The 72,089-nt window shown below is 41.7% G+C and overlaps 2 protein-coding genes across 2 annotated transcripts; both read right to left on the bottom strand.

The window, feature by feature from the left end:
- Positions 1 to 26,051: 26,051 nt before the first annotated feature.
- On the bottom strand, positions 26,052 to 29,510 carry LOC143026048 (myosin heavy chain, non-muscle-like). The gene is made up of 4 exons (XM_076186040.1): positions 29,495 to 29,510; positions 28,270 to 28,386; positions 27,667 to 27,810; positions 26,052 to 26,170 (listed from the first exon to the last, which is right to left on the bottom strand). Exons 1-4 carry the CDS (start codon positions 29,508 to 29,510, stop codon positions 26,052 to 26,054), a joined length of 396 nt encoding a protein of 131 aa, XP_076042155.1.
- Positions 29,511 to 34,704: 5,194 nt separating this feature from the next.
- Positions 34,705 to 36,195, bottom strand: LOC143026203 (uncharacterized). The gene is made up of 2 exons (XM_076186225.1): positions 35,646 to 36,195; positions 34,705 to 35,417 (listed from the first exon to the last, which is right to left on the bottom strand). The coding sequence occupies exons 1-2, from the start codon at positions 36,047 to 36,049 to the stop codon at positions 35,108 to 35,110; spliced, it is 714 nt and encodes a 237-aa protein (XP_076042340.1). The 5' UTR covers positions 36,050 to 36,195; the 3' UTR covers positions 34,705 to 35,107.
- Positions 36,196 to 72,089: the final 35,894 nt, after the last annotated feature.

Here is a 72,089-nt window from a genome sequence, read left to right as displayed (position 1 = left end):
ATATATGCTTTTTGACTTGACTACTTCCCTATAAGGATGAAAAGGTCCTTTATATATATATATATATATATATATATATATATATATAGATATATATATATATATATATATATATATATATATATATATATAATATATATATTCACTGTTCCTCCTATTACATTTTCACAAGATTGGTTTCCAACGACCATGACGTCAGCACTTCCTCTGCCAAATCGATCATGACGTGGTAATATAGGATAATCATCCTCAGGATGTTGAACACATTCGTAACATTACCGTGTTCTTCGAAGAATCCTGAACATCATCAAAGAAATATTTACCAGCTCTTCCAAGTGGCGTGAAGAGGTCAAGTGATGCTTGGGTCCAAGCCTTGGGACCTTTCGCAGTCAGACTCGTAGATTCCTATTAGCGCTAGAATTTTCAATTGTCTCGGATTTCACGAGGCAAAGGGGTGACTTAGCTAATTTGGAAACCGATATTTAAAAAAAGATACGACGTAAATTGCTGCATAAATGTATTTGAAATTAAAAACATGACTCTTAATGTTATAATTTTTACTTATTGGTGTGTGATAAGGCTTTGTTAATTTAATTATAAGGTAAAACTAAAAATAGGTAATTATTTTTACTGAAGTAACTATGAGCAGTAAAAATAAGAGGATGTTGATTTCGGTTTGTGCATTTTATCTGAGTGTTGAAAAATAATGGATATCATTGTCACGTCCTGTATATGAAGATAATCAGTGAGATAAAAAATAACAACAGTGGTGGCGGACGTACGAAGTTAACGACATTTTTGTAAAGAATAGCCTCTTAGATCTGCTGGGAGGTATTTTCAAACAAATATGACTAATTTTACGTGTGCCGTGGCAAACTCACGTCAGATTCAAGAAAAAATAAGAGAAAGACAAAGTTTATCGTACCGAAAAAATTAAGTCTGCGATGCAAAATTATATTTTCTATACATTACATGGATTTGCCTATTGCTTGGTGCATTCAAATGAAAGTATATATCAGTATACGTCCATTGAAGTCGGTAGAAAATGACAAATTGCTTGGCTTGATACAATTATAGGCTGTTTTACGAATATCATCTGTAATTATAAATAGAGGCTCAAACAATGCTATATGCCGTTTGCAATCATGAAATTAATTGACTTAAATTTCAGACACAATAATGTACAACGATACACCTCTGTAAGCTTATAAAACTTGCCCCAAAAAGTATTTATTTTCCGGCAAGAATTACAAAATCTGGCGGTGTCTGGTATCAATTTGCTCACTGCGAAAGGTCTCATTGCATGCCCCAGTGCAAGGTCTAAATATACAGGTCAGACCGTTTACATTCTTCTGCGCAGCTTCTGACGTCATTTGGCTGAGTCCATTTTCTCTTTGTGGTACACTGAAGAAAACTGTGAAACGCCAAGGAAGACAGGAACTATAATATTTTATATATTATTTATCATATTATATATTCATATATATAGACAGGAACTATAATATTTTATATATATTTATATATATATATTTTATATAATATTTGTCAGAATATAACTAATTCCGTGGAGCTGTGCGAGCGAAGGCGACGTCATTTTCGAACGACGGACCAGCTTCAACTGACAGCTATAGGACCCGCTAACCCCACTTTGAACAGCCAGGTGACGTTCACGGGCCCGCTGCGCCAACTCCCTCGAAATTCGGTCGGAAGTGGTTAGACCTTATATTCTTAGATCTTGCCCCAGTCATTCAAGTATAAGGGCTCACAGTACTGCGAAATATTATTAGAAAGGAAGATATATTGAACATGTGAACACAGATGAAATATGAAATAAATACTTTATTCGTTTTACATATAAATCAACCAAATTTATTAAGTTCTTTCCCCCCAAATTATCTGATTGTACGCCCCCTCCCTATCTGGATGCCCTGAACGATCACCCTCTTGCTGCCACTGCGTTTGAGTCACTTAATGTATTTGAACTATAATTCGTTTTACTTCATACTAACGAACTTCACACATTCTCTACTGAGGGGATGTCATGGGGAAGAATAAGATCACTTGGCAAGCAGCCAGAACAAAATTAAAAGAACCCCATGGCGCAGAAGTGGGATGGTGAAATCAGATGTGAGGAGGAAAACATTAACGCTGCGGGAAGGGTCAGAGTCCAAGGAAGAGATTGGAAAGTTCAACATGTTACAGTTTGTTCATGCCCAACACTGCACCGTGAGGAAATCCGATGATGCACTACAAACAAACAAGACTACATACTCGTAAATGTACACATACTTGGATTTTTGTGCACAATAGTGTGTATGTGTGTGTGCGTGTATGTGTGTGTGTGCACGCGACACAACTTTCTACAAATATTTCCTTCCATGTCACACCTTTTTCTTCTGAAACTCCAAACATTGATGAAATGTTCTTCACTGGTAAACTCGACTGGAAAACTACTGCTAGAATAACTTCACTGAAATCAAGTATTATGTACCACTTTCAACTGGTCTAAAGGGGTCTTCTTTGCCCTTTCATGGAACACGTCACTCCTGAAGAAGACAGAATCCAAAGTCTCCTTCCGCTTTGTCGGCACTTTCTTCCTTACTAACGACCGTCCAACCTCTTCCTGTTCGCCACAATGCTCAATCTTTATTTTCGATCACTATTTTCATGATCACTGCTCTTCAGAACTCGGTAGCTGCGCGCGGCCTGCGTGCCTCCCCTCGCAAAGAGATCGTGCAACATCTAATATATATCGCCCTTTTTCCATGCAAGAGTTGACCAGTATGATATTTTTTCTTAATAGGTGGCTTTGGACCTCCTCTTTCCCATAATGCCTTTCCATATGTTTATGATTTGGGACTTTTTCGAAGAAAAGGGATTTTCAATACTTCTTATCGTAGAAAACGGCAATCGACTTCGATTCGGTATGCTTATTGTTACAAAAACATCCTCGTTAGGACTATATTTCGTAACCAAATAAGGGTGAGTCAAGTGTGAAAAAAAATCAAATTAATACATTAAAATATATCATTCTATTTACAAACTATAGTTAACACTGAACTTAACATATTTTACACTGATGAAATCTAGAGTAACTATATGAAGAAAGGTCTGGAAGGGGCAACGTGAGTACTTAAATATTTTAGTATAATGACGCCTACGTAGACGTCATGAGGGGCGTGTGGGTAAACGACGATACCGATATCGGGGTATTGATCATATATATATATATGTATATATATATATATATATATATATATATATATATATATATATATATATATATATATATATATATATATATATATATATATATATATATATATATTCAGATGAATCCATGACATAATCCCATATGGCCATAATCTCGCATTCAAAATCCCACACTGTGTTGGTCAAAAACCCACATTATCCCATATTAGGAAAAAAAAAAAAAATGGAGAAATTGAAAAGTTAATGGTTGATCAATATAAAAAGATGTTTATATTTAGTGACCATTTATTTTATGTTAGTTATTTTTTATTTCATTTATTTGTTCATTATTTCAATTTGCATTTCATATAAAAAATAACTATGGAAAGATACCATTGTATAAAAGATTGTGTTGACAGAAGAAAAGAAATTTAAGAAAAAAAATATATTTTATATATTATTTCATTTTGACGCAGATTCCATGGTTCCTGATTCATTTACTAAATCAAAAATTGTTTTATACATAAAGTGTGGCCTAATTTTCAAAGTTTTGTTTATCAAATTTTTCTTTCTTTGTTTAAATTAAAGGATTAAAGTAAATTTATTATCAAATTTAACTACTAATATCTTGACTAGGAGTACAAAGTAAATATAAACCATATATAAATTGTGGCATTATTTTGAAATTTTTAATTAACACCAATTTTCTTTCTCGATTTTAAATTAAATGATTAAAGCAAATTCATTGTTGAATTTAATTACTGGGAGGAAAGGATCCATATACACTTTAGAGGTGACTCGTTTATTCATTGCAAATTTCTTTAACATCCTGAATAGATGAACTACACTCGAAATCAACTCATTGCTGGACACTGATTAATCATAACATTATTCATTATGATTAAAGGAAATATTAGTTGTACAGAAATAATCAATTTTGATCAAAACACTACTTCGTGTAATTAACCTAATGTTCTAGATCAAATGCAATTAACCCAAGCCTATATTCATTAATGAATTTATCAAATGAAAGTATACGTTAACATACTATCAACATCCTGGAATATTTAAATATGTGGAATTTTGATCATTATGTGTAGGATTATTAACAATGGAATTTAGATTATAGAATTTTGATTTATGGGATTTTGATTTATGGAATTTTGAACGTACACATACGACTTCTCGTGTATACCGGTAGAGGAAAGACACAGAGGATAGAATAATTGTTTGTACGGAGAGGTCTGGGTGTTATGTATCGAATTGGGTGTTAGTGTTTGGCGTGGAGTCTTTCAAGATGTCTGCAACGTATTTTCTATAGGTGTTGGCTGAGTAGATATTATCTCAACTGCAACTCAGGGTGAGTTGTGTAAACAATGAGCTGTTGATTGATTGACTGTCAACTCTTACGACAGATTCATACGATATGTCGTTCCGACCGTGGCCTCCTTCGACGGAAAGGGTTGGAACATTGCACGCGTTTCATGAAATCTTTCTCCCCGTATAACTCCTCCATGCTAACCCTTTCGCTACTGGTGTGCATATGCAAAACAAGAGGCACAACCGCAACTCGGTACTAGGCAAGTTTTGCTCTATCGTGTGGTATCCCGGCCTAAGGAGAAAAACAGCAAGTTTCATCATGTTGTGTGTCGTTATTGCATCATGTGTCTGGGACGCGGAGGGAGGAAGAGGAGGAGGGTGAGGAGGAGGAAGAGGAGGAGGGTGAGGAGGAGGAGAAAGTAGGAGAAGAGAATGTATATGATCGAGTCTATGGGAGCGGTACTTGTTAAATCCTGTTGGTCCCATCATGATGTAATCCCGCAATAGAAAAATAAATGTGATTTTCTCATTCATATTGCCAGCTTTATTCATAAGGAACTTAATGCCCACACTCATTCTTTTATTGCTAAAATATTTTATTTGTTCAAATAAGCATCTTGTGCAGTGTTTCATTTGTTCAGTGTAAATATATATGTTGGAAAACTATAAATATCAGATTCAATTGAAGGGTTTATTTACCCGACGTTTCGATTCCCTTCAATTGAATCTGGTGTTTACAGTTTTCCGATATGGATCCCAGATTCCAAATCTTCTCTTACACACATATATATATATATATATATATATATATATATATATATATATATGTACATATATATTTATATGTATATATATGTATATATATATATGTATATATGTATGTATATATATATTGTTACGAATCTCGCTCACATATCTGACTTGCAATATATTTAAGTAAAGGCAAATGGGATAACTCAAATAGAAATTACAAAGCTGTCAGACTCGTAACACATAATAAGAGTGATGGGTGACTAAGTTCCTAAGACCCCATGTCTTTGGGTAACTTAGAAGAAATTTCAAGGCCGCCACTTGATTTTATACTATCAGAAAAATCAAGAAAAATGAAACGCACAGATAACGTTTAACACTATTCATTAAAGTTAATAGGATTACATGAAGGATTACAATCACTGAACATTCAAGTGAGTAAATAAGTTTACTTTCAAATGAGTAAATAAGTTTCAAAACAGAAGATTCCCGCTCGCAAGCTTTTAACGGGGGTGAAGGAAATTAGATTAATTAATACCAACGAAAACACTAAGTCACTATCATAGACATTTCCAACACTACATGAAACACTAGCTGAGTTAATTATCTTACGACTAATACAGGGGGAGTACAGAGGACTTACTTCACCCGACGACCCCTCCGAGGCGACACCTCTGCATGGCACACAGTTCTCCTAAAACACTGACTCTGACACGCCCAAGGCGCTCTGGTTCTTTCTACAAAAACCCTCTGATTGGCCCATAGGAATTGCGTCTATGGAGATTGAACCTGATTGGTCAATTAACTAAAACGTTCTCCTTCGTTCTAGGCTGAGTGTTAGAACAAATACTTCATTGAATAGGTTCTCTTCCTACGCGTCCTCCAGTACTCGTCCTGTAATCTGACATCCCACGTAATCGCGAGGCGCCGTTATCCAAGTAATAAACTATTCCTGCCTTACATATATGGGAATATATGTGACAATATGTATATATATATATATATATATATGTATATATATGTATGTATATATATGTATATATATGTATATTATATACTATACACATACTATATATATACACACACACAATATATATATATATATATATGTATATATATGTATATATATATATATATATATGTGTGTGTGGTATATATATATATATATATATATATATATATATGTGTGTGTGTGTGTGTGTGTGTGTGTGTTGGAAAACTATAAATATCAGATTCAATTGAAGGGTTTATTTGCCCGACGTTTCGATTCCCTTCTATTGAATCTGGTGTTTTCTGTTTTCCAATATTGATCACAGATTCCAAATATTCTCTTATATATATATATATATATATATATATATATATATATATATATATATTGTAACGTAATATTAGATATTACGTCATATGTGTAATTATGTTATAGAATTGTGTTCCTTTGTATTACATAACTATGTTCATATTTCTTGTCTATGTATGTATTGTAACAATGTTAAGCAGTAACGCCCGTCCACTATATGTAATCTTGCCTACGTGCGGAGAGAGGTGCGCACTCTTGTAGAACAAACAGACAAGCGAAATCCTGAATAGTTCGGAGCGCACAGATTTGACAGTTACTAAATAAGTAGATTGTTCAAGCGAGTCGAGGGTCTTAAAACTACCCATGTTGACGTGTGTTAACTTACCCTCCTCCCCCTCTTTCGCTCACCCGGAAGTATCCCGCTTCCGGTCCAATGGTATATAAGCGGTGGAAATCGCTCACTCCTCGTCATTTTCTCGCATATCTTATCTCTTGATAAAAACTGGAAGTTTAGACTCATGAAACGATTGGTGTGAAGTGATCACCCTTTTTGCCTACATTACGTGTCTGATATACATTGCATTACTTTATACTTATATTTGTACTTATTACTTATTTTGATGCATGTTCCTGATCTCTTTGTACTTAGATAGTACCATATTGTATACGTATCTTGTGTTTCTTATTTGAACGATAATTTCCATATTCTTATAATCATGTAACGGTCCCATTGACCCTACTGCCCATTCTCTTTTGTGTTGATTGCCTGTAAATATTTTCCATATTAATAATTTCGTTTACTAGTTTTATCGCTAGTTTAATATTCCTTTCCTGGAATCTTCTTTGTTACCTTTACTTCTAGTCTTACGAATTATCTAGGCCCTGACCAGATAGTTCAGTCCTACAGTGGCTTCTAGAAGTGAGCTGGTTCTTAAGCACTTATCCGTTATACGTAACGTCTCTTCACATACCAGCCAGCCCGTAACAAAGTGGCGACCCTTGCCAAGGATATTTTATAAGGTATTTAACACATTCTTTTAGAGATGGATGATATAATTCAAGAATTCGTTCAAAATCCCAAGGTAAGTTTCTTAAAGAAACAAACTAAAGACACTTTGATAGAAATAGGCAAGCACTTTGGAGTAGACATTGATACAAGTTTGCGAAAGAAAAAAATACTTCAGGAACTCGTTGAAAATCTGATCGAAGATGAGATCTTATCTCCAGAAGAGATTACAGCTATACAAATTCCTTCAAATAGGTTAGAAATAGAGGCACGACTAACCGAACTTAAGATTAAGGAGATTGAATTAAAGGTCAGGAGAGTAGAAATTGAGGAGGAAGCTAAACTGAAACAAATGCAAATTGAGGCAGAATTTAGAGCTAGAGAAGAGGAAGCTAAAGCAAAACAAGTAGCTAAAGAGGAGGAAACTAAACTGAAACAAATGCAAATTGAGGCAGAATTTAGAGCTAGAGAAGAGGAAGCTAAAGCGAAACAAGTAGCTAAAGAGGAGGAAACTAAACTGAAACAAATGCAAATTGAGGCAGAATTTAGAGCTAGAGAAGAGGAAGCTAAAGTGAAACAAATAGAAAGAGAGAACGAAACTAAAGTCAAATTGGCAGAGTTAGAATTAAAGAAGGCAGAAGTAGAAGCTAGGATTGTTGATAGACAACCCGTAGTTCAGGAAGGTCATATAGATATTTCCAAGTATGTAAAACTTCTACCCCAATTTTCAGAGGGAGAGCCAGAAATTTTCTTTCTTCAGTGGGAAAAATTGGTGCAACAGTTACAAATCCCTAAAGAAAATTGGCCATTAATCATTCAAACACAATTTAAGGGTAAGGCTCAGCAAATTTATACTTCTCTTTCAGAAGCAGAAAGCGAGTATGATAATATGAAAGCTTGTATTTTAAAAGCTTATGAACTAATACCAGAGGCCTATAGACAGAAATTCCGTAATTATAGGAAGACACCTCAGTTAACATACGCAGAATATGCGGCTCAACAAGAGAGGTTATTCAATAGGTGGTGTTTGGCTAGTGAAACGGACACCTTAGATAGACTTAAACAGTTGATTTTATTGGAGCAGTTTAAGAATACCTTAGAGACAGATCTTAGGATTTTTATAGATGATCATGTTCCCGAAACTTTAACTAAAGCTGCTGTATTGGCTGATGAGTTCACACTAAATCATAAACCTAAGTCAAGACAAATGGAATCCCAAAAGTCAAAGTCATATATTCCAGATTCAACAAAATACTCTGATCCTTGGTCCTCAAAGAAACACTTTGAAAATCAGTCTAGCCCATCACATTTCAGTTACAGGTCTGATTTCAATCAATATCCTCCAAACCAACCTTGGCAAAGAATGGAAAGGTTTAAGACTAATCCCCCTGTAACTTGTTCATATTGTAAACAGGTTGGCCATCACATTTCTAATTGCAGAAAGAGACTGACACCCTCATTCTCCAATAAGACACCAACTCTTGTAAGTAATATAAAATCAGATGATTCAAAATCCTCTATTCAGGATAAACTACCAAAGAAGCCGGTATTGTCAAGTAATGTAGAACCCCCCTCATCAGATCATGATCCTTGTTTCAAACCATTTGTATCTTCAGGAACTATATCTCATAGTAGTAGTTCACAACAATATCCTATTTCCATACTCCGAGACACAGGAGCAAAGCAAAGTCTGATTTTAAATTCTGTCTTGCAGAATCTGGGTGAGTCATATACAGGTTATGATATATTGATAGAAGGAGTTGGAGGAATTGTAAAATGTCCATTACATAATGTTTTCTTGCGGTCTGATTTAACAACCGGAGTGGTTAAAGTAGCAGTAGTAGACTCTCTTCCCATAGTAGGAATATCCTTATTGTTGGCCAATGACATCGCTGGAAGCAAAGTCATTTCTCCCTTAATAACAAATAACCCTAAGACCTCAGTAGAACCTTCAGATAACTTACAGTTGTTTCCCGCTTGTGCTGTAACCAGATCTCAGTACAAGAAATCTGAAGAGGAGACCTATAATTTAGAATCCCTATTCTCCCAAACTGACCCATCTTCTTCTTCACCAGTTTCTCTATCTAGAGCAGAATTAATCAAAGAACAGAAGTCAGATCATTCTCTTAAAAATTTGTACGAGATTGTTTCTTCTCCAGAAGAAGTTGAAAATATGTCACGAGGTTTCTATATAGAAAACGGAGTCCTAATGCGAAAATGGAGAGCATCCACCGCAACCGCTGACCAGCCATGGCAAGTAAGGAATCAAATAGTCCTCCCTCTTGGTTTCAGGAATAATGTTCTAAGATTGGCTCATGATACTCCCTTAGCAGGTCACTTAGGGGTAAGAAAGACCTTGTTCAACATAACCCAACATTTCCATTGGCCCACGGTTGTCAAAGATGTTGCCCAATATTGTAAAACGTGTCATACATGTCAACTAGTAGGTAAGCCCAACCAGAAAATTGTAGAAGCTCCACTCCATCCCATTCCTGTAATGGAAGAGCCATTTAAAAAAGTTCTTATTGACTGTGTAGGACCTTTACCTCCTTCAAGTAAAGGAAATCAGTACATTCTCACAATCATGTGTATGAGCACTCGTTTTCCAGAAGCAATTCCTTTGAAAAATATTAAAGCTCAAAACATAATCAGAGAAATGTTGAAATATTTCACTATGGTAGGATTTCCCAAGAACATTCAAAGTGATCAAGGAAGTAATTTTCTTTCCAACAAGTTTAGAGAAACTCTTGTAACACTAGGTATAAATCATGTAACTTCCTCCGCCTATCATCCTCAATCACAAGGTGCTCTAGAGCGCTTTCACCAAACGCTCAAGACAATGTTAAGAATCTTCTGTGCTGAGAACACTCGAAATTGGGAAGACAGACTCCCCTTTTTGTTGTTCGCCACCCGAACAACAATTCAAGAAAGCCTTGGATTCAGCCCGTCAGAATTAGTCTTCGGTCATGAAGTCCGTGGTCCCCTAAAGATACATCATGAACAATGGATGAAAGAAGAACCACCTGTTCCTTCTTTGAAATACGTGTCCCAGGTCACCGAGAAGTTGTTAGAAGCTTGGAAGTTGGCAAGAGAGAACTTGGCGAATGCTCAACGAGAAATGAAAGGTCGGTATGATAAAAATTCTAAACTTAGAACTTTCTCTCCAGGAGATCAAGTGTTACTTTATCTTCCCATACCAGGAGATCCATTGCAGGCTAAATACAAAGGACCCTATGAAGTCTTGTCCAGAGCCAGTGATCTCAACTACATAATCAAAACTCCAGACAGAAGAAAGAGTTCCCGTCTCTGTCACATAAATACCTTAAAACCTTATCATTCCAGAGATCCAATTCCAATTTACAGCTCTACCACAATAGAATCGGAAGAGCCTCCTGATAACCTGCCTAATCCTCCTGAGATTCCCTTGGAAAACTCTCAGATACTACAAAATCTTCAGATAAAAGTAGGACACTTATCTGAGAAACAAGATGTAGCAGAACCATTGACTGACCTGTTGAGAAAAGACCACGACTTCGTGTGGACATCTACCTGTGAGACGGCCTTCAAAAACCTGAAGTCCCTTCTCACTAACGCACCAGTTCTAAGGGCACCCGATTTCCAACGACCCTTTCTTCTGCAAGTCGACGCCAGCGACACCGGTATCGGTGCCGCCCTCTTGCAAGAACACAATGAAGTTCTTCACGCTATCGCCTACTACAGCAAGAAGCTGTCCCCTGCGCAGAAGAACTACTCAACAATTGAGAAGGAGACGCTCGCTTTGGTCCAGGCCTTTATCCACTTCGAAGTCTACCTGGGTTCCTCAACTACCATTCAAGTATATTCGGATCACAACCCCTTAAAGTTCCTACAGACTATGAAAAACAAGAATCCGAGACTTACACGTTGGAGTTTATTTCTCCAACCCTTTAATCTAACAATTCATCATATAAAAGGCGTCTTTAATGTTTTAGCCGACGTCATTTCTAGAACATAGCTTTTCAACAGAAAGTGAAAAGCTTTCCCAAACGGTGGAGGTGTAACGTAATATTAGATATTACGTCATATGTGTAATTATGTTATAGAATTGTGTTCCTTTGTATTACATAACTATGTTCATATTTCTTGTCTATGTATGTATTGTAACAATGTTAAGCAGTAACGCCCGTCCACTATATGTAATCTTGCCTACGTGCGGAGAGAGGTGCGCACTCTTGTAGAACAAACAGACAAGCGAAATCCTGAATAGTTCGGAGCGCACAGATTTGACAGTTACTAAATAAGTAGATTGTTCAAGCGAGTCGAGGGTCTTAAAACTACCCATGTTGACGTGTGTTAACTTACCCTCCTCCCCCTCTTTCGCTCACCCGGAAGTATCCCGCTTCCGGTCCAATGGTATATAAGCGGTGGAAATCGCTCACTCCTCGTCATTTTCTCGCATATCTTATCTCTTGATAAAAACTGGAAGTTTAGACTCATGAGACGATTGGTGTGAAGTGATCACCCTTTTTGCCTACATTACGTGTCTGATATACATTGCATTACTTTATACTTATATTTGTACTTATTACTTATTTTGATGCATGTTCCTGATCTCTTTGTACTTAGATAGTACCATATTGTATACGTATCTTGTGTTTCTTATTTGAACGATAATTTCCATATTCTTATAATCATGTAACGGTCCCATTGACCCTACTGCCCATTCTCTTTTGTGTTGATTGCCTGTAAATATTTTCCATATTAATAATTTCGTTTACTAGTTTTATCGCTAGTTTAATATTCCTTTCCTGGAATCTTCTTTGTTACCTTTACTTCTAGTCTTACGAATTATCTAGGCCCTGACCAGATAGTTCAGTCCTACAGTGGCTTCTAGAAGTGAGCTGGTTCTTAAGCACTTATCCGTTATACGTAACGTCTCTTCACATACCAGCCGTCCCGTAACAATATGTACATATATGTATATATATATATGTATATATATATATGTATATATATATATATATGTACATATATATATATATATATATATATATGTATGTATATATATATGTATATATATATGTACAGTATACTGTATATACATGTATATATATATACATGTATGTATATATATGTATATACAGTATATGTATATGATGTAAGCGGAATAGGAAACACAGGAGTCTTCGTCTTGAGTTTATTCCTGACTAGTTTCGCAGGTATGCTTTTTCAAAGGAATATGTGTACAAACGGGCTGTGGGCATTATATACATGGGGTGGACCTCACCACCTCACCGAGTTACCATAGTTGGTGGCGAATGTGAACATCACATTGTGGCTCACGTAACAATGAAGACATTTTTACAATTAAATATGATAACACTAATACCAAAGAAATTATTAATAGAAAATGTAACAATAGTAATGATAACGATGAAGATAAATAATTGTAAAAATGTCTTCATTGTTACGTGAGCCACAATGTGATGTTCACATTCGCCACCAACTATGGTAACTCGGAGAGGTGGTGAGGTCCACCCCATGTATATAATGCCCACAGCCCGTTTGTACACATATTCCTTTGAAAAAGCATACCTGCGAAACTAGTCAGGAATAAACTCAAGACTAAGACTCCTGTGTTTCCTATTCCGCTTACATCAACCTGTCAGAATGTCTCAACATATACTGTATATATATGTATATGTATGTATATATGTATATATATATATATATATATTATACTATATATATATATGTATATGTATACATATATATACACACACACACACACACACTTCAACGAATGACGGCTTAGAAGACGGTGCTTAGAAGACGTTCTGAAGAAAAGTGAAGTCTGTGGATCCCAACGCAAAGAGAAGTGCCTTGTGTTTTTGCTGGGTGGGGGGGAAATTGCTCGTGGTGTAGTGGGAACGTAGGGAAAGAGGAAAAGGGGAGGGATTACTGAGGGAAATGGAAGGAAATGAGGAGGGAGTAGACTTTGACCAGCCAGACAAGCGGAAGGTAAACAAAAGACTTAGCGAGGATCAAATGTCTAATAAAAATGTAAAGATTAGAAGTATAGAGAGGAGCAATACAGAAGAAAGTGACGAGAATATGTTCCAGGGATTTAATGAGGGTGGGGGGGGACCCAACCCCCCCCCCCCCCCCCCCCCCCCCCCGACCTGATAAGACTAGAGGAGAGAGTTGATAAGGTGATCGAGGACTTGGAGCGTAAGTTAGGTAACGTAGACTCCATTTTTCAAAGAATTGAAAGGTTGGAACAACTAGAGAAGGCTAACAGAAACTTAACTAAGAAATAGAGGACCTAAAAAAGACAGTTAGGAAATGTAAAGGAGGAGAATGAGAAATTGAAGAAGAATAGTAATGAAAACAGAGAGAAACTAGCTACAGAAGCTAAAAAATTGGAGAATAACTCAAGAAGGGAATAAGGTTTCATTCACTGACATAGTCAAAGACAGCAATTGAAAGAACATAATGAAGACTCAGTTATTAAAGTGATGAGACAGAAGGAGAATATAGTAAGCAGAATTAGCTGACAAAAAAGAAATGTATAATTATATTAGGAATGGAAGAGAAACATAACCCAGATAGAATAGAACTGCAAGAATCAAGGGAGGAAAATGAAAGAGTAAGCAGTTTTATTAAAATTAGTCCAGGAAGATGAACCAGAAATTATAAAGGAAATTGAGGAAACTTCAGACTCGGAAAATATAGTACAGATAAGACCAGACCAATTAAGATTAAATTCAGGTCACAAACAACAGCAGAGAAAATTCTATCCAAGACAGGGAAACTAGCAACAAATGATCAATATAAAAAGGTATGGATAAAAAGAGAAATGAATAAGGAGGAAAGAGAGGCAGAAAAACAGAAAAGACTTGAAGCTAAGAAAAAAAACGAGGAAAGAACGGAGTCAGAGAAAGAGAGATTCTATTGGAGAGTAGTGAACATGAAAATAAAGCAGTTCGACATACTAAAGAAAAACATAAGGGAAACAGAGAATACAATGGAAGTGGCAGAAAACTAAGAGTGTCTTACACAAATATAGATGGATTGATAACAGGATTGAATGAACTGATTGATTATTTGAAAGAAAAAGAACCGGACATTAATGGGAATTGTAGAAACAAAATTAAAAAGGCCCACTACCACCCAACAGTGTAGGACATGATACATACAATTATTGGATTAGAAACAGAGAGAAAAAAACAAGGGGTGGAGTTATGTTCCTGACTAAGAAGGATAAACGTGAAAGGTGTCATATATGGAAAGAATACAGTAGAGATGATTATGATAGAAGTGGAAGACCGAGATAAGAAGAGCAGAAATTTGTGATCAATTATGTGCCCTCCGAAAACAGCCTATGGGAGGAGAGTGAACATAAAAGTATGTTAGAGGACACAAAGATAGCATTAACTAAAATAATGGAAGACGGAGGAAGAATAGTTATGATGGGCGACTTTAATTGCAAAGAAATCTGCTGGGAAGAAATGACAGTAAAGAGTGGTGATGACTCATGGGGAAATGCTCTACTTGAGATGATTACTGACCATTCAATGGACACAATGGATACAAGAGAACACTAGGTATAGAAATGAAGAAGAACCATCGAGGCTAGACTTAATAATTTTACATCTGAAACCTAGAATAGTGGACAAGATTGAATATAAAAACACCAATAGGTAAAAGTGACCACATATTGATTGAACTGGAACTTAATGAAGAAAAAATATATGAAAAGAAATGAACAATATAGAAAAGGAAGAATGATGTATGAAAAAACAAACTTTGATAAAATAAGAGCTAATTCTTCCAACAAGAAAAACTGGGAAGAAATATACAAAGAAGAAGAAAACAACAGTGGAAGAGAAATGGAATATTTTGACAAAAATTTACAAAAAGGAGTGGGAAAGTATGTCCCAAGACAAAAACAAGAAAAAGAATATGTTAAAATGCTGGTAACAACAAAAGTTGTAGGGAGTTAAAGGACAAAAGAGACAAAGCCTGGAACAGATGGAAAAAAGACAGAAGAGACCTGAAAAATGGAAAATATATACTGGTTATAGAAATGGAATATGTACAAAAGTGCAGAGAGGAAAAAAGAAAATATGAAAAAGATGTTATAGAAAAGTGTAAAGATCAACCAAAAACTATTCTACAGATTTGTAAACAATAAACTGAAAAACAAACAAGACTTAGAGAAATTAAGACAAGGAGGAGTTGAATACACTGCGGAAATGGAAATGGCAGAAATTATGAACAAACATTTTAAATCAGTGTTTACAAGGGAAAATATACAACCTGAAGAGATTGAGTGGAAGGAAAAAGTCCCCCCTATGGAAGAAATAGAAGTAACAAAGAATGAAATATTGACACACTTTGGGTAATTTTGATGTCAGAAAATCGCATGGGCCAGATGAAATAGCAAACTGGATTCTGAAAGAATGCAGGAATGAACTGGCAGACAAAATACATAGCATAATAAGCAGTTCCTTAAAAGAAGGAAAAGTTCCAGAAGATTGGAAAAAAGCAAATATAGTACCTATATATAAAGGAGGAAATAAAGAAGAACCTACCAACTATAGACCAGTCCTCTCTAACAAGTACAATAGCAAAAATATGTGAAAAGAATTATCAAAAAGTAGATGGGTAAAATACTTGGAAAAAAAAACAACGTACTAAAATCCAAGGCAATTTGGATTCAGACAAGGACGATCATGCGTCACCAATTTAATATGTTTCTATTCAAGGCTAATTGATATATTTAATACAAGAAAGAGATGGATGGGCTGATTGTGCATTTCTAGACCTAAAAAAAGCTTTTGACAAAGTACCACATAAGAAGTTGCTTAAGAAATTAGAATATGAAGGAGGAATACAAGGTAAATTGCTAAATTGGATGGAAGACTTTTGCAAGAAAGAAAAATGAGAGTAGTGATAAGAGACCAGCACTCAAAATGGAATGAAGTTATAAGCGGTGTCCCGCAGGGAACAGTTCTGGCCCCAATAATGTTTGCTATATATATTAATGATATGGATGAAGGAATTGAAAGCTATATGAGCTTCTTTGCAGATGATGCAAAACTACTGAAAAGAGTGAAAACTGAAGAAGATTGTGAATCACTACAGAGAGATCTAAATAAAGTACAAGAATGGAGTAGGAAGTGGGAGATGGAGTTCAACACAAAAAAGTGTAGTATAATGGAATTTGGAAAAAGCAAAAACAGAATAACAGGATCATATAATTTGGGAAAAGAAGGAATAAAAAAAGTAGAAAATGAGAAGACCTGGGAGTCATTGTTATGAATTAATATTGTCACCTGAGAACATATAAATAAGATTTTTGGAGAAACTTATAATTTAATAAGAACAATCAAAGTGGCATTTACATACCTGGATGAAGAAATGGTGAGGAAAATCCTAATCACCCTGATAAGACCAAGATTGGAATATGCAGCAACGATATGGTCACCAAGTACAAAAAAATGTATAAAAAAACTTGAAAGAATACAAAGAGCAATTACAAAACTGGCACCAACACTCTCAAAACTATCAATATGAAGAGAGACTACAAAAACTTAAACTACAGACACTAGAGCAAAGAAGAGAGAGAGGAGATTTGATAGCTAATTTACAGAATCATGAAAGGCATAGAAATTACTGATAGAGAGAATCTGATAAAATGGGGATGACAGAAATACAAGAGGACACGGAAAGAAAAATAAAAAAAGACAGCTATAGAAGAGATTTTAAAAAAGAACAGCTTTCCTCACAGAGCAATAGACAGTTTGGAACAAGTTAGATGAGAAAGTGGTGTGTGCAAAAACAATCATGAATTTAAAAATAGTTTAGATAAAATGAGATATGAAGACGGGACCCCACGAGCATAGCTCCCCTTCCCGTAAAATACAACTAGGTAAATACAACTAGGTAAATACATTATATATATATATATATATATATATACATATACATACATATATACATATATAAACATATATATATATATATATATGTATGTATGTATGTATGTATATACATATATAAGCACTTTTAACTTTTACTGTTTTTTCGTTATTTTGCTGATGGTTTGATTAGTTGCAGATCATCCAAGGTCATCCAACCGAAGTCACCTGCAATCAAGGAACTGGCTGCGTGATGGTCTGCACCTGAAGAGTCTGTGGTGCGAGAGAGGGAACTTTTTTACTTTCACGACTTGTATGGACTCACGCCCGACGGGTGAGAGATAGAAAGAAATCCAGACGGTCGTGCAATGGACCAAAGAGGCTTGGATGGATAAGAACATAAGAATGGGAGAGACTGCAAGAGACCATAGGACCTACACTAGGCAATTTCACGTCCATGACCACCTGCCATCCCTTTCCGTAAAGGTATCTCATCTTCTCTTAAAACATCCCATAGTTTCACGGGATGGCCCCTGGGGATTTGGCTCCCAGGGGCCTCGGAGGACTACCCCTTGGTACATCATGTTATTCATTTGCGCCTGTAGAAGTCGGGGTCTTATGCGAACCCCCTTTATGTCAGGTTGCGATTTATATGGTGATCACTGGCCAAGCGGGTTAGATTGTCATTACTTGCGGCGAGGGTCGATACGATGGCGGATCGAACACTGCCACCGGTGAGTTGAATTAAGAGGATGGTTCATTAAATTCCACGCTACAAAGTCCTCTGTAAGGGGCATCATCCTAGCCTCCTGATGGGAGGGGGTTGTGACGTTAAACCAAGCCATCACGAGTTCGGCTGGAAAAGAGAGAAGAAGAGGGCAGGTAGTGGACGCGGAGGAATTCGACGCACCGGAGGCAAGATCCAAACTAGTTATCATGAGCTCGATACCGGTCATGTCCCCTTCCCAAAGGGCATGGAGAACTGTGTTCTGCCCAGGGGTTGATCAGAGCCCCGGCCTGTGCTTGAAACAGAGGAGGAATTGGAGCGCACGAAGATAAGTGCCCCAGAGGCGGAAAGACAAAAATCTCCCCCAGAGCCTCACATTTGGCTGTGCCCCACGCACACGCCCTTGGGTCCAGGGGCCACCCATGTACCTCACAGGGCACTGTGGGCGACACACAGTTTGGGCCAAGTTCGGGTCAAATCGGACCGGTCTATTTCGGCCAAAATCCAAAGGAATTTTTTTTTTTCCACTTGCTCCGACTTGCCCACCAAGGGCTGTAGTGACACAAACGAGTGAGGTGTAGGTAGTTCTTGCTTCAAGTTAGTGTCCCTTGGTTCTTGTCATTCAGGTAAATTTCTTATGGAAGTGGCTCGTCTGATAGATTGTTGTGCCTCAACGCATGTAACACCCAATCTGATGAGCCTGGATTGCATAATTTATGTCATCAGGTTTATTTAAAGTTGACGTATCCATAAACATCAGACTTCATTTGTATACTGTGCAGTCTGAGGATGATCCAAGTTGATCTTGGTTGTAATTTCTTAACGCGGCTGGATTTTCGGAAATTAGGAATGTACACAGGCATGCTGGCAGTTAAAGTAATGGCACGGGCATGTATGTACTTGTATATGCATGTTTTGTCCGAGGTAGCTAGGGTTGTGGTTGATTGAGGGTCCCTATTGATATGGGGAGCTAACATCCTCAGAACTCTTTACAACTTTTCTTTAAGCAATGTACTTGTTACTTTTGGTTTTCCTTTTCTTTCCATTAATTAATCTGGTATTGTAGTGGGATGTTCATTAAGTTTCATGTGATGTTTGTATTGAGATGTCTGCCAGGATTGCTTAAGCTTTGATTGTCGTATTGAGCTCTTGATTTTAATTATCTAGTTGTTAAGGTTTTTCTTGGAGCCATATATCGCAGAATTCCTTATACGTGTTCAAATTAGTTTTATACTTTCATTGGATATCTTTCACTGGCTCATTCTTTCTACGTAGGTTTCCAGAACAAGACTCCTGCGTAGTCCAAATCAGGGTCCATTTTCATCTTGGCATGGGTCAAGTTGGTGGCTGGGAGGACTTAGTAGGTTTGGGAACAACATCTTAGTGGAATCAGGACTGCATTTAGAGAGTGCTTCTTGGGTTTCATGATAAAAGACAACAACAATTGTTAGCCACGAAGCGTATAGGAAATTGCTCCAGTGTTGATACTGTAGGCAAGCCCTTCCTTACTTAATAATTGTATATATTTATTGTATATGTATCTCCTTTATTGTATATGTAACACTTCTTTATTATACATGAGTACTTAATATCGATATATATTTATTGTAAATGTTTTGTATAAGTAAGCCTATGTAGTCATTACATTATATAAGTGGCCTATACACAATTATATAACCAATTATATATACGTCATTAGGTGGCTTAATCCCTTGTGAGCTAATCTCGTAACCGAGAAAGGTAAGGTTTGACTTGAAGAATTTACATTTGTCAAGAGAAAGTCGCATGTTATGCTGAGCCAAAATGGAAAGAACAGTTTGAACATCTGAAATATGTTCTTCAAGGGTCTCATTAGCAATCAGTGCATCATCAAAGTACGTAAACGTGTTGTTTACGTTAGCTAAGAGAGTATCTATCAAGCGCTGAAATGTGGCTCCGGCATTTTTCAATCCAAAGGGCATGTGCAAGAATTCAAATAAACCAAAGGGCGTGCATATCGCAGTCTTAGGAATGTCTTGTTCAGCTACAGGAATCTGCAGATATGCACGTTGTAAGTCTAACTTAGTGAATATAACCTTATTCTTAAGTGACATGGTGAGAGAGCGCAAGTGTGGTATGGGATATTTGTCATTCCCAGTTACATTGTTTAGACCTCGGTAATCTCCGCAAGGTCTCCAGGAATGTGATTCTTTCTTGGGAACCAAATGAAGTGGGGACGCCCAAGGTTGGAGCGTCGTATGATCCCTGCATTAAGCAAAAATTGAAATTCATCCTTTGCCGCTTTGAGCTTCTCACCTGTCAATGGCCTTACTTTAAAGGATGTAGGGGAAGAATCACCTGTATCTATTCTATGACATATAGTACCTTGTAGTGTTGGAGGATCAGACAGTCGTCGGGGCACGGTAAATGCGGGGAATTTTGAAAGAAGAGCAATGGCTCTTGAATCGATATCCCCATAATGTACCGCGTGTGAAGAAATAGGGAGAGGAGAGGCCTTAAGGGGAATGGTGCATGCAGTGGACGGGTCGTGGAGGATGCGATTTCAACAATCAACTACTAGTTAGTTATGGGTTAAAAAGTCGGTACCGAGAATAGGGCGGACGACATCAGCAACGACGAAGGACCATGGGAAAGAACGTCTGATACGTTGAATCCCAAGTTCCACGTCGACTTCGCCGTACGTACGAATATGGGTACTGGAAGCAGTATTAAGTTGCACTACCGCGGCACGGAGCAGTGGAGTTAAACTTGAGTCGTAGGGAATGAGAGAGACTTGAGAACCGGTATCTATAAGGAATTCATAGTTCTTGCAACCTATAGTGGCACTAATGACGGGAGGCAGTCCTGCAGTTGCAAGGGAATTATATCTACTCCTACTGACCGCTTCCAGTCAGTACACATCGACATTATAGGACCGCTACCCCCTGCTACTCTTCCTAACTATCCTTACCCTCTCCCATACAAATACTTGTTGACTTGCATTGACCGAGCTACTCGTTGGACTGAAGCAATTCCCCTCATTGACACTACTGCCACTTCTGTAGTAATCTCTTTTGTGAATGGTTGGATATGCCGTTTCGGTGTTCCACTTCATGTCATCACGGATAGAGGTTCCCAGTTCGAGAGTGAACTTTTCTCTAAGCTTTCATCTATCATTGGTTTCCACCATATGCGTACTACTAGTTATCACCCACAAGCTAACGGCATGATTGAACGTTTCCACCGTTCTCTGAAATCAGCTCGTTGCGCTAGGCAAGATAACTGGTTTTACTCCTTACCTATCGTCCTTCTTGGCTATCGCATGACACCTCACGTCACTAAATTTTCCCCATTTACCGCCGTTACTGGCGCTCATTTGTTATGCCCTTCTGTCGCCATTACTCAGGAACAGACCCCCTCCTCGGATGACACAACCATCCTTCGTCTTATCAAGGAAATGCAGTCTGTCAATTTCCAAGACCTCGCATCCGGTGACTGCCATACACCACTTCCTCCCTATCTCCCTCACGACCTTCACTCTTGCTCTAAAGTTTGGTTACGAGTCAACAGAATTCGTAAGAGTTTGGAGGCTCCGTACTCTGGTCCTTATGATGTCATTCGATGTGAACCTAAGTACTTCATCCTTAACCTACCTCAAGGCGAAACCTCAGTTTCCATTGATCGTTTGAAACCAGCTTTCCTCCCTGTTTCTCCTCGCCCTAAGACCCGCCTCCATGTAACCCCAGACATACCATTAACAACTTCCACTCCTCTTGTTCCTACTTCGTCCACTTCTGACACTTCCAGTGTCATCCCACCGAGTCCCATACCACCCACAGCTGATGCCAATGACCTTGGCCACCCAGCACCTCTTCCCCTCCCTCCCACCCTCATACTTCCGCTCTTCCATACACAACTCGTGCAGGCAGGACCGTTAGGTTTCACGATAAATCTGATTTTTACTACTACTAAAGACTTTCTTCACTGACGCTCCTCTCTCAAAGGGGGAGTACTGTAGGCAAGCCCTTCCTTACTTAATTGTTGTATATATTTATTGTATATGTATCTCCTTTATTGTATATGTAACACTTCTTTATTATACATGAGTACTTAATATCGACATATATTTATTGTAAATGTTTTTGTATAAGTAAGCCTATGTAGTCATTACATTATATAAGTGGCCTATACACAATTATATAACCAATTATATATACGTCATTAGGCATACACTACAGGCATATGCGTCTATGCCAATTGTATACATCATAGCATTAAGGTATTAAATATATGTTACCCTTAACCATTTTGCATGCATATTCACCATTATATGTAATTGTTCTCTTGTTTCTGTATATTCTTATGTATATACCTAGAGATGTTTGTATGTGTTGTTTTGCCTAATCTTTTTCCCGCCTGGCAACAATGTATCAGAAAATAGGGCACGGGCGCGTCATGATGCCCCAAGGATTCGCTTGTGACAAATTACTTCCTGCCATACTTGTGTGTAGACCTATGCAATAAACTCCTACCAAAGGTACTGTGAGTTTGGCAATTACCACAATACTTGTATTGTTTCCAAGTTTGGCTTTTACTCACAGGGACATGTTGTAAGGTGGGAATATTATGGAGGAACCTTGATTTGAGGTTCATTGGTCCCTCCCTATTGTTTTAATTACCATTCTTTACACATGTGGGTGACCTTGCTGGATGTGGCTCCACAGGCAAATTAGATTCAGGAAGACTATATATAGGGATGTACAGTTTCTTGATGCATTGCTTCTGACCCAGGGAAGCAGGCCAAAAAAGAGAGAGGGGTGGTGAATGGGAGTGGGGATACGTGGGGATGAAATGGGTGGAAGTGGATTTATGCCTTTTGACTTTGGCTACCCCTCTTGTAAGGGGGAAAAGGGCCCTTGGTCTATGTATGTATATGTATAGGGCCCCTGTTAAAACCCATTTCCCATGTGGGGAGCACAGCAGATACTGAATAGGGCTGCTCAATAGTGTAAAATGCCATCACATGTGTTGTGACCAGGGGTTTCCAGAGGTCACCATCTCTTGACTTTTGGTTATTAGTTGTTAGAATGTTATTGTTGTTTGTGAGAGAGAGAAAACTGACAGCAACTGAAAATGCTGTCACTCTCAGTCACTTTCTTGCACTTGGCATCTCCCAGGGGCACCATTTGGAGGGCATCAGGAAGTGAAGAGTTTTCCTTCAACGTGCTCTCAAATTCCACTTCAAGTCCTTGCCTCCTCTAGGTAGGAAATGAGAGGATGACGCTGGACGACCTCAAAATAAGATTCAGTACAGGTGTCATCTCCTAGCTCCCCATCATGCTCCATTACTGGCATGGATTATCCTAAGGATCTATTAGAACTGCACAAAATGGTCAGTCAAAGTGAAGGTCCCCTTAAAGACCCTGGAAACTTTTGTGAATTTTCCAAAAGGGATTCAGAGGGGTATTTTATAAATAATTTTTGCCATTATATTTTGTAAATTTTTACTGCTGCACAAATTGCTTATTTCAGCTGCACAATTAGTGCTCTACTGCACATTAAAATAACCCGATTGCTGGAGGTCTTCCAGTTAATGAGGAATGTGAAAACATTTAGACAGACAGATGAAGTTTGACTACTCCTGGTAACTGTCTTGCACTCCGTTTCATTCCCTTGGTGGGAGTCACAAGGAGGCGAGGTACTCAGGAGGCACAAGGTGGTGAGATAGCAGTTTTTATTCCACCAAATGTCCTGTATTCTAACTCCCACCAGATCTTGCCACCCTCTTCAAGGGAGATTGATGGATGGGGTGAAAGGGGCATTACAAAAGAGAGGTGTCTGTTGAGGAAGGACAGGAGAGGACAGAAGATAGGGGTGAATGGAGAATGATTGTATATGGATGATGCTGTGATGCATGAGGGGGAGTGGGTGGGGGATGGGTGTGTGTGTGGGGGGGGGGGGTTTGAGGAAGTATGTATTAGAAAAATTTTGAGACGCAGCCCAAAGGGATTTCTCCCCGTCTTCTCCTTTTCTGCATGGGAGACAGAGAGAGTGGGGGGGGGGGGGGGGGTTTGTCGCCAATTTAATGAAGCAGCTTTGCTGTGGATGTGCTGTGTCTTGTGACACTGCTTCTGACCCAGGGCAGTGGACAGGATGCAGGGATGACCCATCATTCAGGAGGTAGGGAAGAGGGTGGAGGCGAGTGGAATATGTAGGGAATGGAATGGATGGGAGTGGTTTCTATGCCTTTTTCTTTTTGGCTAACCCCCGTGTAAGGGGGAAAAAGCCTTTGGTATATGTATGTATATATGTACAAGTTTTTCTTACATTCTTATTGTAGACAATATTGAAACTTTCAAGCTAAAATTACATTAAATGGGTTTTAGTGTCTATGTAGTGGTTTTCAGCTTACCCTCTTTCATGGGGAAAATGGCCTTTTGTATGTATATATGTACATATGTATATATATATATATATATATATATATATATATATATAATGTGATAAAAATATAAATTTGTTTAAAAAAAAATATATATATTATAATATATATATAAATATATATATATATATATATATACATATATATATATATATATACATATATATATATATATATATATATATATATATATATATATATATATATATATATATATATATATATATATACATACATACACACATATTAGAAATACCTATGTACATGTACATATATACCAAAATGTCTTTTTCCCTCTATGAGGTGGGTGGCTGGGTGGTTGAGTCAAAGGATAAATCCATCTTACCTTTGTATGTATATATTTGTATATCTATATGGTTTCTTTATACCTTGACAATTCTAAACACCTCCCTACCTATATATCTAATAGGATTTGTGTACTTGTATGTCCATATATTCACAGCATACCTTGATGTACAATTCTGAAAATATACATTTCCATCTGCCATCAAAATATAACTATTTAAGGATTTTGGAAATTTTAAGAATTGGCCTCTGATTCCCAGTAGTGACTTACCTGCCCTGATAGTCTTAACACGTATGGCAAAGGTGCATATGGGTGCACAGCTATGGCCACTACCATGATCCTCTACTTCTTACTTTACAGACACTCCCCCCCCCCCATAAAAAAAAAATTATATATATATATACATATATATATATATATATATATATATATATATATATATATATATATATATATATATATATATATATATATATAATAATAATAAAATAAAAATCAACAAACAAATAAATAAACAAATAAATTGCTTGTACTGTCCTACCTGTTCTTTGTTTTGAGCCTTTGTCACAGTTTCACGTCCAACTTTGATGCGAGGTTTCAGGAATCCACGGACCATGTCTGTCACATTCAGCCCAAGTAGATGTGCAACCTGGGTACAAGGAAATTAAATTAGTTATTTTGGATCTGTCTCATATCTAACCATTACCCTGACAATGTTCACCTGATCATTCCAATTCTCTTAACTCCAATACAACATTCATAGCTTGCACTGGGTAACAATTTATTCAATGTCAATGCAACTGTATATTGCAAGATAAGGCAAAATATATAGCATAATATCCACGGTACAGTTTAACCAAGTTATGGGGTTTCTACTGTCTTTCCCACCCCCTGCAACCCCACAACCTAAAAAATTCCTTTTTAACCTCTACACCCTGTTCCTCATCCATCTCCTACTCTTTTCCTGCATACCACACACCCTTTCAACAATTACTCTCCAAAAATTACGCCATCTCTGCCCCTTCTCCCTCTTTCTTTTTTGCCAGAACTCTCTTCAACATGCCCTAAAATTCTACATTTTCAACTGCAATCCTTACCCATACTCTCTTCTCTTTTTCACATTTCAATGCCTTCCCTGCTTAGCAACCATGTTGTCAGCTAGCGTGGCTTGATCCGAGTTTCTCTCCTGTTTGAACTGCATGTTTCCAAAGAGAAGGCAAGCTGACACCATTCTGAATATGGCTGCAACCAAGAATTATTCATTAGCATGAATGCTAGTCAACAATTTGTGTGGAAATTAGATGGAAATATATATATATACAGTACATATACCAAGGGCTTTTTCCCCCTTATAAGAGAGATAGCCAAAGTCAAAAGCATAAATCAATTCCCACCCATTTCATCCCCACATACTCCACTCCCATTCACCACCCCTCCCTCCCTCCCTCTTTTCTTGGCTCCTGGATGATGGGTCATCCCTGCGTCTCGCCCACTGCCCTGGAATGGAAATATAATCCAACAATAACCTTTGCAGTCAGTCCAGGGTAGTGAATTATTACAGCATATTAAAACTACAGCAGAAGTTCCACTTGACAAATTAATTAAAACATGTTGTTGTGGAGTAGAAGAGGAAATTTTAAAAAATGTGAGTATACATGACACTGGATTGATTTCAGAGTGAAATAGTGAGTGAACGTGTGTGTGTGTGCACAGAAGTTTTGGTAGGTATGGATAATGCTGTGATGCATGGGAGTGGGTGTGATATGGGGGAGGGACTATGTGTGAATGATATTTTGATGCAGCCCAAAGGGATTTCTTCCCATCTTCTCTTTTTCTGCATATGGGGATGGAGGGGGCTTTGATCGCCGATTAAATGAAGCAGCCTTGCTGTTGATGTGCTGCATCTTTCTACACTGATTATGACCCAGGGCAATGGGCGAGATGCAGGGATAACCAATCATCCAGGAGCCAAGAAAAGAGGGAGGGAGGGGAGTGAATGGGAATGGAGTAGGCTACCTCCCATGAAAGGTGGAAAAAGCCACTGGTATATGTATGTAAATGTAGTGGTGTTGGGAATTTTCAATGATAGCGTATCACTTACTCTAGCATTGAAAACCCTGAACACCAGATTGATCAAATAGGAGGGAGGTACAAGGTGGCAGAGAAAAGACATTAAGAGATGTGTATCGATAGGAAAATGACGGCAGTGAACGAGTTTCAAAAGAGATATATGGGCAGTCCACTGCTTCTGACCCAGGCAGTAGGTGGTGGTCACGGATTATCCGTCATCCACAAGGAGCCAGGATAAAAGGTAAAACAAATGGGTGTTGGATAAGTATGGGATGGAAGAAACAGGAGTGCATGCTATGGCTAGCTACCTCTGAGGGAGGCTGGCAATTTTTGTATACTGGTTGTATCTTGGCAGGAATCTCAATGGCTGAGCAAGTTAGGGCATCATTACTTGTGGCAAAGATCAAAGCGATAGCAGTTCAAACCCCGCCACTGGAGAATTTGAACAAAGGGCATGGTTCTTTAAATTCCATGCTACAAAATCCTTTGTAAGGGGCACCATCCTAGCCTCCCAATAAGGGGGTGGGGGGGTGGGGTTGTAATGTTAAACTATATAATCATCTAGGTAGAAAAGCCATTAGACTTGGCTACCTCCCTTGTATGGGGGAAAAAAAGCCCTTGGTATATAGATAGAAAAGCAGATAAACAAATAAATTAAATTTACTTGCAGCTGATGTCCTCTCCGCTCATCCCCATGATCTGCATGGCTTTCACAGTGGCTTGGAACTCTGACAAATCATCCACACCAGGAACGACAACTTTCCTGCTGGTCAAGAAGATGTACCTTTTGGCATCTTCCAAAATGCAATCCTCTGCAAAATGAATCATACATCAGAAATATTCTTACATTTATGAAAAGGTGGGTTTGAACAACTTTACCTCAATACCAACTGGTACGGCTACCCCACCTCCCATGAAGACTGTCAATATTCAAATGCAAGCACAATATCTTGGCAAGACCACAACAATGATTGGAGAAGTGAAAGCAGACAAGAAAGTAAGCGCCAAGTAATATACATGGTTATAAATGCAAGAAAAGTTGTGAAGGAATGATTTTCCTCAATCTACTGCAGAGCTGAGACCTGGAATGCAAGAGGCTGAAAGGTACAGACTATCTGAGGTAAGGAGTTCTGGACAGTTTATCCTCCTCACTGTACATATTCATTCTGCTGAAAGGTGAGAAGTTGAGAAATACAAAGAAAGGTGAAGCACAGGAACATTTGTAACCCCACAAGTAGATTACAAATCATCTTTCATATTATCCAACTTACTCTTCTGTTGGAGTGATGCACCCGCTAGGAGCTGATAGAATATATGGAAGGTTCTCTCATCTGGTGCCTGGTGGATGGCACGAGATTTCTCCAGTAGGTACATTTCTATGTTGGCACCTGCAATAAACCCAGTTGTCAAAATTGATGCGGATGAATTTACCCTGCAGAGATAATATTGGATTCCACAATTATTTTTCATTATCCAGTGAGCAACAATGTGCAACACTCACTGATACCCAACTCTTTAGATAAAACACTAAATCTTTAGTTTCGACCATGGGAGGAATATAGCAATAAAAAATTAAATATTAATTTTGTAAATTAAAATGTATCAGCGTAATATGCAATTTTGTGTGCGGAAATGAAAATACAAATACCTTGCTACAAGCTAAATATGCTAATGAACGAAGTCGGTAGCATAGGATCGGGACGCCATGTTTGTTATGGTAGATGCTGACGTCGAAGAAATGAAAGGATAATAAATTCGTCTAAGGTAAACTAAACTAACCTAACCGGTAAATCTTTAGTTTCGACATGGGAGGAATATAGCAATAGAAAATTAAATATTAATTTGTATACTTCGCAAGCTGAGAGAGTGGTTGAAAAGCCCGCCAACGTCTCTCACGACGACGACAACGAGGACGAGCCGGATGACATCTAATTTGCAGGTAATGATTTATCAAACACAGGTTAGGTTAGTTTAGTTTAGTTTACCTTAGACGAATTTATCCTTTCATTTCTTCGACGTCGGCATCTACCATAACAAACATGGCTTACCCAGGCGCGGATCCAGGGGGGGGGGTGCTGAAGCCCCCCCAAATTTGTTCTTCCATGAATCATTGTAAGGATGTCATTTAATCGATTTTAGTACTTTCTGATGTTTTGCCAGGTCCGGGGGTTAAATGAACTGACAGCATGTGTGCGGTATTTGGGCGGAATTGTACTGTGTTTGGCATTTGTTTAATTCCATTTATCTGTTTTGTGCTGCGCGTGTTGTAAGGTTGCCAGGGTTGTGTCTCAGTTGCGCTGTAAAGGGATAGAAAGGTGATATACCACGTTCGTTGGCCGTTTAACATACCTGTATTGTCACCTACATGATTGTTTTATGTGGGTGAAGCAATCAATCAAGAAGTATCATCTGCAAACAGTAAGTATTCAGGAATACCACAGGCTTTATAGATATCGTTAATGTAAATAAAAAACAAAATAGGACCTAGAATACTACCTTGAAGTACTCCCATACTTACACCCATTAATCTCGATTTAAAACAACTTGATTACAATTAGATAAATATGACTGAAACATCTGAAGTTCAAAGTCTTATTCTGTACTCAGCCATTTTCATCAATAGAATACTATGATCAACTGAGTCAAAAGCCTTTTTAATGTCTAGAAAAACTGCGGCACATATTTTTTATTAGATAGTCGAGTTGCAATTTATTCATGTAAGAGAGTAACAGGCATATATGTTGAGTAGTTTTCACGGAATCCAAATTGATTATCGAAAATGATACCATGGTACTCAAGGTAATCTACCAATTGCTCAAGAATAACGGTTTCAAGTACTTTAGACAATACCGGAAGGATCGAGCCCTGCAGTCCCCTATGGTCGATCTAATCTCAGCGTACGCTACGATTGGTGATGTGGTGACGCATCTAAACAAGACCCGGGAAGGTGCACTGACCAGCTTCCAGGACATCTTCAAGAGGGCAGAGGGGCTCCTCCAGGAGATCGGTTCATCACACGACACCATTCCTGTACCTCGAGTTTGCAAGCGCCAAACGCAGCGAGCGAATTTACCCTTCCAGACAGCTGAGGAGTATTACCGAAGATCTGTATATGTCCCATTCCTCGACCATGTATTAACAGACCCGGTTCGGGAATGATACTATTCCTGTTGGCTTCAAGATCAAGAATCTGCTCAGCAGCGCTGACGGAGATGTTGCTGCTGTACTGGAAGCGGCAAAGGTTTATGAGGCTGACATCGAGACCTTGAGCCTCGTGAAGGCGGAAGCAGAGCGCTGGTATTCAACAACAATGAAGTTCGAATCCATTCGAGATGCCTTGCCCACGCCCAGACCCCAATGTATCCGAACCTGGCCAAGCTTATCCGAGTTTTGATCACACTCCCAGTCTCGAACGCAGAGGCCGAGCGTTCATTTTCAACCCTGAAGCGACTGAAGACCTACCTAAGGATACTATGGGTCAAGATCACCTCAACGGCCTGGCGCTACTCGGCGTTCACAGTGAAATCAATATTGAAATAGACAGTGTAATCAATGTATTTGCCCCCAAAAAAGGGAGGTTCATGTTCGTGTGAGATCCCATGAACAATGCTGTGTTATTAATGTAATTTAGATACTTTTATTAAGAGGTTCAGAAGTTCATACACGTTTTTGTTTGTATTTTGTTTTTTAAAGCTACTTTTATTTTTTATTACTTCCATGAGTCCATGTGCACTAACACTACACACGGATCCTGCAATAATTTCTCTCTATGCGAGAGTATACGCGTGCCAGTGCCTTATCACTGACCAGCACAAGCGTGTAACAATATATATATATATATATATATATATATATATATATATATATATATATATATATATATATATATATATATAAAACGAATATACATTCTATTATATATGTCAAAAATGCAGAAAAATCTGAAAAACATTATTAAGTTAAGTATGCCTCAGACTTCTGATACATCAGACTACTCAGAGGAAGGAATTCAGGTTAGCCCCCGCCCCCAAATTTTTATCCTGGATCCGCCACTGGCAATTGTATATGTCATAGTAATTACGCCTACTTAGTTGATCAGCCTAACTCAAGGAGGGGGTGGGACTGCATAAGAATATTTTTTCTCCTAAACATATATACATTTCATGAAATCTACTAACTCTTATAAACAACTTTATTCTACCAAGCACTCTAAAAGGTTTGCTATTCTGTGTACATAGATTCAGCCCATTCAACCCTAAAGATATGAATGCAAGGTAGGAACAAAGAAGTCTGAATAATTCTGTCCACAATAATGATCGTTTTCTAATTACATTTGTAATTCCCGTACCGAGTCAAAATGTTATCTCTTTAGTTAATTTACTTTACCCACGGCACAATACGTGATTCATTTAAAGAGAGAATTACATTAGAAAACCGACGTTTTTATCTGCAAATGTGATATTGCTTTTGCAGAGCGTCCGAGGAACAATACAACATTCTCTCAGAGTTCGCATCATAGAAAACGTAAGGGACACAGAGAGGCTAGAGAAAATAGGGTTCAAACTCCACGCGAGGAAGCGACTTTTTATAATTTGTATCCCTTTACTTATGAGTTCCTAAAATATTTCTTTGTCGCGGCTCGTGCCGCTTAAATTCTTCTTATCGGCTTAAGAAACCTGCACAGCGAAGCTATAGCGATAATCCCATACCACACTCCTGGTCATATGGCCATTTCCCGAAGGTTGAGTGTGGTTTGAATTTTCCGCCAAAATCATCGGAAATTTAAAATTCCCGGCTCTGTGCAGGCATGCGCATTGTCGACCCCACCTCCCCCTCCCTATCCCCTCCCTTCTTACCCGGCTAGCTCGAGCCGGACGTCGTGTCACTTCAATGAGAAATGAAGGCTTCGCCTGTGGGAGGAGGGAGGGACCCTAAATCTGTGCAGGTTTCTTAAGCCGATAAGAAGAATTTAAGCGGCACGAGCCGCGACAAAGAAATATTATCGGCTGAAAGAAACCTGCACAGCGAAGCTATGCATGAGACGAGGACAGGTGGGAGGAGAGGTGAAGCCTGAATCAAACCGTTATTACGTGTGTCTTTCCTATGGGAGACTTATTCATTTTATCACTCAGTAGAGGGGAGACAGAAACGTCAAGTACCCACGCCGAAGAATGTGACATGCACAACATTGCACTGTTCACACAATGCGTAAATTATACGAAATTTGTATCCTGTTATACGAAATTTGTATCCTGTTCAACGGTTCCTGGCCCCTCCCCACTCCTCGGTCGCCCTTTGCCCCCTCCACTTTTTTGAGATGAGAGGGGTGGAGCCGTTTCCATGGCGACACATGGGACAGGGGCGACTGAGTGGTAGAGACACCGTGTCCCCAAGGGAGTCGTCGATGTCCAGTCCCTAGGTCCCGCACCCGCTCCACAGAGTGGGTGCGGAGAAACTCCAGCGACCGGCGTAGGGCCCCCGACCGAAGCCAGGGACGCAACAACCTGTGGAGTGCTGAGGGTATCGGCCCGGGCAGGTCACGCGGGAGAAGCAGTATGCTCCTGTCGACCTCCCGTACCAGCCGTCGGCGCCCCAAGCGGCTCAGTGGAAGGGCCGGGGTCGCGAAGTTGAGGGCTCCCCCCCCCCCCCGCCACCGAAGGAGGGAGGACGTGTGAGAGAAGCACGCTCTTTTGGCGCAGGGGAGCACCCGAAGGACGCTGACTGTGTCCCACTCAATCCCGAGCCAATAAAGTCTGTGTGGGAGCAAGGGCAGACCCGTCCCAGTCCACCCCGAACTCCACGTCCGCCAACACACTCAGAGCCATTGAGATGTCGGCCGATGCACCCTCCCCGGTGGGCAAATGCATCAACTAGCCGTCTAGGAACATGAGTGTGGAGACGCTTGCTTCCGTCCAACGTACGCCTACCACTCTCACTAGTTACGTGAAAATCCTCGGGGTAAGCGAGAAACCGAAAGGGAGTATGCGAGGCCAAGTTCGTTTCCGAGCGACCTCGTCCGTGGGCGTTAGTCAAGAGGCTTCGTCCTGGGTGAAGACGTTCCCTGAGCGTCTCCCACGAAGACGGGCCTGGACCCTCGGTATGTATCCAACTCACCCCAAGTCTTCCCGCGGGAAGTTCTCGAAGCCCGTGGCGAGCGTCTTCATCCAATAGTGTGCTATGGCAATTTGTGACGTCTCGTCACCCACAAGCGGACTTCTATATGTTTAATACCTAGTGACATCATGTGATTATACTGTGACGTCACCGGATTGATCATGGCGCCATAGGATCGTCTCGTGACGTCACAGGGACACAAATTGACGTCATAGGACTACATGGTGACGTCAATTTATCACTGACGTCATCATACCGTGATATCACTGAGTCACAGTGAGCGTTGAAATAAATTTTGACATGGTAAAATTCTGGACCATCATGACTGTAGATTAAATTAAGTTGAATAGGAAAAATCATGTTCATTTCGACCTAAGTCACAGTGAGCGTCGAAATTAATTTTAACATGGTAAAATTCTCGACCATCATGACTGTAGATTAAATTAAGTTGAATAGGAAAAGTCATGTTCATGTTGACCTGAGTCACAGTGGGCGTTGAATTAGTTTAACATGGTAAAATTCTTGACCATCATGACTACAGATTAGCTTAAGTTGAATAGGAAAAGTCATGGTCATTTCGACCTAAGTCACAGTGAGCGTCGAAATTAATTTTAACATGGTAAAATTCTCGACCATCATGACTGTAGATTAAATTAAGTTGAATAGGAAAAGTCATGTTCATGTTGACCTGAGTCACAGTGGGCGTTGAATTAGTTTAACATGGTAAAATTCTTGACCATCATGACTACAGATTAGCTTAAGTTGAATAGGAAAAGTCATGGTCATTTCGACCTAAGTCACAGTGAGCGTCGAAATTAATTTTAACATGGTAAAATTCTCGACCATCATGACTGTAGATTAAATTAAGTTGAATAGGAAAAGTCATGTTCATGTCGACCTGAGTCACAGTGGGCGTTGAATTAGTTTAACATGGTAAAATTCTTGACCATCATGACTACAGATTAGCTTAAGTTGAATAGGAAAAGTCATGGTCATTTCGACCTAAGTCACAGTGAGCGTCGAAATTAATTTTAACATGGTAAAATTCTCGACCATCATGACTGTAGATTAAATTAAGTTGAATAGGAAAAGTCATGTTCATGTCGACCTGAGTCACAGTGGGCGTTGAATTAGTTAACATGGTAAAATTCTTGACCATCATGACTACAGATTAGCTTAAGTTGAATAGGAAAAGTCATGGTCATTTCGACCTAAGTCACAGTGAGCGTCGAAATCAATTTTAACATGGTAAAATTCTCGACCATCATGACTGTAGATTAGCTCAAGTTGAATAGGAAAAGTCATGTCCATTTCCACCTGAGTCACGGTGAGCGTCGAAATTAATGTCAACATGGTAAAATTCTCGACCATCATGACTGTAGATTAGCTCAAGTTGAATAGGAAAAGTCATGGTCATTTCGACCTGAGTCACAGTGAGCGTTGAAATTAATTTCAACATGGTAAAGTTCTTGACCATCATGACTATAGATTAGCTTAAGTTGGATAGGAGAAGTCATGTCCATTTCGACCTGTTTTTTTTTTTTTTTTTTTACTTATATCGATATCAATATCAATATATATATATATATATATATTCATTTATTTATTTATTTTTTATAAAAATAATATTGTACAATTCACATAGTGCATAAATTCTATGTAGAATATTGTATCTTGCTCAGCGGTTCCTGGGCCTTCCCCTACCCCTCGGTCGCCCTTTGCCCCCCCCCCCTTCTTTTGCGAAGAGGGGTGGAGCCGTTCCCATGGCGACACATGGGACAGGGGTGATCGAGTGGTAGAGATACCGTGTCCTGAAGGAAGTTGCTGATGCCCAGCCCCCGAGGTCCTGCACCCGTTCCACAGAGTGGGTGCGGAGAAACGCCAGCGATGCCGCGAGGCCTCTGATGTTGTGGGCGTGGGGGGCATGGCCTGGGTCGGCCTTCCGGTGCCCTGTTGGTGGTGTCAGCTAGCCAAGACAGGAAGTCCAGAACTGTGCTAGCGGAGATGGTCACTATCGCGTGTCTCCGAAGGAAGTCCTGGAATCTCCGGTTGGGAGGGTTGTTGGATCTGGATGACGGTCGGGACCGTAGCGAAGACGCGGTCTGTCGCTTCCCGGTCGAACAGACCACGGGAAAGGGGAGGTGCTCTCACCACGCCCCGGCGAGCTATCTCCGGGGCCGACCGCGCTGCAGACTGACGAGCTGCCAGACGAGCCGCGGTGAAGGCCCTCGCTGCTGGGGGTAGGGCTGATGACGCCATGTTGGCTGTACCCTCTGCCACGGTAGAGAGTGCCGCCAGGGTGTCTCTGCATACAGAAAACACGCGAATCAAATTAGTAGGGCGAGAAGGATCCCGATCCCCGGAGGGTGTAATAAAGTCACATCGCTCAATTGTAGAACGTATAACATATGCGAAGCCGAGGTCGTTTCCGAACGACCTCGTCCTCGGGCGCTAGTCCTGGGTGAAGACGCTACCTGAGCGTCTCTCGCCAGGACAGGTCTGGACCCTCTATAGATTGAAATATCCCACTCACCTCAATTCTTCCCGCGGGAAGTCCTCAAAGCTCGTGGCGAGCGTCGTCAGCCAGTTCCTCATCATCGCCATTGCCGTGACGGTCGAGATGGTAGAGGCAAGGTCTTGTCTGGTCGAGGCCTCCGTCGTCAGCAACTTAGCCTTCGGTTCACTAAGTTGATGGGGGAGGGCGGGGTCCCTGCCCGAGTGCCACAAGCAATCGCGCAGGCCCTCCGGCGCGAAGGGTGGTGGCAGGACGACGGGGAATGATGAAGGGATATGCCGTCGAGGAGGAACCGTCTTGGGTTGGTCTTGGGCCCGCTCGAGAGCAGGGATGTCTAAGGCTTTCTCCACTTTCTCCTGCGGGAACCAGGCGTTTGGGGAGAGTGCTACCGCCGGTGAGTCCCCCGACCTGTCGACAAACATATGCCCATCAGGGTTTAAACGAGGGTTCTCCAGGAGAGCACCTAATGCGTCCAGAGTGTTAGAGGTGGAAATCCTGGAGGGCGTGGAGGCCGGGGCGGAGAGGGGTCGAATCTTATATAGAACCTTAGCCCCCTCCGCGTCGTTGGCCCACTTTAGGATAACGTCATCTCTCCTCCTCCAGCCCTCCAGTGGCGAGTAGTCGGGAGACCAGGCCACTAGCTTGTGATCTTCTCCAAACGAGTACTCCCAGGACCGGGGAAGGTCACACCATGAGAAGGGGTGAACTCAAGAGTCCGTCATGGTAGGAGGATAAGGTAAAGAAGAACTGTAGTGGTCCTCCACCCCGTCCAACCCGACGGACGTCTGATTGGGGGGTTCCTCCGGAGATGTTCATTATAGTCCTATACCTGTCGCCGGCACGGAGGGGCGGAGGGAAGGACCAGGAGGGAGAGTGGGAGGGGGGGCTAGAGCCGTAGGTTCAATAGGAGGTTGCTCTGGAGAGGGGTGCGTTATGATTTGCGCGGCCTGAAAGGCCGGATAATGTGATAGGGCCGATTCAAGGACGGGGCCTATCAGGGACGGAAGGAGGGCAGCCACTTGGGCAGCCAGAGTTCCCTCTCCCCTCGTTTCGTCCCCCGGCTCCCTGCCCTTGTGGGATTTACGGCGAGGAAAAGGAGAGCGAGGAAGGGAGGGTGAGTTGGGGGGAGAGGCTGTGGAGGGTGGGGACAAGCTGAGCGTCCTGGACCTCGGTGAGGCAGACCTCTTTTTCGAGCGAGATTTCCTGCCGGGTTCACGTGAGTGAACTAGGGAGGAAGACGAGTTCGTGGGGGTGCTTGACAAAGCAAGCCGTAAGGGTTTTAAGGACCCTTGATGGTCGGATGTATGGGGCTGCCGAGAGGCCTGAGGACGCTCGGGGACACCATACTCCGCAACATCAGACTCGTCCCCTTGTACTCCGAGAGGCCCAGGTTGTCCACCAACGGAAGTCTCGGAGACATAGGGAGACGGATGGCGAGGGCGAACGAGGCCCAATTCCACGCCTAACGCCGGATCCGCCCACACCAGGGGGGGGGGTCGTCAGCGGATTTCAATTTCCGAGCTCTGTGCCATGCCTCCCGAAGAAGTTCGAGGGCGGCTAGCTTGGAACGGGTTTTGGGAGGAGCAGCACGAATCTCCTCAACCCGCGCTTTGCACACAACGCAGGCTAGGGGGTTAAAGCCAGCTTGTGAGAAACAAGGGGCATGGCGGGAGCAGAGGTCGTGGTGGCCGTCTGACGAGATCCTGGCTGTGCAACCGGATTCCACACACAAGCGTTTGGTCTGAAAATAGAATAATGATAATCATAGAAGGGGTGTCCCAAAGGTGTCTGGACACAACACCGAAGGGGAAAAACTGCAGGAGAACAGGTAGGGCTCCCTACGAGAACACACGAGCACGAGCAGGAACCAGACTTACCGGCATGAAAAGAAGGTGGGTTGTGGAGTGACCGACTCGTCTGGTTCCGCGATGCTAAGTGACACGACGTCCGGCTCGAGCTAGCCGGGTAAGAAGGGAGGGGATAGGGAGGGGGAGGTGGGGTCGACAATGCGCATGCCTGCACAGAGCCGGGAATTTTAAATTTCCGATGATTTTGGCGGAAAATTCAAACCACACTCAACCTTCGGGAAATGGCCATATGACCAGGAGTGTGGTATGGGATTATCGCTATAGCTTCGCTGTGCAGGTTTCTTTCAGCCGATAATATTCTAATAACAAATCCCCAAACCTAACAATAACCGTAACCTCTTCGAGACGGGACCTCACGAACATAGTTTCTATATTTATATCACTATGAGGTAAGTACATAGCCATACAATGACTTACAATTGATTTCATTAACAGGAAGTCTGAGTGACTATGAAAGGAAGGCAGTCTTCTCTAATATCAGTCCTCGGCATTGTCACCCAGTGCCTCAGTCGGACTCAGCCTTGACATCAAACTGTTTTCTTACTCTCATCAAGGTACGACCGATGAAGTATTTCGTGTTTACAGGGACCTGTTTGCGTTGTAATCGTTTTAGCCAACTCTGACGATTTGTCTGTACGCTAGGCAATGATTATAACGACAAGACCAGCATGAGTGACATTGCAAACGAAATTACAACTGCTGAGAGATTGCGGTGAATGATAGATGTGATCCTAGACCGGTAGCTAGAATTAATTAATGGCTGGAGTAGGTAGCTAGTGCTAGCGAGATTAGTGGACCTAGAAAAGATCTAAATCCGTCACTGGAGCCCAACATCAAGGATGCTTCATCCGTTCTACTTTTATCCATGACCTTGTATTTGTTGTGGTCGTCTTTCTCTGTCTGTCAGTCTCTCAGAGTCTTCCAGAATTCATTAGAGGTTCTCACAGTAAGTTGGAGTTCGTTTTCAATAGTATTCTATTCTGTCGTGTGCCAAAGCCTTTCGGGATATGGCGAAGTCTTTTGGAATTCAATTCATGTTGCCCCCGAGTTCGTCTCGGTGATTTCGGAGGCTGTCAGAATCGGGTGGTAACAGATTTTTTTTTTTTATTACTATTATTATCATTATTATTATTCATCATCAATATCATAATCATTATCATTATTATTATCATTATCATTATCATTATCATTGTTATTATTATTATTAGCAGCTGGCATATGGGTCGGGTTCTGCAGAAGTTAATCGATATTTTTTATCCTCCAGAGAGTCTGTAGTACTGAGAGCTCTCACTTTTTTTTCTCTCTCTCTCTTGTGACACGGAGTCATCGTGGAGACATCTTGCAGAAACACGCCGTAGATCCAGGCCCATGGGCATTCATTCGCCGAGGCTATAACGCTACTTTGGCAAACGGCAAATGATTTTATTCCTATGAGTAGGAGCCCCAAAGAATGAACTGATTAATGTATATTATACCACGAAACCTCCATGGTTGCTATGATTACTCAAATGTTCTCGGGGCTCCCCTCAGCCGAACAAAATCCTCGTCCGCCTTCCTTCGTTTCCATGAGAACCTTCGTGACATCGGTGCTGGAGTTTATCTCCACTATATCTCTTGCACCTTATTCGACGTCATTTTTTTTCATATGATAATAGCCGAAAAAGAGGAGACATAGGAAGTACGTCCGTTTGATTTTTTTAATCCTGCAGATGTCCCTCTCAGGCCAGAAGAATATTGATATAGATGAGCCAGGAGCTTTAGGGGCTAGTTGAGACTTTTTTTTGTTTCTTTTTTTATACAGAGTCGTGGAGACACCTTGCAGAAATTCGCTGTAGATCCAGATACAGGAGCATCGATTCGCCGAGGCCAAAACGCTACTTTGGCGAGCGGCAAATGATTTTATTCCTCTGAGTGGGAGCCCCAAAGAATGAATGGATTAATTCATATCTTACCTCGAAACCTTCGAGATTACATATGGTTAATCCATTCATCCTCGGGGCTCCCCTCAGCTGAATAAAATCCTCGACTGCCCTCCTCCGTTTCCATGAGGACCTCCGTGTCGGGCATCGTCGGACTTGGGTGCTGGAGTTCGTCTCCACGATCTCCCTTGCACCTTCTTCGGCGTTCTCTCCGCCCGATGAGTCCTGATGAGCTCGACATGTTTTTGGAGCTGTTGGGGGTTCTGGACCATTGGAGGACCTTGTGGAACTTTTTTAGTTCCTTCCCCGGGGGTTCCCCGCTCAGGGTCGTGAAGTCCTGGTCCTTCTTCAAGAAATTGTCCCCAGTCATCAGAGCGGTGGATGGCGCAGGGATACGCCGAGGTTCTAGGAAACGGTCTTCCCAGATAGACTCGCTAAGTACCACAGGGCTAACCACGTTATAACCGTACATATACATATATATATATATATAAATACATATGTATGTATATATATATGTATATATATATATATATATATATATATATATATATATTTGGATGATGGAGAACATAAACACAGGGGAAGGCTCGGAACCCTATGCACTCTAACGTTTCGTTCGCGTAGAACTTCTTCAGAGAGTGTATGTAGAACTGCAATTGCAGTTTATGTACTAAATCTAATTATCTTTTCGGACACTTGGGAAAGGTCGTTTTTCTGGCGTGTTTTAGAATTAAAATACTAGTTTCTTTAGCTAAATTGATAAACCCTCCTCGATGATTCGATGAATTATTAGTAGAAATATATGCTGATTCAACAATTCTTCTAGTGAATTTATCAAAACCTTTATGTAGCACTTCAGCTTCTCTCCAGTTTGGTAAATGATCGAATTTTTCCGCATGAACTACTAAAGAATTAGATGTCTTATGTGCTTTTATGTCGTTTTTATGTTCATAAATTCTTTTTTCTAATCCTCTTGACGATTCGCCAAAATAAGCCATTGAGCAACTATTACACGGGATTTTGTATACGACGCTGTTTTCGGAATTGGTTCTCTTTTCAGAAGTCTTTATTAAATCACCTATCCTCTTGTTAGTTATTTTAGCTATGTTTATACCTGATTTTGTTAAATATTTGTCTATTATTGGTGACGTTTCTGAGCCAGGTACTGATATAAAATTTGTATTATTTTTATCATTTCTCTCTTTCTTTCCGCGATTGTAAATATTTATTGCTTTTCTTTTTGTTCTTTTCAACATTCCCTCTGGATATCCAAGTTTGTCAAAGGTTTTCATAATGTAATCAAATTCGCCTTCTAGGTATTCATTACTACAGATTCGTAGTGCCCTGAGAAAAAATCCTATTACTATACCACTCTTTGTCCTATCATCATGTGCGGAGAAGTAATGTACTAAATCCTCTTTGTTTGTTTCCTTTCTGTATACTGAGAAAGTTACAGTTTTTCCCATTCGTCGTATTAACGTATCTAGGAAGGGCAATTGTCCGTTTTGTTCCTCTTCTACGGTGAACTGAATATCGCTGTTGACCGCGTTAAGCATTCTCACTTTATTATTTACATTGGTGTTTTCGGGGATGATTGCGAGGACGTCGTCTACATATCTAAACCAGTGTGATCCCCTACCATTGATTCTGATGAAGTTTTCTTTTTCTAATAACTCCATATATAGACAGGCCATCACTGCACTCAAAGGACTACCCATAGCGAGACCTCTATGTTGTTCATATTCGTCACCATTAAAAGTAAACGCACCGAAATTTACGCATAAATCTATCAATTCTATATAATCTTGTTTTCTTATGGGTAGGTCAGTATCGTTCATATCTTTTATTACTCTCTTTACTGCTTCTAACGCACCGTTAATGGAAATATTTGTATATAACGCCTTGACATCATAGCTTACTAACTTTTTCCCCGTGAAATCTAAATCTTTTAGTCTTGTCAAAAGATCGTTAGAATTTTTCAAATGTGTATTGCTGATCGATCCCATTGCCTGTGATAGCGGTTTGGCTAGACATTTCGCTAGTCTGTGGGGTGCACTGCCAACCCCTGAAGTTATGGGTCGCATTGGAACGTTGGGTTTGTGAATTTTTGGAATACCGCGCATTCTGGGAGGATTGGGGTATTCCTCCAGAAGTCCCATTAATTTCTTTCCTTTTTCAGTTTTATTAAGAATTTTTCTGGCATGTTTTTTGAATTGATCTGCTTCATTCGTTACGAAACCTATATGTTTTTTGCGATAAGTATTGTCGTCGTCTAAGAGCTCTAACATTTTACTGATATAGTCCTCTTTTGATAAGATCACGATACCACCTCCTTTATCTGCATTGGTGATTACTATGTCTTTGTCTAAGCCTAGATTTATTAAAGCTTTCTTGAATCTTCTGGGGATGACGCATTCGTTTTTAATGGCTAACGCTTGGTAACATGTAACAATCCCCTGTTTGAATCCTTTTTCAATATCGCTGTCACTCCATCTATAGTTTCTCTTAATAAAATCTGTGAATCCCCTTGTGTTAATACCAGTGTCGAATTTAAGTCCTAGCGATAGAGCTTGAATTTCAGTATTCGATAATCTCCTATCTGAAAGATTTGTTATTATTTCACACCTTCCAATTTTATTCCAATCGCTGTTGTCACATAGACTGTTTAATTTTCGCTCTAGTCTTTCATTTTGTGATGTCTTTTCTTTTTCTAATTTATAAGTTAGGTGTGATGGTAATTGCACTCCAAATCTACAAGTACATTTATGAGTCGGTGGGCATATGTCTGATGGGCAAATGTCCGGTGTCGGTGTTCCGTTCTTATGGACCTGTTTCCATATTGGTATTTTCACTTTATCACGTAATGTTTCTATTTTGTTGTCCAAATCTTTACAAGCTTCTTCTAATTAAACTTTAGCACATTTAATGAACGGATTCTTTTCACTAACCAACTGTTTCGGAGCCGGCCTGGGAAGAACCTTTTCTTCCAAGCAATCCTGTAGAAAATTACGTTGTAGTACACACCCATCCAACTTGCGTCTTCTGTAGAGTTCCTGCCAAATAACCTCCTGTTGTTCTCCATCATTTGACATATTGATAAGTATTTTAGACAAATGATTTGGATGATGGAGAACATGAACACGGGGGAAGGCTCGGAACCCTATGCACTCTAACGTTTCGTTCGCGTAGAACTTCTTCAGAGAGTGTATGTAGAACTGCAATTGCAGTTTATGTACTAAATCTAATTATCTTTTCGGACACTTGGGAAAGGTCGTTTTTCTGGCGTGTTTTAGAATTAAAATACTAGTTTCTTTAGCTAAATTGATAAACCCTCCTCGATGATTCGATGAATTATTAGTAGAAATATATGCTGATTCAACAATTCTTCTAGTGAATTTATCAAAACCTTTATGTAGCACTTCAGCTTCTCTCCAGTTTGGTAAATGATCGAATTTTTCCGCATGAACTACTAAAGAATTAGATGTCCTATGTGCTTTTATGTCGTTTTTATGTTCATAAATTCTTTTTTCTAATCCTCTTCCGAAAACAGCGTCGTATACAAAATCCCGTGTAATAGTTGCTCAATGGCTTATTATGGCGAATCGTCAAGAGGATTAGAAAAAAGAATTTATGAACATAAAAACGACATAAAAGCACCTAGGACATCTAATTCTTTAGTAGTTCATGCGGAAAAATTCGATCATTTACCAAACTGGAGAGAAGCTGAAGTGCTACATAAAGGTTTTGATAAATTCACTAGAAGAATTGTTGAATCAGCATATATTTCTACTAATAATTCATCGAATCATCGAGGAGGGTTTATCAATTTAGCTAAAGAAACTAGTATTTTAATTCTAAAACACGCCAGAAAAACGACCTTTCCCAAGTGTCCGAAAAGATAATTAGATTTAGTACATAAACTCCAATTGCAGTTCTACATACACTCTCTGAAGAAGTTCTACGCGAACGAAACGTTAGAGTGCATAGGGTTCCGAGCCTTCCCCTGTGTTTATGTTCTCCATCATCCAAATAATTTGTCTAAAATACTTATCAATATATATATATATATATATATATATATATATATATATATGTATATATGTATATATATGTGTGTATATATATGTGTGTATATATATATGTATATATATATATATATATATATATATATATATATGCATATGTATATGTATATACAGTATATGTATATATGTATATATATATATATATATATATACAGTATATATATATGTGTATATATATGTATATATATATATATATATATATATTTGTATATGTATATATATATACATACATATATATATACATATATATATATATATATATGTATATATATATATAATATGTATAAATACAGTATATATATATATATATATATATACACATGCTGTTAGAACACAAACCTAGTAATTTTCTTGTCAACGTTAGTTCTTGTGCGTCGTACAAGCCTTCCGCACGCTTAACGAAGTGAACAAAGACATCCAGTTCACAGTGGAGATTGAGAAAGACAACAAATTACCATTCCTAGACACTGTTATACATCGGGGCGAAACGGATGTAAAGTTTTCAGTATACAGAAAACCCACGAACAAAGATGACTTCATACACTACTTATCCCATCACAGCACACGCACAAAATCAGGAGTGGTAATTGGTTTCTATCTGAGAGCATTGAGGATAAGCAACAAAGAATATATAGAAGAGGAGATGTCCTACATATTTAATGTCTTCCGTGAACTTATGTATCCAGCGGGATTACTATCAAAATTGAGAAAAAAAAAGCGGAAGAAATTTACGCAAGACCAAAAAGTGACAAAACTTCAATAAAATATCTAGTGGTACCATTCGCAAAGGAGGCAAAAGCCATGACCAAAACATTATCTAAAGCAGGCATCCAAATAGCATACAAATCCGGGCGCAAAATAAAGGACGTCTTAATTAACAAACACAAACAGCACACCAACGAAAATAGCATAGTGTACGGAATACCATGCAGTGGATGTCCTGCAACGTACTACGGTGAGACGTCGCGGGGGTTGACAAAGAGACTAAGAGAACATAAGAACGATCTACGACATCACAGGACTTCGAATTCTCTGGTAGTACACGTGGACACGCACGGGCATTTACCAGAATGGGAAGAGGCACGCCCTATCTGGACCGGGCTAGAGAGAAAAATGAGAAAGCTGGTCGAGTCCGCATGCATAACACTGGGAAAGGTCAACAACCACAGAGAAGGATTCGTCAATCTATCATCTGCAGCCGCCAGATTGGTTATGGAGGAGGGAGTATCGGGCCAATCAGCATGCGACATTCTAAGACGTCCAGCCGGATGAGCCGTAAAGAGAGTATATATACTATACACACACGTTGTCTGTCAGATCTTTAGCATCGCATCTCGATTGATCATCTCCTCGATTACGCCCTGTATGCCGTCAATTACCCTAGTCTCTAGCTCTGATTGACGTGCTACACCGAAAACACCGAAAGTACTGCTACCCGAGACAATTCCCCCTTCCTGAGGAATCTCGCTCTGGCAGGATTATGTCCCATATAACTCTCCCTGTACGATTAGCATAGCCCGTGCGGTTCTTTAAAATTGCTTTTACGACGGGAGAGGGGGAACCCTCACATCAAGATAAGTCCGGTCTCGCAAGTGTAGGTGCACTCGGGCCTCGTGTTCGATAATTGTTGCGAGATAGACAGGTTTCGTGCGTTAAGCGAGATAGTGCCAACGCGCTCGTAAGCGCCCGCCCCCCTCCCCCTTAGATTTACGGTTTTTTTTTTCTTTGTTTTTTTGTATTCTCACGCGTTAACACCGTTAACGTTATCAGTACCTCCATGGCGGCTACTGATAACTTGTCAAAACGAAGGTGCTGTGCTCCTGGTTCTGAGACTTCATCTGGTGATGAAGCTGCTGTGGTGATGGCTCCTCCTAGTAGTAAGGGTGGCAAGCTCCCCACTTTCAAGGTCGTACCCTCGGCACGGTACGACACTGCGTTTGAGGTGGTGAGAGCTTTGGAGAAAGGCCCCCTCCATGGCAAGCAGATATTCCTCCGACCCCTTGGCGATGGTAACTTGCTTCTGTTACCAAGCAGTTACCAACTCGTCGAGGAGCTAGAGGCGGTCACGTCATTAGATGATAAGCCTCTGAACCTGGAGCGTCTCAATCCTGAGGACAGGAGACACAAACTCGTGGTCCATGATTACCCGACCTCTTATATGACCGAGGCCATTGAAGACCACGCCCAGGTAATTGGGGCCACGAGGATGCGCCGTTGGGACAAGACTCCCACACGTCAGGTTCTCATTACAATTAAAGGCGAACCATTTAATAAAATCGACCTGGGGATGTATGGCAGCTATGATGTACGAACGTACATCCCAGATCCTCTCCGTTGCTTTAAATGTCAACGCTATGGTCATCACCAGGCGCGGTGCACAGCAAAGCAACACAAATGCGGCATTTGCAGCATGTCTCATGCCACCGAGACTTGCCTTAACAAGTTGAAGGCTGGCACTGAGACCGTTGCCAAGTGCCCCAATTGTGGCAAGAAGCACCACGCCTGGAACACCTCTTGCTCTGTACGTAAAGTCCAGGCCGTTGCCTGTAAGGAGAGGACTGAGAAGCGACAGGACTTCATACCTGTCCCCCCCCCCCCAAGAACATTTGTATGGGGCAGCAGAAAGCACTCTCCCACCACCGTTACACAGCCACCTACACCCAGTGCTCCTGATACGAACAATCAGGAGCAATTCCCTGCACTTAAACCAGCTCCCACACAGAAAATTACAAAGACACAACCAGCTCCCAAAAAATCAAGCACACCTAAACCCACGCCTGCCTCCAATCCTACCCCCAAACATAAAACCACCCCTAAAATCAGGCCCACACCCTCAGTACCAACCCCACGAGCACAGGAACGGCAGCCTCCTCCACCTCAGTATCCGTCTGATATCATCCCCCTTAGGGAAGATGATATCGACCTGATCGTGACTGGTGTCGTCGCTGCAGTCGCAACTACCCTAGGGGAAAGCGACTCAGAGAAGATGCTAGTCATGGTGGATAGGGCCGTCAAGAATGTGCTCAAGCTCCTGAAAGAGAAGAGGAACCCTTCCAAGAATCCAAGGCGAAAGGAGAGGACTCCCTCCCCCTCCACCTCTTCATCTCCCACCTCCTCTTCCTCCTCCTCCCCTGCCTCTGCCTCCTCCTCCTCCCCTTCCACTTCCCCCAAGCCAGTCAAACCCACCTTTACCATTGGGAAAGCAACACCCACATCAGTAAAGACGAGGAAAGTGCTTTCTGCTAAGCCTCAACGCCATTATGCTCTTAGGCTTGAAGACTTCTCTTCTAATGAGGAGGAAAATGTTTCCACTGTCACAAAGTCGCAACCCATCTTGTCTTCGAACCCGGGGGGACAAGATGAGACCGTAATGGAACTTGACAGGGAAAAAAGTCATCCTGTTCAATAGTCAATTAAGGTTGCTACAGTGGAACATAAACGGGTTCCGCAGTAAAAGCTCGTATCTCCTTGCGCTTGCGCAAGAGTATGATTACGATATCATACTTCTCCAAGAGACATTGGTGAGCGATGAGGTGCGATTTCCGGGATATTGCATCTTCTCCCTCCCTCGCTTACCCACTACTAGGGGGTGTATGATCTTAGTCAAATCATCCATCCCCTGTAGTAAGATCACGGACCCTATATCATGTGGGGATGGTGTAGAGGTTCTTGCGGTTCGCCTCCATCGAGCCCACGAAACGTATACCATCTATAACATATACAGAGGCCTTAGAGCGGAACCGGACCTTGGAGAAGTGTGTGCTCTTGCTGCGGACAGGCTCCTCATCATAGAAGGGGACTTCAACGCCCATCATAACATCTTGATGTTGGCCCATGGGCCCAATATCGCTGGGCGCCACGTGTTACATATTAGATGAATGCCCTGACATTGCGTTGTTGAATGATGGAAATCCGACGCACGTGCGAGGTGGACGCCTTGATCTGACCTTGGCGACGACCACTCTCCTCCCTAGGGTAACCTGGAAGGTGCATCCTATTGTCACTAGCGATCACTTCGGTGTCTCTGTGCACATACTGGATGCACCACTCATACCGGCTGTATTACCTGTTCCCAGGTGATAGACTGCTTTGGCAAACTGGCCAGTCTTTGAGAAATCTGTTGAAGAATGGGCAGCGTCCTACGTTCCACCACAGGACGTGGAAAGGTTAGAAGCTGACTTTTCTGCAGCCCTTCAGGTGGCTGCCAACAGAGCCATCCCAAAGACTCGCCAGTCCCCCCAGGGAACATAAGAACAGTTGGTATTATACCCCCGAGGTGAGAGAGGCGTGTTTTCCGACGGCGCCGAACTCAGACCAATTTGGCCAACTTGCGCGCTGCAGTTCGTGACGCACATATCACTGCTGCAGATACCAGAAGAGCAAAGTTTCTTGAATGGTGTGAGGGCTTTAACGCTCACACTTCCCTAGCAGAACTGTGGTCCAAGCTCCGTAAGGCTACTGGCAGGACTCAACCGCGACGCACTCATCATGCCCCTGATGCTAAGGCGCAGCGGCTGGTGCAGGAGTTCGTCTCTCGCTCCAGCAGCACCTCACTCCCGCAGTGTGTTCAAGACACACTGCAGGACCTCCAAGGAGCGAGGCGCCGTAGTGTTGAGGACATGGTGAGTCGGTCGGATGATACTGACACTAGCTTTACGCTTCAGGAGCTACGGGTCACACACAACACCAGCTCAGACACGGCACCTAGAGAGGACCTCATCACCTATTCCATGCTATCCCATCTTGGGCCAGCGGGTGACGAGGCACTTCTAAGGGTGATAAACGCGTCTTGGAGGACTGGCAAGCTACCAACAGCCTGGAAGACGGCAATCATAACGCCAATTCCAAAGCCAAAGGAACCTAGTGCTTATCGCCCCATCAGCCTGACAAGCTGCATTGGGAAGACAACGGAGAGGATGGTGCTAAACAGGCTGCTGTGGAAACTGGGCCCAATGCATGAGCATATACATGCTTACTGCAAGGGCACTGGCACAGCAAACAGTATAGCAACACTCCTCAATGCTGTCAGTGGCACTCCGTCCATCGTGGTCTTTTTGGATTTGGAAAAGGCGTTCGAGCTGGCCAGTCCACTTGTGATATTAGACACCCTTGCTCGCAAGGGCGTAAAAGGCAAGCTGCTTTCTTGGATTGCTGACTATCTCAGTCACCGGTCTGCGAAAGTAAGATTTCAGGGTCACATATCAGAGGCCAGAATGCTGGAGAATGGCACTCCACAGGGGGGGGGGGTCCTCAGCCCCACTCTGTTCAATGTGCTCGTCTCCAACATTCTGGAACTACCTCTACCCAATGGGTGCAAGGTTATCTCTTATGCAGATGACATTGCACTCATAATTACTGGGAAACGGCGGTGCTTCAGCGGGGCCCAGCGTTGCTTAAGCACTATGGCGACAGAATGTTGCAGGTTAGGGTTAAAGATCTCCCCTACAAAATCGAAGGCCATGGCATTAGGACTCTGGAAAGAAGGGGAGCACCTCACCATCCAGGACCTTAGGCTGGACTGGGTTCACCAGCTTCAGTACCTGGAGGTCTGGATTGATAGGAGGCTCACCTTTCAGAAGGAACTAGCCTATCTCAAGGAGAGACTGAAGGCAAGAACCACAGTTATGAGAGCAATGACGGGGAAGGCACTTGGTGCCACGCATCAGGTCCTTCGCACATTCTATGTACAAGCAGTCCGCAGTTTGGTGGACTACGCTGCCCCAGCTCTCATAAATGTGGCGACTGCCAAGCTTGAAGACCTGGAGCCTTGTCAAAATGCCGCAGCAAGGATTATCCTGGGAGCTCCACCTTGGACCAAGATTGTTAACCTCCAGATGGAGGCTTCATTGCCTTCATTAACATCACGGGTCAGAAGGCTGGAGGTCGACTTTCTTGCCAAGATAGTCCAGAGCCCCAGGATAACTGAGCTGAGTCAGAGCCTTGTGATAGCTCTGGGACGGATGGATAATCTTATCCACTCCGGTTTCTGGCTATCTCAGACGGCTGGGCTCCTGGACTCCTTCAGGCTCACCAGCGCTCTCCTTGAGAAGGGTAGGGACTCTCCACACCCAGAGTTCAAGTCCCCACCACCATGGCTGTCGATACCTGCAACCTTCGTTGTCACAAAGCTTCCCAGTAAGAAGAAGTTATGTGATCAGGAAAGAGTACGAGCGCAGGCCCTACAAGGCATCCGCGCACTGTCGGAACCTGGAATGACGGTCTATTACACGGATGGCTCCGTAGACCCCAACAGGCCCCGTAGTGCGGGGGCTGCTTTCGTGACGGATGGTTTGACCTTCGGCAGGAGAGTATCTGATCATGCGTCCACTCTCCAAGCTGAGGCCATAGCGGTCCAAGGAGCGTTAGAACATGCTCTAATATCACGAACTGGTCCTGTAGTAATCCACACGGACTCACAGTCTCTGCTAGGCAGCTTAGATTCAACACAGCCCAGCGACAATGTACGCCTACTGACCTCCATCCTAGCACTCCTGCTGAAGCTACACCAACAAGGCAGGAGTGTTACGCTCAACTGGGTGCCGAGCCATGTGGGCGTTCCAGGTAATGAGCTAGCCGACGCCGCAGCAGAAGCGGCGCGCCAAAGACTCAAAGTCGATGTTGTCGTCCCTCTCAGCAGAAATCAGTTGCGCATACGCACCAGGGCTCTTAATCAGGTACAACGGTTCCTTCAGCACAGACTGGAGGCAGAGGTATCAGAAAGGGCGAGGTGGTACAGGGCAGTCACAGACTACGAGCCCCTTGTACTTCCTCGCTCCACACCAAGAAAAGTGGAAACTGTTCTTCCGTCTGCGGCTGGAGGACCGTTGTTTCTGGCAGATCAAGGCCAACCCTACAGCAGGAGAAAAAATATGTCAACATTGCCGCCATCCAGAAGCCACCCTTGACCACTACCTCAAGTATTGCCCCGCAACTGCTTTTCTGAGAAGAGGGCCTCCGACAACATCTGAGGATCTTGTGCGCCGCCTATGCAGCCACTTAAGCCAATTCGAACTGCGTCGGCTGGTGAAGTATCAGCCCCCCTTTAAACTTATATTCATATTTCAATGTCACACATTTATTACATATGTATACACAGCTCATGTTAGGAAGGGTGCATTCACTGGGATGTGCATACGTATATCACATACGTATGCACATTTTGTGAATGTATGAGTGGGTGTGGTTAAACCCGCACACACTCATAATTTACATCACCCTCCAATCGGGCTCACCTAAAAGCCCGTGGGAAAATTATTCCCAAATTTCACAGAACAGAACAGAATCAAGTACCGAGTCAAAAGTTTATCTCTTTAGTTAATTTACTTTACCCACGATACAATACGTGATTCATTTAAAAAGATAATTACATTAGAAAACCGACGTTTTCACCTGGAAATCTGATATTGCTTTTGCAGAGCGTCCGAAAAGCAAGACAACATTCTCTCAGAGTTCGCATCATAGAAAACGTAAGGGACACAGAGAGGCTAGAGAAAATAGGGTTCAAACTCCACGCGAGGAAGCGACTTGTTATCATTTGTATCCCTTCACTTATGAGTTCCTAAAATATTCTAATAACAAATCCCCAAACCTAACAATAACCGTAACCTCTTCGAGACGGGACCTTACGAACATAGTTTCTATAATTATATTACTATGAGGTAAGTACATACAATGACTTACAATTGATTTCATTAACAGGAAGTCTGAGTGACTAAGAAAGGAAGGCAGTCTTCTCTAATATCAGTCCTCGGCATTGGCACCCAGTGCCTCAGTCGGACTCAGCCTTGACATCAAACTCTTCTCTTACTGTCATCAAGGTACGACCGATGATGTATTTCATGTTTACAGGGACCTATTTGCGTTGTAATCGTTTTAGCCAACTCTGACGATGTATCCAGAATTCATTAGAGACTGTCAGAGTAGGTTGGAGTTCATTTTCAATAGTATTCTTCTGTCGTGTACCAAAGCCTTTCGGGATATGGTGAAGTCTTTCGGAGTCCAACTCAGGTTCCCGAGTTCGTCTCTGTGATTTCGGAGGCTGTCAGAATCGGGTGGAGCGTCGTTTTTTTTTATTATTTATTTATTTATTATTTATTCATTTATTTATTTATTAGCGGGTTCTGCAGAGGCTAATCGAGATTTTTTACTCTCCAGAGAGTCTGAAGTCCTGAGAGCTCTCACTTTTTCTCTCTCTCTTGTGACACGGAGTCATCGTGGTGACATCTTGCTGAAACACGCCGTAGATCCAGGCCCATGTGCAGTGATTCGCAGAGGCTATAACTCTACTTTGGCGAAAGGCAAATTATTTTATTCCTCTGAGTGGGAGCCCCAAAGAATGAACTGATTAATTCATATTATACGTCGATACCTTCATGATTGCTATGATTACTCAAATTATCCTCCGGGCTCCCCTCAGCTGAACCAAATCCTCGTCTGCCTCCCTTCGTTCCCATGAGGACCTTCGTGATATCGGTGCTGGAGTTTGTCTCCACGATCTCTCTTGCACGTTATTCGGCGTCATTTATATATATATATATATATATATATATATATATATATATATATATATATATATATATATATATATGTATATATATATATATATATATATATGTATATATATATATATATATATATATATATATATATATATATATATATATATATATATATATATATATGATAATAGCCGAAAAAGAGGAGACATAGGAAGTACGTCCCTCTGATTACTTTAATCCTGCAGATGTCCCTCGCAGGCCAGAAGAATATTGATATAGATGAGCCGGGAGCTTTAGGGACTAGTCGAGACTTTTTTTTCTGGAGTCTAGAGACGAGTTTTTTTTTTTCGCCGAGGCCAAAACGCTACCTTGGCGAGCGGCAAATGATTTTATTCCTCTGAGTGGGAGCCCCAAAGAATGAATGGATTAATTCATATCTTACCTCGAAACCTTCGGGGTTGCATATGGTTAATCCATTCATCCTCGGGGCTCCCCTCAGCTGAATAAAATCCTCGACTGTCCTCCTCCGTTTCCATGAGGACCTCCGTGTCGGGCATCGTCTGACTTGGGTGCTGGAGTTCGTCTCCACGATCTCCCTTGCACCTTCTTCGCCGTCCTCTCCGCCCGATGAGTCCTGATGAGCTCGACAAGTTTTTGGAGCTATTGGGGGTTCTGGACCATTGGAGGACCTTGTGGAACTTTGTTAGTTCCTTCCCCGCTGAGGGTCGTGAAGTCCTGGTCCTTCTTCAAGAAATTGTCCCCAGTCATCAGAGCGGTGGATGGCGCAGGGATACGCCGAGGTTTTAGGAAACGGTCTTCCCAGATGGACTTGCTAAGTACCACAGGGATAACAACGTTATAACCGTACACATATATATATATATATATATATATATATATATAAATATATATATATATGTATATATATGTATATCACAGCTAACACCACAGTCGGACGAAAGAAAAAGTTGCGTAAGCGGAACTATATATTTCGATTGCTACCTGCAATCCTCTTCAGTACTACTGAAGAGGATTGCAGGTAGCAATCGAAATATATAGTTTCCGCTTACGCAACTTTTCTTTCGTCCGACTGTGGTGTTAGTTGTGATTTATAAATGTGTTACTACATTTCTCACCTGTGATATATATATATATATGTTTGCATATCTGGGGAGCAGATTCTCTTGTATGCATGCATTGTTAAAATCGACAGCATTAGTGAGGTTGTTGATCTTCTTGTGGGTATTCTCCAGTTTTCTAACCAATATTCTGCCATTTGGAGGGTGGGCATAGACCAAGTTGCCAAAATGATTCATTTATTTCAACGTTTCGTCTAACAAAGAGACATCTTCAGGAAATTATGTAACATAGATAATAATGTCGTACATATTATCTATGTTACAGAATTTCCTGAAGATGTCTCTTTGTTAGACGAAACGTTGAAATAAATGAATCATTTTGGCAACTTGGTCTATGCCCACCCTCCAAATGGCAGAATATTGGTTAGAAAACTGGAGAATACCCACAAGAAGATCAACAACCTCACTAATGCTGTCGATTTTAACAATGCATGCATATATATATGTATGTATGTATATGTATATATATATATATATACATATATATATGTATATATACTGTATATGTATACATATGTATATATATATATATATATATATATATATAATGTATATATACAGTATATATATATATTTATATACATATATATATATATGTATATATATGTGTATATATATATATATATATATATATATATATATATATATATACATGCTGTTAGAACAAAAAAAATTGTAATTTTCTTCTCAACGTTAGTTCTTGTGCGTCGTACAAGCCTTCCGCACGCTTAACGAAGTGAACAAAGACATCCAGTTCACAGTGGAGATTGAGAAAGACAACAAATTACCATTCCTAGACACTGTTATACATCGGGGCGAAACGGATGTAAAGTTTTCAGTATACAGAAAACCCACGAACAAAGATGACTTCATACACTACTTATCCCATCACAGCACACGCACAAAATCAGGAGTGGTAATTGGTTTCTATCTGAGAGCATTGAGGATAAGCAACAAAGAATATATAGAAGAGGAGATGTCCTACATATTTAATGTCTTCCGTGAACTTATGTATCCAGCGGGATTACTATCAAAATTGAGAAAGAAAGCGGAAGAAATTTACGCAAGACCAAATAGTGATAAAACTTCAATAAAATATCTAGTGGTACCATTCGCAAAGGAGGCCAAAGGTATGACCAAAACATTATCCAAAGCAGGCATCCAAATAGCATACAAATCCGGGCGCAAAATAAAGGACGTCTTAATTAACAAACACAAACAGCACACCAACGAAAATAGCATAGTGTACGGAATACCATGCAGTGGATGTCCTGCAACGTACTACGGTGAGACGTCGCGGGGGTTGACAAAGAGACTAAAAGAACATAAGAACGATCTACGACATCACAGGACTTCGAATTCTCTGGTAGTACACGTGGACACGCACGGGCATTTACCAGAATGGGAAGAGGCACGTCCTATCTGGACCGGGCTAGAGAGAAAAATGAGAAAGCTGGTCGAGTCCGGGAAAGGTCAACAACCACAGAGAAGGATTCGTCAATCTATCATCTGCAGCCGCCAGATTGGTTATGGAGGAGGGAGTATCGGGCCAATCAGCATGCGACATTCTAAGACGTACAGCCGGATGAGCCGTAAGGAGAGTATATATACTATACACACACGTTGTCTGTCTTCAGAGATAAGATAGATTCCGAATGAAGAGGACACCCCCGCTGCGTTTCTTCACCACGTGGATCTCGACTGATTTAGCCACAATCACCCTAGTCGCTAGCTCTGATTGTCGTGCTAACGCCTACCATCTCGTAAAGTACTGCTACTCGAGTCAATTCCCCCTTATCTGTGGAATCTCGCTCTGGCAGGATTATGCCCCGGATAACTCTCCCTGCACGATTAGCATAGCCCGTGTGGTTCTGTAAAAATTGCTTTTACGGCGGGAGAGGGGGGAACCCCGACCTCAAGAATAGCCCGGTCTCGCACGCTCTAGTGCAACCGAGCCTCGTTTTCGGTGACTGCTTGCAAGGTAGACAGGATAAGACATAGCACCAACGCGCTAGTTAACGCCCGCGATCCCCCGCCCCCTTACATTACGAGTTTTTTTTTTCACGAATTTGTTGCGAGTAACTTAGATTTTCCTCGTTATCAGTGCCGCCATGGCGGCCACTGACTCTTTGACTGGCGTGTCGAAGAAGCGTCGTTGCACTCCAGGTTCGGCGGCTCCATCGGATGATAAAGCTGCTATCGTGATGGCCCTAGTTAGTGCAAAGAGTGGCAAGCTCCCCACCTTCAAGGTCGTACCCTCGGCGGGGTACGACACTGCTTTTGAGGTGGTGCGAGCTCTAGAAAAGGGCCCTCTCCGTGGCAAGCTTTTGCCCCTCCGGCCCCTCGGCGATGGTAACGTGCTATTGATACCAAGCACATACGAACTCGTTGAGGAGCTGGACGGGATCAAGTCGCTCGATGGTAAGCCGGTGAACCTGGAGCGTCATAACCCGGAAGACGGGCAGCATTGACTCGTGGTACACGATTACCTGACCTCCTACATGACTGAGGCCATCGAGGATCACAGTCAGGTAATCGCGGCCACAAGAATGCGTCGCTGGGAAAAGACGCCGACACGCCAGGTACTCATAACGATTAAAGGCGAAACTTTTAGCAAGATCGACCTGGGTTGGTATGGCAGGTATGATGTACGAACGTACATCCCTGATCCTCTCCGTTGTTTCAGGTGTCAGCGCTATGGTCATCACCAGGCGAGGTGCACTTCGAAACAGCCCAAGTGCGGCATTTGCAGCATGCCTCATGCCACTGAGACTTGTCTTAACAAGTTCAAGGCTGGCACTGAGACTGTTGCCAAGTGCCCCAACTGTAGTAAGAAGCACCACGCCTGGAATACCTCATGCGCAGTGCGTAAAGTGCAGGCCATTGCCTCTAAGGAGAGGACAGAGAAGCGACAGGACTTCATACCTGCCCCCCAAGGAACATTTGTATGGGGCAGCAGGAAACACTCTCCTACTCCAGCACCACAACCACCTACACACAGTGCTCCTGATCTGAACAATCAGGAGCACTTTTCTTCACTGAAACCAGCTCCTACACAGACACACACAAAAACACAACCAGCTCCCAAAAAAGCCACACCCACCACCAAACCCGCGCCCGCCTCCAAACCCGCGCCCACCGCCAAATCTACGCCTGCCTCCAATCCCACCCCCAAACCTAAAGCCAAACCCACGCCCCCAGTACCAACCCCACGAGCACAGGACCGACGGTCCCCTCCACCTCAATATCCGTCTGATGTCATCCCCCTTAGGGAGGATGATATCGACCTGATTGTGACTGGTGTCGTCTCTGCAGTCGCTACTACCCTTGGAGAGAGCGACCCAGAGAAGATGCTAGTCATGGTAGATAGGGTCGTCAAGAACGTGCTCAAACTCCTAAAAGAGAAGAGAAACCCTAGGCGAAAGGATAGTACTCCCTCCCCCTCTACCTCCTCCTCTCCTGTCTCCTCCCCCTTCTCTTCCACTACCTCTTCCTCTTCCTCAACCTCCTCCTCCTCCCCTTCCACTCCCCCCAAGCCCGCCACACCCACTTTTACCATTGGGAAAGCTACACCCACATCTTCAAAGACAAGGAAAGTGTCGTCTGCAAGGCCCCAACGCCAATTTGCACTCAGGCTTGAAGACTCCTCTTCTCATGAGGAGGAAAATGCTTCCACTGTTATAAAGTCGCAACCAATCTTGTCGTCTGACCGGGGAGGACAAGATGAGACTGTAATGGAAACCGACAGGGAAGACGATCGCCCTGTTCAATAGTCACTTGAGGTTGCTACAGTGGAACGTAAACGGGTTCCGCAGCAAAAGCTCGTATCTTCTTGCGCTTGCGCAAGAGCATGATTACGATATCATGCTTCTCCAGGAGACATTGGTGAGCGACGAGGTGCGATTTCCGGGATATCGCATCTTCTCCCTCCCTCGCTCACTCACTACTAGGGGGTGCATGATCTTAGTCAAATCATCCATCCCCTGCAGTGAGATCACGGACCCTGTATCATGTGGGGATGGTGTAGAAGTTCTTGCGGTTCGACTCCATCGGGCCCACGAAACGTACACCATCTACAACATATACAGGGGCCAGAGAGCGGAACTGGACCTTGGAGAAGTGTGTGCTCTTGCTGCGGACAGGCTCCTCATCATAGGAGGGGACTTCAACGCCCATCACGATATTTTGATGTCGCCCCATGGGCCCAATGTCGCTGGGCGCCACTTAAATTACGTATTAGATGAATGCCCTGACATTGCGTTGTTGAATGATGGAAATCCGACGCACGTGCAAGGTGGACGACTTGATCTGACCTTGGCGACGGCCACTCTCCTCCCTAGGGTAACCTGGGAGGTGCATCCATACGGGATACACCACCCATACCAGCTGTATTACCTGTTCCCAGGTGGAAGACAGCTTTGGCTAACTGGCCAGTGTTTGAGAGGTCTGTTGAAGAATGGGCAGCGTCCTACGTTCCACCACAGGACGTGGAAACGTTGGAAGCTGACTTTTCTGCAGCCCTTCAGGCGGCTGCCAACGGAGCCATCCCAAAGACTCGCCAGTCCCCCAGAGAACATAAGAACAGCTGGTATTATACCCCCGAGGTGAGAGAGGCCAACCATCGTGTGAACATGCTTAGGCGTGTTTTCCGACGGCGCCGAACTCAGACCAATTTAGCCAACTTGCGCGCTGCAGTTCATGACGCTCACGTCATAGCTACAGATGCCAGAAGAGCTAAATTTCTTAAATGGTGTGAGGGCTTTAACGCTCACACTTCCCTAGCAGAGCTATGGTCTAAGCTCCGTAAAGCTACTGGCAGGACTCAACCACGACGCACTCATTATGCCCCTGATGCTGAGGCGCAGCGGCTGGTGCAGGAGTTTGTCTCTCGCTCCACCAGCACCTCTCTCCCGCAGTGTGTTCAACACACACTGCAGGACCTCCAAGGAGTGAGGTGTCATAGTGGTGAAGACGTGATGAATCGATCGGATGACACTGACGCTAGCTTTACGCTTCAGGAGCTACGGGTCACGCACAAGACCACCTCAGACATGGCACCTGGAGAGGACCTCATCACCTATTCCATGCTGTCCCATCTTGGGCCAGTGGGTAACGAGGCACTTCTTATGGTGATAAACGCATCTTGGAGGACTGGCAAGCTACCAACAGCCTAGAAGACGGCAATCATAACGCCAATTCCAAAGCCAAAGGAACCTAGTGCCTATCGCCCCATCAGCCTGACAAGCGGCGTAGGGAAGACAGCGGAGAGGATGGTGCTAAACAGGCTGCTGTGGAAACTGGGCCCAATGCATGAGCATATCCATGCTTACTGCAAGGGCACTGGCACAGCAAACAGTATAGCAACATTCCTCAATGCTGTCAGTGGCACACCGTCCATCGTGGTCTTTTTGGATTTGGAAAAGACGTTTGAGCTGGCCAGTCCACTTGTGATATTGGACACCCTTTCTCGCAAGGGCGTAAAAGGCAAGCTGCTTTCTTGGATTGCTGACTATCTCAGTCACCGGTCTGCGAAAGTACGTTTTCAGGGTCATATATCAGAGGCCAGAATGCTGGAGAATGGCACTCCACAGGGGGGGGGGGGGTTCCTCAGTCCCACTCTGTTCAACGTGCTCGTCTCCAACATTCTGGAACTACCTCTACCACATGGGTGTAAGATCATCTGCTATGCAGATGACATTGCGCTCATAATTACTGGGAAACGGCAGTGCTTCAACAGGGCTCAACGCTGTTTAAACACTAGCGACGGAATGTTGCAGGTTAGGGTTAAAGATCTCCCCTGCAAAATCGAATGCCACTCTGGAAAGAGGGGAAGCACCTCACCATCCAGGACCTTAGGCTGGACTGGGTTCACCAGCTTCAGTACCTTGGGGTCTGGATTGATGAGAGGCTCACCTTTCAGAAGGAACTAGCCTATCTCAAGGAGAGACTGAAGGCAAGAACCACAGTTATGAGAGCAATGACGGGGAAGGCACTTGGTGCCACGCATCAGGTCCTTCGCACATTTTATGTGCAATCTGTCCGCAGTTTGGTGGATTACGCTGCCCCAGCTCTCATAAATGTGGCGACTGCCAAGCTTGAAGACCTGGAGCCTTGCCAAAATGCCGCAGCAAGGATTATCCTAGGAGCTCCACCTTGGACCAAGATTGTTAACCTCCAGATGGAGGCTTCATTGCCTTCATTAACATCACGGGTCAGAAGGCTGGAGGTCGACTTTCTTGCCAAGATAGTCCAGAGCCCCAGGATAACTGAGCTGAGTCAGAGCCTTGTGATAGCTCTGGGACGGGTGGATAATCTTATCCACTCCGGTACCTGGCTATCTCAGGCGGCTGGGCTCCTGGACTCCTTCAGGCTCACCAGCGCTCTCCTTGAGAAGGGTAGGGACTCTCCACACCCAGAGTTCAAGTCCCCACCACCATGGCTGTCGATACCTGCAACCTTCGTTGTCACAAAGCTTCCCAGTAAGAAGTTATGTGATCAGGAAAGAGTACGAGCGCAGGCCCTACAAGGCATCCGCGCACTGTCGGAACCTGGAATGGCGGTCTATTACACGGATGGCTCCGTAGACCCCAACAGGCCCCGTAGTGCGGGGGCTGCTTTCGTGACGGATGGTTTGACCTTCGGCAGGAGAGTATCTGATCATGCGTCCACTCTCCAAGCTGAGGCCATAGCGGTTCAAGGAGCGTTAGAACATGCTCTAATATCTAAAACTGGTCCTGTAGTGATCCACACGGACTCACAGTCTCTGCTAGGCAGCTTAGATGCAACACAGCCCAGCGACAATGTACGCCTTCTGACCTCCATCCTAGCACTCCTGCTGAAGCTACATCAGCAAGGCATTAATGTTACGCTCAAATGGGTGCCGAGCCATGTAGGCGCACCAAGGCTCTTAATCAGGTACAACGGTTCCTTCAGCACAGACTGGAGGCAGAGGTATCAGAAAGGGCGAGGTGGTACAGGGCAGTCACAGACTACGAGCCCCTTGTACTTCCTCACTCCACACCAAGAAAAGTGGAAACTGTTCTTCCGTCTGCGGCTGGAGGACCGTTGTTTCTGGCAGATCAAGGCCAACCCTACAGCAGGAGAAAAAATATGTCAACATTGCCGCCACCCAGAGGCCACCCTTGACCACTACCTCAAGTATTGCCCCGCAACTGCTTTTCTGAGGAGAGGGCCTCCGACAACATCTGAGGATCTTGTGCGCCGCCTATGCAGCCACTTAAGCCAATTCGAACTGCGTCGGCTGGTGGAGTATCAGCCCCCCTTTAAACTTATATTTATATTTCAATGTCCCACATTTATTACAAATGTATACACCGCTCATGTTAAGAAGGGTGCATTCACCGGGATGTGCATACGTATATCACATACGTATGCACATCTTGTGAATGTATGAGTGGGTGTGGTCAAACCCGCACACACTCATGATTTAAATCACCCTCCAATCGTGAATATTATTCCCAAATTTCACAGAACAGAACAGAATCAAGTACCGAGTCAAAAGTTTATCTCTTTAGTTAATTTACTTTACCCACGGTACAATACGTGATTCATTTAAAAAGAGAATTGCATTAGAAAACCGACGTTTTCATCTGCAAATGTGATATTGCTTGTGCAGAGCGCCCGAGGAGCAAAACAACATTCTCTCAGAGTTCATATCATAGAAAACGTAAGGGACAGAGAGAGGCTAGAGAAAATAGGGTTCAAACTCCATGCGAGGAAGCGACTTGTTATCATTTGAATCCCTTCACTTATGAGTCCTAAAATACTCTAATAATAAATCCCCAAACATAACAATAACCGGGACCTCACGAACATAGTTTCTATATTTATATCACTATGAGGTAAGTACATACAATGACTTACAATTGATTTCATTAACAGGATATCTGAGTGACCAAGAAAGGAAGGCAGTCTTCTCTAATATCAGTCCTCGGCAAATGCACCCAGTGCCTCAGTCGGAGTCAGCCTGACATCAAACTCTTCTCTTACTGTCATCAAGGTACGACCGATGATGTATTTCGTGTTTACAGGGACCTGTTTGCGTTGTAATCATTTTAGCCAACTCTGACGATGTGTCCAGAATTCATTAGAGACTGTCAGAGTAGGTTGGAGTTCATTTTCAATAGTATTCTTCTGTCGTGTGCCAAAGCCTTTCGGGATATGGCCAAGTCTTTCGGAGTCCAACTCAGGTTCCCGAGTTCGTCTCTGTGATTTCGGAGACTGTCAGAATCGGGTGGAGCGTCGGGTTTTTTTTTTGTTTTTTTTTGTTATTTATTAGCGGGTTCTGCAGAGGCTAATCGAGATTTTTTGCTCTCCAGATAATCTGAAGTCCTGAGAGCTCTCACTTTTTTCTCTCTCTCTTGTGACACGGAGTCATCGTGGAGACATCTAGCAGAAACACGCCGTAGATCCAGGCCCATGGGCATTGATTCGCAGAGGCTATAACTACTTTGGCGAAAGGCAAATTATTTTATTCCTCTGAGTGGGAGCCCCAAAGAATGAACTGATTAATCCATATTATATCTTGAAACCTCCAGGGCTGCTATGATTACTTAAATCATCCTCGGGGCTTCCCTCAGCTGAACAAAATCATCGTCTGTTTTCCTGTTTCCATGAGGACCTTCGTGACATCGGTGCTGGAGTTTATCTCCACTATATCTCTTGCACCTTATTCGACGTCATTTATATATATGAAATATATATATATATATATATATATATATATATATATATATATATATATATATATATATATATATATATATATATATGATAATAGCCGAAAAAGAGGAGACATAGGAAGTACGTCCGTTTGATTTTTTTAATCCTGCAGATGTCCCTCTCAGGCCAGAAGAATATTGATATAGATGAGCCGGGAGCCTTAGGGATTAGTCGAGACTTTTTTTTCTGGAGTCTAGAGACGAGTTTTTTTTTTTCGCCGAGGCCAAAACGCTACTTTGGCGAGCGGCAAATGATTTTATTCCTCTGAGTGGGAGCCCCAAAGAATGAATGGATTAATTCATATCTTACCTCGAAACCTTCGAGATTACATATGGTTAATCCATTCATCCTCGGGGCTCCCCTCAGCTGAATAAAATCCTCGACTGCCCTCCTCCGTTTCCATGAGGACCTCCGTGTCGGGCATCGTCGGACTTGGGTGCTGGAGTTCGTCTCCACGATCTCCCTTGCACCTTCTTCGGCGTCCGATGAATCCTGATGACCTCGACAAGTTTTTTGAGCTCTTGGGGGTTCTGGACCATTGGAGGACCTTGTGGAACTTTGTTAGTTCCTTCCCCGGGGTTTCCCCGCTCAGGGTCGTGAAATCCTGATCCTTCTTCAAGAAATTTCTCCCCAGTCATCAGAGCGGTGGATGGCGCAGGGATACGCCGAGGTTCTAGGAAACGGTCTTCCCAGATAGACTCGCTAAGTAGCACAGGGCTAAACCACGTTATAACCGTATACATACATACATACATATATATATATATATATATATATATATATATGTATATATATATATATATATATATATGTATATATATATATGTATATATATATATATATATATATATATCATAGTTCGATGATATATGATATATATATCATAGTTCGACGAGCAGATAAGTCCTCAGTATACGTAAGACTGAGAAGACTACTTTTCCAAGCTTGACCTCATACTTTCCGACACCACAAAATTCAAGAAGATCTCTAGTGACCCCACCAGCAAACTCAGAGTAAAGGTTAACAAACCAATCATAGCCAACAACGCAGCAATAGACCATCTACATATCCCCCCCTCCCCCATCATCGGTGAATATTCCCCAGGCTACATCTACGGGAATATCAAGACGCATAAACCTGACGCCCCTCTCCGACCTATCATCTCACAGGTCACCACCCCTACGTACCGTCTGGCCAAGAAATACTCGTTAAGATCTATCGACGAGTTTTTAGACATCCTTCACAGTACAAAGCCCCAAGGAATCATGGCATCGCTCGACGTACTATGAAGTACTATCCTTATTCACCCACGTTCCAATCATTCCTACGATAAACACCATTATGGATAATGTTTACCACCACCCCCAACCTTCCCCTCCTAAAATTCCTGAGAATATCTTGGAACAGTGACCTACTGCTTCCACGACCGAAGGCCCTTTTAAGACCCCAACAGGATATATACATTGAACGGTCGCAATGGGTTCACAGTTAGGTTGTACCTTTGCAGAATTTTACATGTGCAACCTGGAAAACTCAGTACTTTAAAACCCTGACATAAGGCCACACCTGTACTGCAGATATGTTGACGATATTTTCGTTGAAGTTAGGAACAAATCCCACCTAAGAGATCTCCAACAAGACATGGAATCTTTCTCAGTCCTGAACTTCACATATGAACTTAACCTACATCACAAGATCCCCTTCCTCGACGTCCAAGTGAATTCCCAAAATGACCGACATGAAACTAAAGTCTACAGGAAGGACACAGACATAGGACGAGGCATGAATGCTGACAGTGAATGCCCCGATAGGTATAAGCTGAGCGTCATTCGAGCATATCTAAGACGTGCCTTTCGTAACTGTTCTTCTTGGGACTTAACTCACACAGAACTCTTGAGACTAAAACAGATACTCATCAACAACAATTACTCAAACACTATTATAAACAAAGAAATCAATCTCTTTCTGACACGTACCCAAACTCAACAGGAACAAAAACCCAAACAGACTATACACAAAATTTTCTTTACGAATCAAATGACACCCGCATATGAAACACAACAGTCTCTAGCCTGTTCATGAAGAATAACCTGACAAAAGATAATAACACCCTAAAGCAAACGAATGTGGTATACCAATACTCCTGCCCCGAATAAGGTTGTAAACTTCTACCCAACATGCATTACATTGGTGTTACCACTACTTCACTTAGCCGAAGGCTCACAATGCATGCCCGCGATGGTAGCATACGGAAACATATGACTCACTATCACAACAGAAATCCCACAAGACAAGACCTAGTTAACTATTCCAAAATACTCAAACACTGTAACAATCACAAAAAAACTACACATCCTGGAGAAAGTCTACATTTCACAACAAACACTAATCATCAACATACAAACGAAAACATTAGACACCTTACTCCTAAACAAAGAATCCGTCACATCAGGACAAAATTCCCCTCGACAATATGACACATAACATCAACGGACGGTAACCTTGTCCAGCTCCCCCTCCAGTCATTATGATCTGACTCGAACCTCTCCTAATTCCACCTCACTGGAACCATAAAGCCTTATCATCTTGTAACCCCTTAGCATAATAGACATGGAACTTTTCCTATCATTTTATCTGCCTGAAGATGCTTGTATGTAACAACCGAAAGCTTGCGACTGTATTTATATAACTAGTGTCAATATACCATGGATCTCGGTAGACTTGTGTTTAATCTACCCCTGGACTATAAGAAACATATAAGAAGAATGGAAAAAATAACTAAGAAGATAGTTGAAACTGACTTAGCATTGGTCTTTAACAAGACATGTCTACAAGAAAATTCACTGCCAAAATATACTAATACATACATATATGTATATATACATATATATATATATATATATATATATATATATATGCAAAGTAGACCACTTGGAAAAAAGAAACTAACGAAGCAGAGCGCTTTCGTATATTACATCTTCAGTGCAACAAGTACATAGTGATAGGAATGCATAGAAAATATATACATGATACAAAGGAACAAGGACAGTTTGAATAAGCGTAGCGACCAATTACCCCCTGGAGAGCGGAAGGTCATTGTCAATTATCTTAAGATGGTAGGGCCCCACCATCTTAAGATAATTGACAATGACTTTCCGCTCTCCAGGGGGTAATTGGTCGCTACGCTTATTCAAACCGTCCTTGTTCCTTTGACGGTTGTAGTAACACAATTAATTTCATTTAGAGACGTGCTCTTCATCACCAACTGTACAATTTACAACCAAGTCACACTGCCAGGTACCGCTGTCCTTTGTAGGATGGACATGAAGTCATCACGGCCAATAGAGAACGAGAGGTCAGCAACCTCGGAGAGAGCAGAACTACCCTTTTTTCATTCCTTCTTTCCAATCTGGATATCTTTCCCGAATACAAAGAGGAACACAGTTACTGAGGAGCAGTATGTATAAGATAAGGAGTAGAAAAGGAAGGGGAATTCAAGATCACAGTGAAAAGGAAGAACCCGAAGAGTCAATAACAGGATAACATTTTATAATAGTAGCATCGGATTCCACCATGTTGAGAACAACACAAAAAAGAAGAAGAAAACACGAAGAAAGAGAAGAAGGACATGAAAAAAAGAAAGAACATGAAAAAAGAACACGAACAACAAGAACACGAAGAACAAAAAGAAGAAAAGAAGAGGCAGAAGAAGAAAAAGAAAAAGAAAAAGAAGATGGAGAAGAAGAAGAGGAAGAAGAATAAGAACACAAAGAACACTTAGAACAAGAAGAAGAAGAAAAGGAACACGAAGAAAAAAAACACAAAAAAGTAGAAGTAATAGAACACGAAGAAAAAGAACAAAAATAAGAAGAACAACATGAACAAGAACAAGAAAAAAAGAAGAAGAAGAAAAGGAAGAAAAAGAAGATGAACACGAAGGAAATGAAGACGAAGAAGAAGAAAAACATGAAGAAGAAGAAGAAGAAAAAGAAGAAGAAGAAGACGAAGAAGAAGAAAATGATGAAGAAGAAGAAAAGATGAAGTAGAAGAAGAAAGAGATGAAGAAGAACAAGAAAAAAAAGAAGAAAGACGAAGAAGAAAAAAGATGATGAAGAAGAAAAAGATCAATTAGAAGCAGATGAAGAAAAAGAAAAAAATATGAAGAAGTAGAAACCAAAGATGGAGGAGAACAAGAAGAAAAAAATGAGAAAGAACAAGAATACGAAGAAGAAGGAGAATAATAAGAAGAAGAAGAAGAAGAAGGAGAACACAAATATGAAGAAAAAGAACATGAAGAAGAAGAAGAACACGAACAAGAAAAAGAACACGAGGAAGAAGAAGAAGACGAAGAAGAAGAAGAAGAAGAAGAAGAAGAAGACGAAGAAGAAGCTAAAGAAGAAGAAGAAAAAGAAGAAAAAGAAGACGAACACGAAGATGAAAAACACGAAGAACACGAAGAGGAACACGTAGAAGATGAACATGAAGAACACTAAGAAGAACACGAAGAAGAAAAAGAATTTTCAGCTTTTGCATTCCTTCTTGAGCAGCGTTTCTCAACCTTTTTACCCTTTTTGCGTAAACTTTCAAATAAATTGCATGTCTCAAGGAACCTCTGCGCAGAAAAAAAACATATACCATATCTTTCTCATTTTATTACTATAACGAAGAATATGTCGTCCGTGTTTAATTATATTACGTATATGAAATTAATTCAAAAACCAAAAGTGCATTAGCTTATCTCACTTGTTCTCGCGGAACCCTTAGGGACCTTTTGCGGAACCTTAGGGTTCCGGGGAACCCTGGTTGGTTGAGAAACGGTGCTCTTGAGTTTGAGGCCATCATCCGACTCTTGATCGTCGCTCCCAAAGGTCAGCTCTTCCTGAATGATCCCAAACGAAGGTCCCGCGTATGCTATTGCACTGATCCTACTGCGCCACTGAATAATTGCTTATTTCTACTTTCCTGTCATTTCGAAATTCTGTCTTTATCTATATACCTTATGATATTATCAAACTTCTGGTTTTTTTTTTTTCCAAGACTGTCCAGCGACCCTCATTTGGGTTGCAGCCAAAAAAATGTGTGAAACCAGTCCTTTGATGACTGCCCAGGTCGAATTTGGCGTGTTCCTCTTACCTGCCGCAGGGAGATTTTATTCAGACCTCCTCCCGTGGCCAAAGGGGCACAAGGGACTTCTTCTTGGTTGGGACTGGAACCAGGTGCTATCATTCAGCGGCACAGGCATCTTTCTTCTCGGTGACGCAGTTTGCCAACGCTCCTATACTTCTTTTTTTCAACGGAGCGTTTTTCGTCTCGAAATGGCCTTTTTCTTCCTTGTGGCTCGAGTCGGGCGCTTCCAATCAGCGACATAGGCCCTCTTTATCTCTCCCTGGCACAATTTACCAAAGCTCCTCCTTTTTCTTAAAGGAACTTTTTTCTTGTGGTTCCTATGGTTCCCTCAGAAATCGTAGGGTCTCATCTTTGACGACGACGACGACGCCCCGGGGACCTCAGAGCCTTTCCTCCACTCCCGACATGGGCTCACAGCAGTCGTAGGTTTTACGGGTGCTGCTGATGCCGGAGGTCAGACCTCCCTCCTCCACGTCCGTCATGGGCTCACAGCAGTCACAGACAACACGTGCTGCTGCTGCCGCCGGAGGGCGGGACTTCCAGGCGCTTTCTCTTAGCACCGACTGCCTTATTATTGTCTTCCTTTCTGTTGGAAGGCAATCTCCTGTTCCTTGGCTTCTCCACGATGGAGACGGGGCGCAGTTCCACCAACCGCCAAGTCCGGATGGTTTTTTATCCTGTAGATGATGGTGGTCTTCATGGTTGCTGCATTTTGGCATCTTGAAGAATCCTCCTGGACAAACTTCGAGTCGCCCTTCGCCAGACGCGAGGCTGGACGAGAAGGCGGACGAGACAGTTTTGCAAAATTGTGCCTACCATGACGTAAAGAACGAAAATGCATTTCTTGAACCCCTATCATCATTTGCCCCCATATATATGTTTCTACACACATACACACACTGTTAGGTGGCTACTAACATACAACAACAAATATACATATTGATAAATAAAAACAGCGGGAAAATATACATAAAAATACAAGAAGGGTCACCATTACTTATAGCTCGGCCACCACCACTTCGGGACCCCACCGAGCAAACAAAAAGAAAAATTAGATGACAAAAAAAAAAAAAAAAAAAAAAAAAAAAAAAAAAAAAACACAAAGACACGGCACAAGAATAGTGTGGGACGAAATGTGTCAACAGCACACCCTATACATTAACACAACATAAATACAATACAAACACAAGAGATACACAAAAGGAAATGGGTACAAGTACAAGAAATATATAGTCACTATACAAATACAAGAATATACGAAAGAACTGGCGCCACTGAGAACCCCCAAAAACACACCAATTACCGGACGTCCGGGACATGATACTTAATAGCTAAACATTACAAAATACAATTCAAGACATTACACTTCAGAGCTAAACAATAGTTACACATTATACCTAAGAAAGGGACAGAAAAATGGTAAACATCACAACGAATACATCATGAATACATCATAAGCAATACACAAATAAACTTTAAGTAGATACAGGACCCCTTGACCGAAGATTATAATGATGAGTGGGTAGATATACAAGGCACAGTTCGTACTGGGGACATTGGGGGAGGCTGCGTAATTGCAGGGATAGGCACTTCTGTAACCTTAAGCCTATTCTTTCCATCCCTATACTACATACATACATATACCAAAGGCTTTTCCGCCTTACACGGGGGTAGTCAAAAAGATAAAGGCATAGAAACCACTCCCACCCATCCTCATACTACCTACCACAATTATCAACCACTTCATCTCAAATACGCCCAGGGGTTGTTAGTCGTTAGTGTGTATATACATATATACACACACACACTAAAGATTTTTTTTCTTCATCATTTTCTTTTTCCTCTTCATCTTTTTCTTCTTGTTGATCTTTTTCTTCTTTTTCATCTTTTTCTTATTCTCTTTCTTCTTTTTCTTCGTCTTCATGTTCTATTTATTCTTCTTCATCTTCTTCTTTTCTCTTCTTACAAAGGATTACAAAGGCGGAGCATGCCGACAGGAGACCTTTTGGTCCATATCTGGGTCGGATGGGAAAAAATGATAATAATGATAAATAGATAAATGAATAAATAAAAAGTATAATAATGTCTTCCTTTCTTTTACTCTCTCTCTCTCTCCATCTCTCTTCGACTCTCTTCGTAAGTAAGGTGATGAAATGTACAAGGAGTGGTGGTGGGTTGAAAGTGAGGGACTGGAGAGAGTAGAGTCGCATGTGGCATTTGTGGAAGTGGAGTTGAATTGATAGTAAAGGAGGAAAAGAAATATCTGGTAGGAAGAATGTTATGAGAAATAGGTACCTGAGGATGAAGGCAAAGAGAAGATTATATGAGGAACTGCTTGTGCTCACATTATTGTATCATCTTTGTAGGATACAGAAAGGAAGAATGTGGGCGTATTGAGATGAAGTGGTTGATAATTGTGGTAGGTAGTATGAGGATGGGTGGGAGTGGTTTCTGTGCCTTTTTCTTTTTGGCTACACCCGTGTAGGGCGGAAAAGCCTTTGGTATATGTATGTATGTAGTATGGGGATGGAAAGAATGAGAAATATGGAAGTAAAGCAGGGAGCGAGAGTGGAAAGAAGGTTATCAAATAAGGTATAAAGATTAAAGAATGCTGTGATGGTTGAGCAGGAATGAGTGAGGAAAGACTAGCAAAAAGAGTGTTGAAAGCAGTAATGGATAGAATGAACTTAAGAGGTACATCAAGAATGAGGTGGATGGATGGTTTGAAGGGGACATTGAATACAAGAGGAATGTTTGCCAAGCAAGGAATAGAGTGCAAAAAAAGGGAAGTAAACGGAGAGTGGTTGTAAATAGATGAGGAAATGACAAGCCCGCAGGTTGATATTCTTTTTTGTCTATTCCGTAAGTACTTTTTGAGTTGGGGAAGGGTGGAAAGTCGCAGCCATATGATGAAGCGGTGGGGGTAAACCAGCTGCAGCCTTCAGGTCTTCAGGTTAGCCTTCGCAATGCTGAAGAAATCTTGGTGCAACATACGTAACCTGTTAGGTTATGGATTACTTTTGGCTTTAATACTGAAGTGGAATTAAAGCTTATTTCGCTGCTAAATGACATTATCAACACGAGTCGAAGCAAAATATTTCAGAAAAAGCAAGTCCACAGACATCTGGAATCATCTCTCTTAGCCAGCAAGAGAATTATAAATCAACACCAGTTTCTGAAGAATTGGTTAAAAAAAAAAAAAGTTTGTCCGAAATCCTTCAGATTCCAAAACATAATCAGTTGGGCCATAGTTTACCTAATTATGTGAGAGATCTTTTGATGCAACGCATCAAGATCACATCTCCGGAATGGCATTCCATTGCGTTGGAACAACTATGAAAAATCTTAAGCTTTTGTGCCCAAACGACCACATTTACAAGAGTGGCACTTGGAAAAGCTTTCCACATCAATACTAAACATAAAGAAAATATCAACTTGTAATTAACAAGATTGCGTAGCAACAGTATATGGACCAAGCTTTTTTTTTTTTTTTTTTTTTTTTTTTTTTTTTTTTTTTTTTAACAAACAATGTGATTAACCAATCAAACATTATTCTCACCAAATATGAGCAAGAAGTATTAGGTCTCGGAGTCAGTTTTGCAATGAAGCATTTAAACATCATGCATTGGATTACATTATTGGACTTGATAAATTTATGGTGACCAATGCATACGATAAAGATTTGCAGTGTTTAGAAAGTACTTTTGCAAGGTATATTGGATTGTTTTAATGGAAATAGTGGGCTACCGTTATAAACAACCAGTGCATAGCTTAACAAATCGTAAAAATATCACCATTACCAGAGCTGATAAAGGAGGAAAACTAATCATACTTAACCAAAGTGATTATAACGTCAAAGCTCTTAACTTATTAGCCGACAAAGAAACTTATGAACAACTGACTAAAGATCCCCTCAAAAATACTGCGGCTGAATTCAGTAAACAAGCTTGGAAAATTGGAGATGAAATGTTCAGTAAACTAAAAGTCATCAACCTTCAATTGCCAAATTTCTACGGCCTTCCCAAAATTCACAAACAAGGTACTCCTCTCGGGCCAATTATTTCCAACAGGAATTCCTGTACTAACAAAACATCCAAATGGCTCACAAAAATACTTTCACCTTTCGTAGGAAGTTTTTACAAATATCGTATAAAACATTCATTGAAATATTCTAAAATGAAAAACGAACTAGCTTTCGAGGAAATTACAGTCTATAATAGATATCAGCCTGTATTGGAATACAGACAAAGACTTACTATTCCATAGATGTCAAGTCTTACGTTTTTTATGAGTCTTAAGTATTTTCTATGATTTTTAAGTCTTACGGCGTTGGTTGAAAATATTACGCTTTTTCTCCGCACGCGATGTATTTTTTAATGAGTTTGTTTTAAACAGTTTGAAATAAATCCTCCTTTTCAAGTGTTATACAACACGTCAAATCATATAAAGAGCATCAGTGAGCTGCAGTAGGTTCACTGCAGCTCCGCCTCATTAATGACCTTTGTTGTACTGTTGTTGTACACAATGTAAACACATGAGATAGTATGAACACACACACACACACACACACACACACACACACACACACACACACACACACACACACACACACACACACACACACACACACACACACACTTCAACGAACGGACGGCATAGAAGACGTTCTGAAGAAAATTGAAGTTTCATGGATCCCAAAGCAAAGAGAAGTGCCTATTGTATTTGAAGGTTGGGGGGGAAATTGCTTGTGGGATAGTGGGAAAGTAGGGAAAGAGAAGGGGAGGGATTGCTGGGGGAAATGGAAGGAAATGAGGAAGGAGAAGACTTGGCCCAGGCAGACAGGCGAAAGGTAAACAAACGGCCCCCCGACCAGCTGAGTGACGATGAAATGTCTAATAAAAATGTAAAGATTAGAAGTATAGATAAGAGCAATACAGTAGAAAGTGATGAGAATATTTTCCAGGGATTTAAAGAGGGTGGGGGGACACAACCCCCCCCCCCCGACTGACAAGACTAGAAGAGAAGGTCGATAAGATGATCGAGGACTTGGAGCGTAGGTTCGGTCATGTTAACAACATTGT

This window comes from Oratosquilla oratoria, chromosome 6, assembly GCF_046742065.1.
Source record: "Oratosquilla oratoria isolate Oo_2021 chromosome 6, ASM4674206v1, whole genome shotgun sequence".
NCBI classification, from domain to species: domain Eukaryota; kingdom Metazoa; phylum Arthropoda; class Malacostraca; order Stomatopoda; family Squillidae; genus Oratosquilla; species Oratosquilla oratoria.
The sequence above is the reverse complement of the archived record's forward strand: the minus strand, read 5'-3'. Positions and strand labels throughout refer to the sequence as shown.

Excerpts from the sequence above, each read along its gene's own strand:
- LOC143026048 (XM_076186040.1), bottom strand. Across the intron at positions 27,811-28,269 it reads TGCATCACTCCAACAGAAGA|AGGATTGCATTTTGGAAGAT; the intron begins GTAAGTTGGATA and ends TTCATTTTGCAG. Across the intron at positions 26,171-27,666 it reads GAGCGGAGAGGACATCAGCT|CCATATTCAGAATGGTGTCA; the intron begins GCAAGTAAATTT and ends TCTTGGTTGCAG.
- LOC143026203 (XM_076186225.1), bottom strand. The coding sequence starts at position 36,049 with ATGTTTGTCGACAGGTCGGGGGACTCACCGGCGGTAGCACTCTCCCCA. Across the intron at positions 35,418-35,645 it reads TTCCCGCGGGAAGAATTGAG|AGACACCCTGGCGGCACTCT; the intron begins GTGAGTGGGATA and ends TTCTGTATGCAG.